The sequence below is a fragment of the Camelina sativa genome, chromosome 8, assembly GCF_030686135.1.
Source record: "Camelina sativa cultivar CO46 ecotype springtype chromosome 8, ASM3068613v1".
Classification (NCBI taxonomy): domain Eukaryota; kingdom Viridiplantae; phylum Streptophyta; class Magnoliopsida; order Brassicales; family Brassicaceae; genus Camelina; species Camelina sativa.
Window position 1 is genome coordinate 18496016 of NC_141887.1, and position 70849 is coordinate 18566864.

The following is a 70849-nucleotide window of genomic DNA, read 5'->3' on the forward strand; positions in this document are numbered from 1 at the left end:
AAAATAGTCGCTAAAAGTTGGTTTAAAACACGTTTTTAGCATTCTGGAGTAGGTGTACCAGCATTTAGTGACTACGTGATATAGTCAATTTTTAGTCGCTCAATATGCCTATATAAACTAAGCTCACCCATCGTTTTTCTCACTTGCAGAAACACAAAACAACACAAGAAAAAAAAACGTGATCATTGAGATTTATAATAATGTCAGGAAGTTACAATTATAGTAATTTTCGGGAGTGGATGTACAAGAGGATCTATGAGGTGACGGAAAATTTTACAGAAGAGTTCAGAGTCGGGATGGAGCAGTTCATGCAATTTGCAAATAGCCAGCCTTTTGCACAAGAAAACGGGGGTAGGTTTTTTTGCCCTTGTAGTAGATGCAAAAACGGGAAGCGTTTTCTAGGGACTAGAATTTGGAATCATCTTTTTAGTTATGGGTTTATGCCAGATTATTATGTTTGGTATAAGCATGGGGAAGAAATAAATATGGATATAGGAACGAGTACTGTTGATCCGACATTTATTAGTGGGAGTGAGGAAGTGGGTAATGTAGTAGAAGATAGATATGTGGATATGGTGAATGATGCATTTCCTTCTAATGTGGGTTTTGATGATAACTATCAATGGGATGGGGGTTATAAGAGTGTAGAAGAACCTGTACTTAACCATTCAAAAAAATTCTATGACTTGTTAGAAGGTGCAAAAAATCCAATATATGATGGTTGTCGTGAAGGTCACTCACAATTATCTTTAGCTGCTAGAGTTATGCAAAATAAGGCAGATTATAATATTAGTGAAAAGTTAGTGGACTCAGTATGTGAAATGTGGAGTGATTATTTACCAGAAGGAAACCAGGCTACGGGTTCTCATTACAAGACAGAGAAATTGATGCACAATTTAGGACTCCCATATCATACAATTGATGTTTGTATAAAATTGTATGTTATTCTGGAAAGATGACAAAAAGGAAGAAAAATGTTTGTTTTGTGATGCACCAAGATGGAAGCCTAAGAATGACCGACGCAGAACCAAAGTACCATATAGTCGTATGTGGTACTTACCTATTGGTTATAGACTGAAGAGAATGTATCAGCGTCCCAAGATTGCAGCAGCAATGCGATGGCATGTCGAGCATTAAGCAAAGGTGGGAGAAATGAGTCATCCATCTGATGCAGCAGAGTGGAAGTATTTTCAAGAACAAAATCCTCAATTTGCTGAAGAACCACGTAACGTTTATTTGGGATTATGTACTGATGGGTTCAATCCATTTGGGATGTCTCGTCACCATTCATTATGGCCAGTGATATTGACGCCATATAATCTACCCCCTGGTATGTGCATGGATATTGAGTATTTGTTTCTTACAATTCTAAATTCTAGTCCAAACCATCCGCGAGCTAATCTTGATGTCTTTCTCCAACCTCTTATTGATGAGTTAAAAGAGTTGTGGTCTATTGGATTTGATGCATACGATGTGTCCTTGGGACAAAATTTCAACCTAAACGCAGTGCTGATGTGGACGATAGGCGACTTTCCTGCGTATGGCATGTTATCTGGATGGACAACACATGGTAAATTGTCTTGTCCAGTTTGCATGGACGATATAAAGTCTTTTTATCTACTGAATGGAAGGAACACATGTTGGTTTGATTGTCTTCGGAGATTTCTTCCTCCTGATCATCCTCTGAGGAGGAATAAAAAAGACTTCCTGAAGGGAAAAGACGCTACAAGAGAGTATCCACCAGAGTCCTTAACCGGTGAGCAAGTTTATTCTGAGCGGTTGAATTCTATAAATCCACCAAGAACCAAGGACATCGGTGAAAATGGTCATGAAAGGAAGATGCATGGATATGGAAAGCACCATACCTGGCACAAGGAAAGTATTTTATGGTCGCTACCGTATTGGAAGGACCTTAATCTCCGACATAATATTGATGTGATGCATACAGAGAATAATTTTTTGGACAACATCATGTACACTCTTATGCGTGTGAAAGGTAAATCAAAAGATTCTGTCATGTCAAGGTTGTTGGAATGTGTGAAATACTCGGTTAAATTCCCATATGGCTATTCAGCAGACTTAGCTAGTTGTGTTAATATGGAAAATGGAAAGTTTTCATGCATGAAGAGCCATGACTACCATGTTTTCATGGAGCAGTTACTTCCATTTATCTTTGCAGAACTCCTTGACCAGAATGTCCACCTTGCGTTATCAGGAATATTAATTAATTATTTAAAGTTTTAGATATATATATATATATATATATATATATATGAAGTGAGTAAAGGTTTCTCCGTAATTAATGTGATGAAGTTTGAATCAATATAATATTGTAGGGGTTGGAGCATTTTTCCGGGACTTATGCTCGAGAACTTTGCAAACAAGTCGACTTCAAATTCTAAAACAGAACATTGTTTAATCCTTTACAATTTGGAAAAAATATTTCCACCTGCCTATACATCTTTCCTACGAAGCTGAACTGGGAGGCCCTGTCCAATATAGGTGGATGTATCCTTTTAAAAGGTTTTTCAAAAAAATTGAAAGGAAAAGCAAAGAACAAAAGATATGCGGCAGGATCAATTGTTGAATCATATATCAATGACGAGATTGCTTATTTCTCTGAGCACTACTTTGCTGCGAACATACAAACAAAATCAAGGTGAGCAATTAAGAATAAATATTTTTAAAGTGATATTTAATTTAATAGTCATAATAATTACTTTTTAATTTTATGGTCAGATTAACAAGATTTGATGAAGGTGAATCGTTTGAATATCATGTCCCTGGAGTACCCTCTATATTTACTCAAGTTGGCCGTCCCAGTGGAGAAATGAATGAAATATGGCTTTCAGGTGATGACTATCGTTGCGCACACACATATGTTTTACGGAATTGTGACTATTTTCAACCAATTGAGAGGTATATTATTAGTTATATGTCACAAATTAGTTACATTTTAAGATATCTAATTCCACCATATTTTCTCATATACATTTGTGGTGATCTGGTCTTTCTATATTTAGTATGTTCGAGGATTATATTTCGGCAAAATATCCAGGAATTAGCGAGAAAGAACACTCCGCGAAAAAAGCTGATGAATATCATTTATGGGTTAAACAATATGTATGTTAAATAATTTTTCGTGATATACATATTTTACTTATTGTTATTATTTAACATATCGGGACTTATATGCAGGTTTCTTATTGGAACACCTCCAATCCATTTCCTACTTGGGTTCAAGAAATTGTCCATGGACCTTTGAACAAGGCAAAAACATGGCTAATGTATTTACAAGAGGTTATTTGTTTCATACAGAGAATCACGGTGCTGGACGAAATACATGTAACTATGGGGTCTCTGTTAAAGGTGAAAATTATGCGAATGCATCTGATGCTGTAGATTTCTACGGGACATTAACTGATATCATAGAACTTGAGTATGAGGGGATGCTTGGGTTGAAGATCACACTATTTAAGTGCAAGTGGTATGACCCTGTTATTGTTAGAGGCACTCGCAGAAGTAATGGTGGCGTTGTAGACGTTCTTTCATCCCGAAAGTACAATAAATACGAACCATTTATTCTAGGTATTTATGTAATTGTCCACATTAATTATATATTGTCACTATCACCTTCATATATAATATGTGTAACCTTTACACGTTGATTGCAAAACAGCATCTCAAGCCCATCAAGTTTGTTATATTCCGTACCCATACGTAAAGAAACCGAAGAATTTGTTGCTCAATGTTCTAAAAGTAAATCCGAGGAAAAATATTTCTGGAGAACCTACTCTTTTGCAAACAGAAACTGATGATGTTGTATTGATGACTACAATTGAAGATGTCATAGTAGACAATTTAGAAAGGGGAGACCCAATAAATCTGGATTATGATGTTGCAGACGCGGAACTTGAAGATGAATTTATGTGTAATTTATCGTCTTCAGATGATGAAGAAGAAGACGACGAAGAACTCTGAAGTCACTTTCGGTGCTTTAAAATATGTAAACTAAATTATGTATTTTAATAAAATCTAATGGTTTTATTTACTTTTTAATAAACATTTGGAAGACCTTGTTAATTTCTTTAAGATTATTGTTTTATACAATAAATCTAACATTTTTTGTGTTTAAAAAAATAATATATATATAACATTGGGGTTACTCGAACCCAGGTATGATGATTATAATCAGAGTACATTAACCAACTGAACCAATTTCTCTTTTGTGAATATAACCAAAATGTATCGTTTATATTGTGTAACACTCCTCTTATATTTTGGGCAAAAGAAATTTGGGCCAAAAATCAATTCGGGCCCAACAATATTTCGATCTGATCCATCAAATTCGATCTGAGACAAACCTATTCCTAAACCTAAACCTAAATCATTCAATCTCTCCTTCATCCTCACTTCCTCATCTCCTTCTTCCATTAACCCTAAATCAATCCATCAATTTGATCCATCTACTTCTTCCTCAATCTAAACCTAAACTTCGAATCAATCTAAACCTTCTTCGATCCATCATCCTTCTTCCTTAATCTAACCCTAACCCTAAACCTTCTTCAATCCATCAATTCGATCCATCTCCTTCTTCCTCAATCTAACCCTAGCCCTAAACCTTCTTCGAATCTTCAATCTCGATCCATATCCTTCTTCCTCAATCTAACCCTAACCAGAAATCGATCCATCTTCTTTCTCATGTCGTCGAATCCTGCTGTTAAGAAAACCAATAAGAGAAAGGTTGGGCAACCTTTCTCAGAGAGCCGGACCCTCTAACCAACCTCCACCCATCGTTAGAAGACCCAACCCTCTTCCACCTTAGTACAATTTCACGCCGACGGCTCGAATTCCTCTACCATTCACGCCCCAAGAGAACCAACATTTCCGGAACTTCCCACCGCCACAGACGCTTTTCGAGAACTCCGCCAATCGATTTCCTGATCCGCCCATTTCGACACCTGAGGTTCCTGATCTTGCGGACATCCCGAAGGATCATCTGCTAACTCCAACGTAGCACTCTCATGGTCATAATCAGCAACAATCTTCTCAAGGTAACAACTACGAGCCTCAACTCCAGGATGAGACGATACAATCTCTAACTGCCCTGCTTACGATTGAAAGACCCCAACCCGGACGTCCCCGCGTCCGCGGTCACGGCTTCCATCCGGCCCCATTCCCAGCCGAATATCCATTGATTCGGTCACTTAGCTTTGGCTCGCGGCCTTACTTAGTAGACCCTTATACACGCAGCGGAATATAACTTTACCCTTGACTCATCCCTTTGTGCTTAGCCATACAACAAACCAACCCCATAGGCTTGCACACATTAGGGATGGGCACATATATTCCCTTCGGTTCACAGTGAACGGTTGCTCTATCGGCTTCCCGAACCACTCGTGTTCCCGAAGCTTGGCATCGGACATGCCATTAGTTGACCCATCGGTCATACCATTGAACACCGTCGACTTGTCAGTCTTGGTATCAGAGCCAGGTCCGATCGAACGAACTGACCCCATAATCGAATCGTCGATCGACCACCAACCAGGCTGATACTTCCGACGGACTTGTTGACCACCCGACCGATCAATCCAACCTACGGCTCGTATCGTCGATCCTTTGATCACCCGATCCGACTAGCTATTGAATCACCGGTCAACCCTCGATCGATCCATCCATGGACGCAGATCGTCGATGACCTTTTGATCGGTCCGACGCTATGATCAAAATGTCGATCATCCTTTGACTAGTTCGACTCCATGGTCAAACCGTCACTTATCGTACGATCGGTTCGGCCCGATTGCCGACCCGTAGCTCGTCTCATCGTACATTCGATAGAGTGGTAGCATGCGCATTAGTTCGGACGAGTAAACTCGCCGAGCAGCACCCCCTTTTCTTCTTAGGCTTAGATGGACGATGGATGGATGATGGTGTGTTGAAATGAAGGCCTTTCCCTCTATTTATAGTGTCCTGGCCGAAGTCTAGGCCCCAAAAGGCACCTGTCCCTCAAGACCCTTTGATCATGCACGTTCGGACGTGCCTGTCTGGCCGTGCCCGTTCGGTCATGCCTATTCAGTCATGTCGTCCCATGACCGTCCACGAGCTCCCTAGCTGGCCCGCACACTGTCCACCACCGTCCAGCTGGTCGAGCTTGGTCGAGCTGACACTAGCTGGCCGAGCTGTCCGCTGCTGGCCGAGAGCTGTCTGCAGTTGTCCGAAGCTGTCTGCAGCTAACTTGCTCATCGAGCTCGTTCAGTTCATATTCCAGCTAGTAGCTTAGCTACTTCAGCTCATTTTGCTATCTTTTCCTCAAAACAAATTTCCCCCCTTTAGGATCGCGGAACGCGGTGTTACAAGTCTACCCTCCTTAAAATGAATTCGTCCTCGAATTCGGCGGGTGTAGAAATTCCCGACCTTTGTCCACTTGAGACTTGATCTATTCTTGATCTTGGACAATCTCTGAATATATCAAGTCTATTCTTGTCCTAGTTCCATCCCGACTAGGACAATTTCTCGACCTTGGTCCTTCCTCGACGTGGTCGTCATTTCCGACCTTTGGTCGTATTTCCCTGACCTTGGTGGTATTTCCTCACCTTCTTGTCGCCATTTTCTGGACATTTGGTCCATCTTTCTCTCGACCTTTGGTCGAGACTTTCCCGACCATTTGTTGATATATCCTGACCTTCTGATCGATGTGCTATGTTTTCGACATTTTGGACAATCGCTCGATTCACTAGCGCATCTTGGCGAACACATTCCCGTTCCCAAGTATCTTTTCGATCTTATCAGAGATTTACATTTCATCCGAACACATAGCAATATTGCATATGTCCTCACAGGATCGCGCATGCTCTGATACCAACTTGAAAGACCCCGACCCGGACGTCCCCGCGTCCGCGGTCATGGCTTTCATCTGGCCCCATTCCCAGCCGAATATCCATTGATTCGGTCACTTATCTTTGGCTCGCGGCCTTGCTTCGTAGACCCTTATACACACAGCGGAATATAACTTTACCCTTGACTCATCCCTTTGTGCTTAGCCATACAACCAACCAACCACATAGGCTTGCACACATTAGAGATGGGGACATATAGTCCCTTCGGTTCACAGTGAACGGTTGCTCTATCGGCTTCTCGAACCACTTGTGTTCCCGAAGATTGGCATCGGACATGCCATTAGTTGACCCATCGATCATACCATTGAACTCTGTCGACTTTTCGGTCTTGGTACCAGAGCCATGTCCGATCGAACGATCCGACCCTATAATCGTATCGCCGATCGACCACCGACCAGGCTGATACTTCCGATGGACTTGTCGACCACCCGACCGATCAATCCAACCTACGGCTCGTATCGTCGATCCTTTGATCACCCGATCCGACTAGCTATTGAATCACCGGTCAACCCTCGATCGATCCGTCCATGGACGCAGATCGTCGATGACCTTTCGATCGGTCTGACGCTATGATCGAACCGTCGATCATCCTTTGACTGTTTTGACTCCATGTTCGAATCGTCACTTATCCTATTATCGGGTCGGCCCGATTGCTGACCCGTCGCTCATCTCATCGTACCTTCAATAGAGAGGTAGCATGTGCATTAGTTCGGACGAGTAAACTCACCGAGCCGCACCCCCTTTTCTTCTTAGGCTTAGATGGACGATGGATTGATGATGGTGTGTTGAAATGAAGGCCTTGCCTTCTATTTATAGTGTCCTGGCCAAATTATAGGCCCCAAGAGGCACCTGTCCGTCAAGACCCTTTAATCATGCACGTTCGGACATGCCTGTCCGGCCGTGCCCGTTCAGTCATGCATGTTCAGTCATGCCGTCCCATGACCGTCCACGAGCTCCCTAGCTAGCCTGCACACTGTCCACCACCGTCCAACTGGTCAAGCTTGGTTGAGCTGACGCTAGCTGGTCGAGCTGACGTTAGCTGGACGCTAGCTGGACGAGCTGACACTAGCTGGCCGAGCTGTCCGCAGCTGGCCGAGAGATGTGTGGAGCTGTCCGCAGCTGTCTGCAGCTGAGCTAACTTGCTCATCGAACTCGTTCAGCTCATATTCCAGCTAGTTGAGCTAGTAGCTTAGCTACTTAATCTAATTTAGCTATCTTTTCCTCAAAACAAATTGCCCCCCCCCCCCCTTGGATCGCGGGACGTGGGCATTACAATGATGCCCAGCCGTGAGAATTTTAGGACTGTTCTCTCTCCTATACCGTTGGAGAAGATGACTTGGTAATGTTTCTAGCTTTGGTTTGATGTAGAATTGGATTTAATTGCTTTGGTTTGGTGCAAGCAATTGGTTTGTCATACTTAGGATGTCTTTGGATCTCATAGTTTGGGGATTGAATTCTCATTGCAAGCAATTGGTTTATTTAACTTAGGGTGTCTTTGGTTCTCATAGTTTGCGGATTGTATTCTTGTTCCTATAAATTGGTTTGTTTGATTGAAAGTTTCAATCTCGTTGCTTTCAATTGGTTTGTCATTCTCGTTGCTTTCAATTCGTTATAGTAGTGTATGTGAAACAATTGATGCAATAGAATCTCTTTAGCATATACTGATTGATTATTTTTGTTTGTTTGCTTTATAACTGATCTGACTAACTAGCATTGTTTACATGTGTGGAGGTTTGATCGGGACAAAAAAGGTCAACTTGTTTGGAAGATTACCAAGATTTTTACAAACAAATTCGATGGTCCATATTATACTTGGACTTGTGTGCCTCCTGATCGAAAAGACAGATACTTCATGGAATTTGCGGCAACAATAGTACAATGTAACCTGTTTTTTACTTATGTTTATTGCTTGTTTTCACTGACTTTCACTGACATAATTCCTTCTCTCTTTTGTTATGTAGAAAACTCACACCTGGGATCCAGTGATAACAGGAACCGTTCAAGAACATTTCAACACCATCTGTAACCGCCGGATGAAGGGCATGGTTAACGATGCAAGGACGTCTCGAATTAAACCTTCATGGATTGAAGGTACTCTTTGGCAAGAGATGGTTGATAATTGGGATACTGAAGAACAACAGCAAAGGAGTTCAACCTATTCCAAATGTCGTTTGTCTGACCGTAATGGTCTCGGTCCTCACATCCACTTATCAGGACCCAAGTCATATAGAGAAATCCAAGATGATCTGGTTAAGTCATTTCTAATTTGTTAGTTACATTTATATCCTTTCTAACTTTAAACACTTTCATAACCATTCTTTATTTTGTAACAGCAGGAAGAGGAGCTGGGAAGAGAGGTCAGTATGGGTGAAGTTTTTTTCAAAACAAAGTCGGATGGTTCTTATGTGGATGGCAAGGCAGAGAAAATTCATCAAGCTTATCAGCAGAAGTTGCAGGAGAAGATGGCTGAGCTCGAGGCAGATTCAAGTCTTTCAGATGGTACTTCACACCGTCGGGAGCTCACCAGCGATGAATGTACAGCCATCTTCCTTAAGGTAAAGTACCATTTCTAGTCGATCATGAATTTTTTTTGCTCTTTATTTACAGTCTTTCTTTTTGGTAAAAACAGTGCACTGAGAAGGATTCACGAGGAACTCTGTATGGTCTTGGAAGCCTCAAAGATACTCTTGGCAAGGGCAAGCAACGATCACAAACCAAAGCCTTTCTTACATTGCAAGAGCAACTCAAGGAAGCCCAACGTCAAATTGAAATTCAGGCGACTCTCAATGCTGAAGCTGCTGCTCGAGAAAAAGAGACTACTCTCCTTGTGGCTGAGCAAAAGAACGAGATCAAATAGTTGTCGTTGATGGCAAAGTTTATGCGCAAAACTAATCCAGCCTACCTGGAGTTTATAGCCTCTCAATCAGCTGAGGAGGACAATCATCCTTCACCAACTCCATGATCAAATCCAATATGGTTCCTATATTCTCTTAACTCATGAACCAAGTTCTTTTGTTCAGTTTGTATGTGTTATAAACTCTTTCTCTCTTTGTTTTTGGTTTGATTTCTGTTTTGGACTTGTGTATTTTCTGGTTTCAATAAAATTATGGTTATGTATATAATGTGTTTTCATTATATTTTGGACTTGTATATTATGTTTGTTCTCCATTTCATTAATTTCAGGATTACAAAACAGTAATAACCAGTTAATTATATTATTTTCTAAATCAAAGTTGTCGTTATGTAGTCGTCATTTAGACGGAAAATTGTCGTTAGGTTGTCGTTAAATAGTCGCAAAATAAAACGACTAATTTAAGACTAAAGTATTGCAAATTTTATTCATGTAACAAAGTCGTAACTTTGTCGTAAATTAGTCGTCATATTTAACGACTATTACACGACAACTACTAATATAGTCGTGCACTTGTCGTCAAATTGTCGCTAAATTTTGTTACTAAATACCGACTATGTGACAACAATTTACCGACAACAATGTATGGTCGTTAATTAGTCATTAATTATTCGTTAAATAACGACTAATTAACGATCAAATGTATTAGCGACAAAATATTACCTACAACAGTATATATTCGCCAAATAGTCGCAAATTTTCAATCAACGACTATTTAGTGACTATTCCTACAGTGGTCGATCGCCTGTTTTCTTGTAGTGGCCGCTCAGGGTTTGGTCTTTGTCGATACTCGATTTACAGCTGCTTTACCGTACTACTTTGTCCACTCTCTAATATACCACCAGTCTAAACCTACTATAAAAACTCTAATCCCAGGTCTCTTCGTCTTCTCCACCATCTGCGTTGTCGAGAAACCAATCTGAGGTATGTTTTCGATCTGACCCTTACTCAGCTTTGTTTTGTTTCGATCTGAAATCTGACCCTTACACTTTTACTCTTATGCTCCATTAATCTTAGAAATGAGATAGTTAGATACTTAGATCTTCAACATTCTTCTGGTATGGTTTGTAGGCTTTAGGAGTTTAGGTTTATCATGTTGGTCTATAAGCCATTACTCTTGTTGTTTTGTTGGTCTGTAATTTGTTTCTTTGCTCTGTCTCTAAAGTCTAAGCTTTAGGTTTCAACATTTTGGTTATGGTCTGTAAGCTTTAGGTTATTTTGCTAACCGTTTGTTACTTTGTTATCTGCTAATCTGCTATCGTCTATAAGCTTCAGATTTTTGTTGTTTTGCCTTTAAAGCTTTTGATTTAGGTTGTAATTTGTTTCTTTGCTCTGGTTAATAATTATTAAGCTTTAGGTTGTTATGTTAGGTTGTAATTCCCTTTTTTCATAAGCTTTAGCTTATCGTATATAAGCTTTAGGTTATAAGTTGTAACTTGTTTCTTTTCTTTTGATTAAGGTTGTAATTTGTTTCTTTCTAAATGGTGCAGATGGCGTCTTCTGATCATCCTCCACAACCACCAAACAATCAGTCAATGAGTGATGAAGATGACAGTGGAAAAGACGATGAAGTTGTTGGACCTAACAACAAGAGGAGACATTGTGAAGAAGGTGTTGGAAAGAAATTAACAACATCGTGGGTTTGGCAACACTTCACTAAATAGAAGAACAATAATTGACTTATGCAATTGTCATTATTGTGGGAAACAGATGAAATGTCCAAGTAAGTCGGGTACCTCCAATTTATCTAAGCATCTGAAAACAGCATGCAAGGCATTCAAGGTATGGCAAGCTGCTAATCTAGAAAAGAGTCAGAATGTGTTTTATCCTGATGGTGTTGGTGGTGAGCTTAGGTTGAGTATAGTCTCTGAATCTGTGGTTAGGAAAGCTTCAAATGAGTTGTTGTTTTTGGCTGAACTGCCATTATCTTTTATGGAGTGCTTAGCTTGGAGACATTTCTGTGCTAAAGTCCAGTTGTATAAACCTCACTCTCGGAGAACAGCAACAAGAGATATTGTGGAGTTGTTTGTTAAGAGGAAAGCAGCAATGAAGAAGGTTTTTGGGGAGAATAAACAGAGGTTGTCATTGACAACCGATATTTGGGTTGCTCCGTATACTGGAAATAGTTATATGGTCATAACAGCTCACTATATCGATGCTTGGTGAAAGTTAAAGAAGCTGATCATTGGTTTCAAGAATGTTCCGGATCATAAAGGGTCAACAATTTCGAAGGTTCTTATTGATTGTATGGAAGAGTGGGACATCAAGAAAGTCTTTTGCATCACAGTTGACAATGCCACTGCTAACAGTTCAACAATAAGGAGATTCAAGGAAGCATTTACACAGCTTAATGGGAATGATGCATTTTTTATTAAAGGTGATTATTTGCATCTAAGGTGTGCCACTCATATATTGAACTTGATTGTTAAGGAAGGCCTGCAAGAGGTAGATGACAGTGTGGCTGCCATCAGGAATGGAATTAATTTTCTGAGAGGTTCAACGGACAAATTGAAAGTATTGGATCTTCGAGTGGAAACAGCAAAAGTTAAACGGGGAAGCATACCTTTAGATGTCAAGACCAGATGGAACTCCACTTACCTCATGTTAGAACAAGCTTTGAGGTTTAGAGTGGCATTTGAAAAGATGGAGGCTGAAGACAAAGTTTATAATGACTACTTTGAAGAAAAGGTGGATGGGACAAAAAGGGTTGGACCAGCAATCAAAAAGGATTTCGATGTTGTTGAGAGGTTGGTTCAGTTTCTTGTCATCTTTTACAAGTCTACACTAGTACTATCAGCTTCTACTTATGTGTTCTCTCATAAGATATACAATGAGATAGTTACCATCCTAAAAAACATTACTGCTCTAACTACAAGTACTGGTCCTGATGCAAATTTAAGATGGAAAGCATTGGTTATGTTAGAGAAATTAGAGAAGTATTGGGATCCTTTTGGAGAGAAGGTTGAAATGAATAAGTTGGTGATAGTAGCAAGTATATTCGACCCAAGAAAGAAGATGAACTTTGCTCATCTTTGTTTTGACACACTTTATGGTAAAAATAGTGTTGAGGCTAATCATCTTCATGATTCAGTCTTGCAAATCCTTAAGGATATGTTTGCAGAGTATAGTTTTTTAGTCAATAGAAGTGGCAGTGGTGAATCAGAGACATCTACTCAATCCCAAAGAGCAACTTCTCAGTCTCAAGAGCAAGTTGGAAGTGATTATTGTGAGAGAACCGTTGGTTTTGAAAGCATGGAGAGTCTCTACAAAGAGGTGGTTAAAGAACTAAGAATTCAAGATTCATCAAATGAGCTGGATTTGTATTTGAAAGAAACTGTGGAGAATCCGACCCTTCTAAATGGTGTTGAGTATGATGTGTTATCTTGGTGGAGGATCAATAGCCCAAAGTTCCTGGTTCTATCACTTATTGCTAGAGACATACTTGCAATGCAAGTGTCTTCAGTAGCATCGGAATCTGCATTTAGCACTAGTGGACAATTATAGCACACATTCCAATTTTTTTCCAAAAATAGCACAATTTAACACATTATAATATTTAAAATTAATTTTTATAATTTTTTTTTTTAGGTTTGGATTCTCAATTTCACATTTAGGGTATAGTTTTGAGGGGTAGAGTTTAGTATTTTTAATTTAAAAATTAATTTTGAATAATTAATTAATGCTATTTTGGAATTTTAGAGATGTTGTGCTAAGTTTGGAAAAAAAAACTTATTTTAGTGTTATTTATGATATTCTCCTAAAAATTAACAGGAATTATGGTGCAGTATAACCACACGTGTTCGCGAACATTTTGAAACTCGGTGTAGCCGGTTTGCTTACCAATGTCTAAATACAAGAAAAAGTGGAGAGAAAAAAAGAGAGAGAAATGAAAAGAGAAGCCTACTTGGATGAGTCAAACTGTTTGGAACATGCTTATCTTTTATTGGCTAGACAAGAATAATGATGGTCGAAGCAAGACTAACTCAAAACCGGACTAGTGACTGCAACCGTTACGCAATGGCGAAGCATACTTGTAGTTCTATGTCATTTGTCCACGCTAGTTCCAAAATTTGTCTGTACATTCAAACATCTAATAACTAACAACATTTTACATAGTATACTATGTTAGCAACCAATAGCACATTGAATTGGCGTAAGAAAAACACACACACATTGAACTGATATTCAAGAAAATGATAAATAAAGATCTTACACTCGTAGTTGAATTAAGTCAGAATATATAGTACATTACAAAAATTTTGAATTATAACACATGCATATGAGACGTATATGACCATTTTATCATTCAGACGACGTAGTCGGCTCATGTGGTTAATGTCCCTTGCCGTGAGAAGTCAGGAACATGACGAGACTTCGGAAACTAGAGACATCACATGGCAAGACAATCTTGTTACGGTAAGCTTCCGCGTAACCGTACTCCTCGGCAGCCTTTTCAAGAAGCTTCTGGAAAGATGGGCTCTTCAGAAACCTTGTGGGAATCACAAATCTCTCCAACTTTTTGTTTGTGCCAACGTAAACCACGAAATTCCCTCTCGGTGTTCTTGAGGATGATCTGCTCTCTCCAGTATGTTCTTCTTCTTCTACTTGGTGGAAGTGCATGTCAGTGACCTTGTTAGGCATAGTTATATGTAGCCTATTATATAGTGACTTATGTGTTGGGTGTGAGTGAGTCACAGGACATTAACGGATTTTGTGGGGATCTTTGTGTTTTCCACTTCGAATTGGAAGTTGGGTACGCTTATATATAGTTATACATACCTTACATTTATTATTTATTTGTCGGGCTTGGGAATGTGTGCCGTCTAGAATGCTTTCACGTAGTTGTAGTATATTTTCGGGAGAATAAACTCGAAATAAACTAAAAATGATAAGCTTATTCATATCCATTTCACTAATTTCGTTTTCAAATTTCTTATAGTTCGTTTTGCCGAAATATAGGATAATCTCATTGCTTCCAAAAGTGTTGACAATCATCAGATACTAAAAACACAATACAACAAGTATGAATATGGTTTATATAGACCAACCAATTTGGAGTAGTATGTGGGAATAGTTGAGGCGAATCTTAAAAATGTCATATGTTATATAATCTTAGTACGTACGTATTGGAATATGGTTAAAGAGCAATTAAACAATCTTTATATAATCCATAGAAGTTATAATTGTGTTTGAGTTTGATATAGTTTCTTGGATCATGATTTTACATGTCTAGCTGAATACACTATATATTGTTCTTGTAAGCTAAGGTTTTATATAAAGGCTTTAACCAAAAAAACATAAAAAGGCTAAGATTTTAAACACATATATAAGACGCAAGCATTAATCAGATCCTGCGTACGTTAAAAGGGTCGGATAAGGTAAAATATATAGAGCGTATGCATAGAGTTACAAGTACACATGGGGTTAGTTCTTTTGTTTGATAAATGGATAATGAACAAGATAACATATATATATATATGTATGAAAATGTCAATGTGGAGTGAGTACGTAGTTAGTTACATGATCGTTCTATCGTAGCTAGCTAGCTAGGTCCTAAAGATATTGTGGGGAATAAAGAACTTAGCCAGAGCCTATGAATTTAATATATATTTTTCAAACCATTACGTATGCATGAGATAGAGAGAGAGAGAATAATGTGTGGTTAATATAAAATGGGTAATGGATTGAGCTACGATTATGTGACTGAGGAAAAGCACATGGTTTCTGCTACTGCTGCTCATAGAGGATTGATCATTCTCTCCATACTTCCCCAATTCACTTAATTTTCACTATCCGACAAGGTTTTTACATTTTCCTCGTATATGCCAAAAATTGTGACGGTTTGAGGCTAAAAGTAATATAGTTCACCAGTCTACCAATTTTTTATTTTATTTTTATTTTTAATAATTACTGGTCTAATTACTAATTTTATTTATCAGGAAAAACTAAGATTTTTGTTTTTAATTTTGTGTTTTGCATAGGATGGATAACTCTACTTTTATTAGAAAAACAACCTAAAATTAAGTAAAACGAAAAGAAGAAGATACAAAATAATATGAATTCCTCATTGGTCTAGGCAAAATTTATTATGTGAGATATTATTATGCAATTCGAAAATCACATACTGTATGTATGTTTTGTAACTATGCTCATTATCTAGGTAATTAAATCGTGTAATCGTAACAAACAAACAAAAACATACACTTGATTAGGTTTCTTGACATGCTATCATAGCTTAACCTAAACTCTTAAGTCATAAGACAATAATATCTTTATATATATAGTGTAGTTTGATCATATATATTGTCTCTTAATTAGTTAATTATGCAAATCATATCAGTAATATAGTAAGTCATTGGCTTTTATAATATATCCATATATACTATTAAATGTATTTTTCTACTTTGTAAGTATTATGCTCAAACTGTTCTCTTATTCATTTGGCCATCAACTTGACTTTAGTTAAGAACACAGACAGAAACCTCATTCATCATAAACGAGTGGAAATATTTATAATAAAAAAAATCTTTGGTTTTAAATAAAATGAATCAACAAAAAAATTCTTTTCATAAACTTATCATTTATTCCCTTCCTTTTTTATTACTCTTCATTCTATAATTTTTTATACAAATTAAGAAAATAGATAAATGTTCTATTATACTCTTGTTTGACTATTAAAATTCTAAAAAAAATATTTTTTTTATTTATTTAATAAAAACAAATAAGAGAATTTTCTACTAAAAATAACATTGAAAAGCGATAAATAAACTGAAACAAAAAATTAGGTTTAGAATAACAACTATTTTAAAACGGAGCGAATATAACATAATATATGAACTTTTACCCAAACATTTTCATGTAAAATTTCATTATTATAAGAGCATTCCTATGCACATCTTGTAAGGATATCTTTTAATAAAATAAAAAAGAAAAAAAAAACTTAGGAGACACTCTCCTTACCTTCTCTCGCTTATATGTCACGATATGATTGGTTCAATTTAAAAAAAATAACTAATTAAATTAGATAATATTTTTATATTAAAATATTAATAAAATAAATTTGAGATCCCAGTTTTAAAGGATCACCGATGGTGATGCCCTAATAGCTTTGAATCTAAATGTTGTTAATGTTTTTTGATTTTATATCTCAAGAATTTACGAATCTCTTCAATTGTTTTAAAAAATTGAAAACCGATATATATACGAAATTTCATTGATCCAAAGTCTTTGTTTTCAAATTCTTTTTAAGAAAATAAATAATAAAACACTAAAGTAAACTATGTAGGAGATATAGATATTAGGCATGAAGAGGGTTATGGACGGTATAGATCTGAGATAAAGCGACCATACTGTTTTGTATTGCAGGAATTTATTGATTCTTACGTCCTTTACTCTCTTCGTTTTTGTACGGAGTCTGTTATACATACCGTTCAAGATTTGCTACCGTTCAAAATAAGAAAATGGACTTATTCTTGTTAATATTAAGAAAAACCACTTTACCATATTAAATATATATATATATATATTTATATATGTTTGCTATATTTTCTGAATATGGCATACAAATTATTTGACGACCCTGGTCCAAAGTATTTAAAGTTTTAACGATACCAAAAAGATAAAAGTTAATGACTAGACTGCATGAAGCAGTTAATCACGAGGGAAAAAAATTGTGTGTAAATGTGACTGAGAGTAAACTATATACTCTATCTGTATCAAAATACTGTAAAAGATGTTTTGCACACATATTAAAAGTCATTTTTCCTATAAATCAACATATAATTTATCATCTACCTAAATATTATGTAAATAATGATAAAACAAATATCATCATACAAATGGCCATAACAAATTAATTACCTTAAATTAAAATTGTAAAACATCACTTTAACTATTTTAAAAATAAAATTTTACTTAATATGATACGAAGGGAGGTATATGATTGTGTAAATATATAGATGGACTATATGTATCATATTTGTTACCGAACACAAGAGAAACTTAACAGACAATTTTTTCAATTCTTTTCAAAATCATAAAAACTCATGTTAAAATTACACAAAGCAAACAACTGAACCTCTAGAACATTCTTTTCTTCATAGTCTAGATTTCACGATCACACTTTGCCTTTACCTGCACCGCAAACACAAATTGAGATGCATAAGTATTTAATAAACACTCAGTAAAGCAATCCTCCCATCTACTGGGCTATACACACAAGTAATAGAGATAACTCTAACCATCAACAACAATCAATAACCAAACAACAAACCAAACATCTGCATCGACCGACACCAACTTAGATAAGCCATGGTCATGCACTTACTTTTGCCAAAGAAGAAATCTGACTTTAAAACGAAATATCTACGCCCTAGCAAGCTCCTACAACGTTCCTAGCTTCAAAACTCCCAAAACAGCCACCAAACTCCAGGAATCTCACCAAGAACGCTCAAGGACACTTTCTCTCTCTTTTTCTCTCAGAAACGGCTAAACTCGGCCACAAGACGATAAAGTCTCCTTTTAAACTTGTCCTCAGGGTTTTCCCTAATCCAAAATGCAGCGTTTAACTTAAACCTGTCCGCGGATTTTACATTTATAGAAAAGTAGATGTTATATTTATAAAATGTAAACAAACCAATAAACTAATTGACCTGTGGTTCAACCAGTCCGACCGGCTGACCTAGTGACCCAAAAGACTTTCGGTTCACCTTCTGGTCTGGTTTTAAAAACATTGTCTAATTTTCGGATTAAGCGTATGGTTGTTGGACCAACTGATTATATCCATCTTCTACGGTTTAGATCCGTCACATGTCCGGGCACATACCAGATATTTTGGAAAGGCCTTTGCTAAGACTAATGAAGTGAGTTAATCTCAATTCAAGTTCATTCCCAAAACGCCAAAGCAGACATCATGTGGAGTTATATTAGTACAGTGAATACCAATAGACATAAAAGACTAGTAGACTAAGACTACAAAGCTTCGATTCAGTTTATCTTGGTCAAAGCCAGTGGTTATAACTACTCCCTACGTTTTTTGATTTAATATTGAATCACTACTGAATAGGAAAAGATAAACCTTGGAACTTCATTTTGCAGGAGTATTTAACAGGAACAGTTGCGCTGACATGGCTACAAAGGCTCACAATAGCAGAGGCATGTACATAATGATTCCGCCCTTGGTCCAAAAGAACCACAGGGTCCTGAGGCCTACAGTGCCATACCATTTTCTTAGGTACAAAATCGTTCACACCAGCTTTTTCCCAGTAATGAGTGTCGCGCCAGCTCTCATATTTGAACACATCACATAGCCGAGCTTTATTACCGGTCGGTCCAACGTGAACCTCCTTGCACTGTTTGCAAACTCTCCAAGGATAAACCAACAAGAGTTTCTTCACACCTTCTCTCAGTTTCGCCCATGCCATTAGAACGTTTACCCCCAACAAGGGAGATTTGATGGATTGAGGGATCGCACAGCAGTTGCGGAAGGCTGCTGATATTCCCAACTCCAATCGTTGCTAGATATGATACACTAGTCCAAGAAGAGGAGGTTGTTGCTTGGATATTATACACCAAAAAACAAGAAAGTGTTATAGACAAAGAACAAAGAGATAGACTCATAAAATGAAAAGGATATTGATTGATGATTCTCAAATGAGATTACATGTGTTTATATAGGGATAAGAAACTTGGTAGTAAGGCCAAGTATTAATTGTTCTTAAAACTAAAAAAAAAATATATAGATAGTTGAATGGAGACACAACTCTTGGTGCATGTTTCTCTTTCCAAGGTGTCCTTCCAAGGTGAGTTGAACTCCATTTTCGTCATCCCTCTTTGACCACAAAATAAAGTGATTATTTTGGAATTTCTTGGGCTTGAATTAGGCTTAAAGGGGCTGAACTTGATAGTTATTCTTCCCAATAGATTTTTCCATGCTCTCTTTGGCCATAAGCTCTTGAATAAGTCCATTTAGTGCATTCCTTAGTTGCTTAGCTTTTGCTCTAGTCATAGGTCCTACAAGTACAAGCAATGGTTCCTCAGCTACAAGCTCCTCTGGTTCAAGCTCAGCTACATATTCCTCAGGTTCAAGCTCAGCTACAAGCTCATCCTACTTAGCTCCATCCATGATCACATCATTCCCCTCCTCTTGAAAAGGATTTGACCTCAAATTTGGATCATCGGCCACAAAAGGAACTAAATTAGAAACATTAGAGCTTGAACTCACATTGTACTTACCTTGAAGATCAAGTTGGTAGGCATTGTCATTGATCTTTCTTTTGATCTCCTATTTGAATCCAAAATCTTTTTTGATGACTTCTGTAAGTGGTGTAGCTATAGTGCTAAAGTCCTTCACAAAGCGCCTATAGAATCTAGCTAGTCCATGTAAGCTCCTTAGGGCATCTTTAGTGGCAGTTACTCTTAGGAGTTCTCTCAATTAAAAATCAAAAAGTAATAATAAAGAAACAGAAAAATTGAGAAACGGTCCTTCACTTAGCAACGATAGGATCTTCTCAGACATGTGTCAGCATGTGATAAGTTAACTTTTTTCCAATTTTATTATTTAAATATATAATAATATTAAAAAGAAATAAATAAAATATATTATCTTGAGCAACAGAGGAGCGTTGCTGGGATATAGATCGTCTTACTTCTCCAACGGGCTTAGGATTTGGCCAGACTCTTATAGCTTTAACTTTCTCCTCATCAACCTTAATGCCATCTGCACTAATAACAATACCTAAAAAGACAATGTTATCCGTACAAAAAGTGCATTTCTTAAGATTGGCAAACAATTTTTTCCTCTCTAGGAATTGTAAGAACCGCTTCTATATGCTGAACATGTTCTTCTAGATTCTTGCTATAGACTAAGATATCATCAAAGTAAACTAACAAAGATTCCAATGAATTTTCTCAAAACATGGTTCATTAACCTCATAAAAGTGTTGGGTGGATTTGTTAGCTCGAAAAGCATAACCAACCATTCATACAACCCATGCTTAGTTTTGAAAGCAGTTTTTTTATTCATCACCATCTTTCATGTGTATTTAGTGATATCCACTTTTGAGATCTATCTTAGAAAAGACACAAAACCATGCAGTTCGTCAAGCATATCATCAACCCTAGGAATAAGATGACGATACTTTATCGATATGTTGTTAATGGCTCTACAATCAACACACATGCGCCAACTTCCATCCTTTTTGGGCACCAGTAGAACTGGGACCACACATGGGCTCATGCTCTCTCTCATATGTCCCTTCTCCATGAGCTCATTAACTTGTCTTTGCAGCTCCAATGTCTCCACAGGATTAGTCCTATAAGCTGGTCAGTTTGGAAGTGATGCCCTAGGAACAAAGTCTATTTGGTGTTCAATACCACATATAGGTGGTAAGCCTTTCAGATTGTCCTCCGGGAATATTTCCTCAAAACCCTACAAAAGAAAGGTTATCTCACTCAGTAACACCGGTGCAAGGTCAGAAAATCCTATTAGTATTTCTTTATACACAAGCAAAAGCAATGGCTGTTGAGAGTACAAATATTTCCTTATTTGACTGTCTTTGACAAAGAAGTTGGAGTTCTTAGAAGATACCTCAAAATTTGCTGGTTTAATTTTTTTGTCTCGACTTTTCTTCAACTGGACCTGGTCTTGATGGACCTCCAACGAAGTTAAAGGAACCAGAGTGATCTTCTTTCCTTTATGATCAAAGGAATTTCGGTTGGTGTAGCCATCATGTATCGCCCTCATGTCAAACTGCCAAGGTCGTCCTAGAAGGATATGGCTTGCATCCATGGGAAGGACATTGCACATGATCTCGTCTTCATATCGGCCAATGGTAAGAGGAACCGTGACTTGCTCCCTGACATACTGTTTGCATATTTCATTCAACCATTCCAGTTTAAAAGGCCGCAGATGAGGTCTGGTCTCAAGTCCAAGCTTCCTAACAAGAGTATCACTAGCAATGTTAGTACAGCTTCCACCGTTAATGATTAAAGAACAAACTTTATTTTGAACTAAACATCTAGAGTGAAAGAGATTCTCCCTTTGTTCTCGGTCATTGGACTTAGGCTGAATGCTCAATGATCTCCTAGTGACCAGAAGTGTCCCTTGAGTTGGATATTCAAACTGTTCTTCCTCTTCTTCAAAGATTGGACGGAGATCTTCCTTTTTTTGTTTATCGTCCTCGGACTCCACTTCACTGTTGTCTAGGAGGATCATTACCTTTTGATTCGGACATTTGTTGGCATAATGTCCAAGTCCTTGACTTTTGAAACACCGAATATCCCTTGCCCGATTGTTGGTCTTGACTGCCTTTCCTTTATCAAGACGAGCTGAAGCATTAGTCTTAAAAACTGAATGTGATGGGGTTGAAGACTTACCTTTATCTTGATAACTTGGTTTTGGAGCAAAGGAAGGTTTAGAGAAACACTTTCTCTTGGTTTGTTGTTCGATTAGAATCGCCTTGTGTAACATTTCCTCTAAGCTTTCATATTCTTGAAACTCCATTCTGTCCTGAATGTCCCAGTTGAGGCCTGCAAGGAATCTGACCATGGTAGCTTCTAAGGTTTCATCTACATCCGCCTTGATCATTAAGCTTTCCATTTCCTGAAAATAGTCCTCCACAGATTTGGTTCCTTGAAGCAAGCGTCTGAGTTTTTGGTGGAGATCTCTGTGGTGAACCGGCACAAACCGTTTCCTCATAAATGTAGTGAGCTCATCCCATGAAGCTATTGGTCTTCCACCTGCCCTTCTCCTGTGAGTCATAACTTGATCATACCAGTTAATAGCATAGCCTATAAACTCAGTTGCTGCTAACCTAACCTTCTTGAGTTCAGAAAAAATTTGACAATCGAACACGATCCAGATGTCAAATTCGAGGATCACTCAGTCGGACAAGAAAGGATAGAAACTCGCTAAGGTGCAAGGTGCAACAAGGGAGTTTTGATGGATTGAGGGGTCGCACAGCAGTTGCGGAAGGCTGCTGATATTCCCAACTCCAATCGCTGCTAGATATGACACACTAGTCCAACAAAAGGAGGCTGATGCTTGGATATTACACACCAAGAAACAAGAAAGTGTTCTAGAAAAAGAACGAAGAGATAGACTCATAAAATAAAAAGGAAATTGATTGATGCTTCTCAAATGAGATTACATGTGTTTATATAGGGATAAGAAACTTGGTAACAAGGCCAAGTATTAATTGTTCTTAAAACTAAAAGAAAATAAATATAGATAGTTGAATGAAGACCCAACTCTTGGTGCATGTTTCTCTTCCCAAGGTGTCCTTCCCAAGGTGAGTTGAACTCCATTTTCGTCATCCCTATTTGACCACAAAATAAAATGATTATTTGGACTTTCTTGGGCTTGAATTAGGTTCAAAGTGGGCTGAACTTGATAGTTATTATCCCCAATATATTTTCCCATGCTCTCTTCGACAATAAGCTCTTGAACAAGCCCATTTAGTGCATTCCTTAGTTGCTTAGCTTTTTCTCTAGTCATAGGTCCTACAGGTACAAGCAATGGTTCCTCAGCTACAAGCTCCTCTAGTTCAAGCTCAGCTACATATTCCTCAGGTTCAAGCTCATCTACAAGCTCATCCTCCTTAGCTCCATCCATGATCACATCACCCACATTCCTTAATGGGTCTCACGTTCTCTCACTAGACCCGTGAGCCCATCACTATCTGACAGCCGGTTTGCTACGTCCGGGAGATTTTAAAGTCTTGTTACCGTCCCTACAAATCACCACATGATCTTTCTCTGTGTTTTTGTTCTCACTCGCACAGTTCCGACAGTCACTTCCCGGAATGCCACCCATCCTGAAACTACTCCAGCATAAGCACGCTTAACTGTGGAGTTCTCTCAGGACCTTTGACCGAAAAGATAAGTGCACTTTGGTGACATAGGTGGCCAAATCAATTCTTTTTAAACCTCTCCGCAAGCCTCTGAAACAGGGGTGTCACAATTCATCCCCACTAACAGATCGCAACGTCCTCGTTGCGCACCAAGACCGTCACCCCAACGGTGTGAGTCCACTCGACTCCATACTCGTCTGGGTTCGGCTCTGATACCACTTGTAACGTCCTGACCTCTATCTCTTAGGGCCTTACTGGTTCAAACACTGCGGTTGCAGGAGATTGCGGAAGCGGGCGATTGCGGTTTCAAGCGTTATTAAGCGTTTTGAACGACTGATTTAGCGGTTTAAAATTGGTGCGTTTGCGGAAGGTTTACGACTGGTTGACCAGCGGGTGCAATAGCGGTTGGAACATAATAAATGTGATATATAATATATAAATGTTTAAAAACACAAAAAATTTAATTAAACTTGATTTATAATTTAAATTTATTAATAAAATACTAAAATAATTATTCAAAAAAACAAATAAATTTCATATTGAAATACTTATTCCTTTATGCATTTGGCTTTTCACCAAAAATTTAATCAAGTAATTTGATAAATGATAAAACATATGCTTTAGATCGTAGATCTTTTCTCTTAGATCGTGGGTCAGTAGTTGCATCAGTAGGAATGGTTAAATGAGAGTTGAGAAGAGTCAATGGTGATTTATTTTAATATTTTTCACAAATAATCTTATTTTTTAAAAAAATTTGATGAAATATTATATTTATTTAGACTTTTTTGAAATTATGTGCGATGTGTCATTAAATTTACATCAAGTTTTCTGGGTTATTATTAATTGGAATATTATTTTCTTCTAATTGTTTATTTTATAATCTATGTAATCGTATTCGTACTTCATTTTCTCCCATCCTTAATGAGTAAAATGGTTAGATAGAAGATATAACACAAAAGAATTTCATTATCATTGATTTCTTTTAAGTTTTTTTATTAAAAAAATAAAAAAAATCCAACCGCAAACGCATGCGGGAAACAGCTTTTGGAATTCAGTGGTTTGAAGCGGTTGGAAGCGATTAGGAGCGATTGGGAGCGTTTTATGTGATTGGAAGCGATTAGGTAGTGGGAGAACCAGTCAACACCTTAGTGGGCCCCATGTCCAATCCCAGTCCATGGGTCCACCTTCCTTAATGGGCCTCACGTCCTCTCACTAGGCCTGTGAGCCCATCACTATCTGACAGCCGGTTTGCTACATCCGGGAGATTTTCAAGACTTGTTGTCGTCCCTACAAATCACCACATGATCTTTTCCTGTGTTTTTGTCCTCACTCGCACAGTTCCGACAGTCACTACCCGGAAGGTCACCCATCATGAGACTACTCCAGCATAAGTACACTTAATTGTGGAGTTCTCTAAGGACCTTTGACCGAAAAGATAAGTGCACTTTGGTGACATAGGTGGTCAAATCAATTCTTTTTACACCTCTCCGCAAACCTCTGAAACCGAGGTGTCACAATTCACCCCCACTAACAGATCGCAACGTCCTCGTTAGTGTCTATGTGGTGTTAGGATTTAATATTTAGGGTATAAACCCTAAACCCTAAACCCTAAACCCTAAACCCTAAACCCTAAACCCTAAACCCTAAACCCTAAACCTTAAACCCTAAAAGAAATCCTTCTAGCTGAAAAATAGTACAAAAACATTTAGCTAAAAAAAATCTATGTGGCTAATTTATCTTGGACAAATTTCTGCTCATGTAAAGAATGAGCAAGATATTATAAGATAAGTATCCATAACTACTAATCCACATGATTGATATTCAATGTTCTAAATAAATCAATGTTGTTAATTTTTATTTTGTTTATTAACCACTTATGAGTGTATATGTTTCTGACCAACACAAAATATGAAGCAAGGAGCTCATGGTGTCTATGGATTTAATTGTGTGGATGTTGTATGATGATTTTTTGGTCTGTCTACATTGGTATCCACAAAAAAATATCCACATGATCACATCCATAGCCACCATTCAACTGCTATTCTTCAGCTTAATGTCTAGATATGCTTTGTAAATCCATGGAGACCTATCCACAGTTTTTCTATCCACTAAACTTTGTTTTTTTTTTTTTTTAAAGTGAATAGTTTTGGTTTTAGGTTCAAGGGTTTATGTTCTAGGATTTAAAATTTAGAATTAAAGGGTTTTGTACTTATTTGGTCTATGTTGTGTTATGGATAATATGCTATGGATAAAGATCTAACCAAATTTATGTATGTATATTTTGTATGAATAAACACAAGTAACTATCTATTAACAATACTGCAATTGATTATCCACTTATAATTGAACAAATGTTCAACGACTGATGGATACTGTATAATCTAAAAATTCATAAAAAATATAGCAATATGTATCTTAAAATGTAGAAAATATATAATCATAACATATTTTATATAAATAAATAGAAAATTTGTTTTATGATAACAAATAAATATATTTTACTTTGTTAAAGTGTTAACAACAAAAAAGAAGTGAAAAAGAGAGAAAAGAAAGAGAGAAAGAGAGGTAAGTTGTTAGTAAGGGCAAAAATATAAAAGGAAAGTGGACAAATAACCAAAAAACTTGGGAAAGTATACCATGAGTGGAAAGTGGGTTTTTGTGACAGAACTCACAGGTTTTTATGACATTTTCACTTAAAGTAAAAGGTTAAACAATCACTGACCGTATCAATCCGAACCGAAGAAAGAAGAAACCTTAAAGTAAAAAAGCAATCTTCGTCTCCTCCTCCGTCTCACTGTGATTGTCTCCACGCTTCATACTTTTCTGCATTCGATTTCCATAAACGTAAGTTTTCTTATCTTCATTCTCGAATTCGAAATTAATTGATCGAACCCAGTTATGCAATCGCTCTCGATTTCACCTGAGATACACTTTCTTTCTTTTCTTTTTTTTTTAATTGAAATTTTTTTCCTGGGTAGTGTTCTGTTTTTTTTTTGGCATTCAAATTGATCTGTTCAGATTCAGAAAATTTTATTAGCTTCTGAAGCAAATTTGAATCACCTTTGTGTGTTGGGGAGATAGATAGATCTGGATGTGTGTGTGTGTTTCAATGTTATCTAATTTGAGCGATTAGTCATTTGTTGGGTAATTGTATTGTATGTTCTCTGCAAAGACTATAGCTTTAGATTTGGTTTAGTTGCCACAGGTATCTGAAAAGACAAAAAAAAAATCATTAGAAAGCTAAAACCTTTTTAATATCTTGATCTTTAATCTTCATGTGTAAGACTCTTTGGTTTAAAACGTGTATAGAACTTTAATGTATAACTTGAGAGTCTTTTCAGGATAGAGTACTAGTTCTTCTGTATCTTGTGAAAGAAAAGTTTGTAGCTTTTGAGGTTTTAGTTATCTTTAAGCTCAAAGTCAAGCTTTCATGGTATGAGAGGACAGATTTGTGATTCCATGGAATGGATTCACTGCAATTGACCAGTCTATGGGCAAGAATTTAGCATAATATCTAATCTGTGTGACATTGAAGAGCTAATATTTGTCGATTTTCGTGGTGTTTACAATTGAAGGTTTGTGTTAGTTCATCAAAACTCTTTGGATCCTGATTTTGAGTTGAGATGCATCAATTATAATGAAAAAATTACTTAGCATATATATATATATATATATTTGTTTTTGATGTTTTAGTAGTCTGAACCTTGCCAAGTTTGAAGCAATGTTCCTAACTTCTTATGTCCAAATCGCCTAAGAGTCATTATTTTCGCTTTTGGTAGGTCATGGTTCTCTGATGCAAACTGCTGAGGCTTTATCTGATTGATTTATTAAAGATTTTGCATAGATAAAATGTTTTTTCCTCTTATTTGGTTGGTAGAAAACACCATAATTTGCTAAACAACCTTACGAATTTCGAATTTGTGGATTTTTAACAGGCCTGATCAATATGGATGAGGAGGCATCTAGGACTGCAAGAGAGTCGCTAGAGCTTGTGTTTCGCATGTCAAACATCTTGGACACGGGACTGGACCGGCATACTTTGTCAGTCCTCATAGCTCTTTGTGATCTTGGTGTTAACCCTGAGGCTCTAGCTACTGTTGTGAAGGAGCTTCGGCGTGAGTCTATTCCCGATTCTGTCACAACGACACCATCATAATAATTCCTAAACCCTCTTCAGGTACTGAAAATTCTCTCGATATGCCCAAGTCTACCGAAGTCAGTCTCTTTCTATTGTTTTTGATATCTAGTAAATGTTTCATATGATTATGGAGTTGTCATATAATTCATGTTGCAGGTATGCCAATGTGATATACCAAAAGTAAAGGAAACTTGGGGATTCTTACTACTCTTGTGGTTGTTAGTATGTGAATGTTGTTACTACTTTTTGTGTGATTAGAAGAAAGTTGTATGGAGGAATTGTAATTTGTTTTATTTGTATAATTTAGCTTTGTGGATTAATTATAACTTCTTTTTATTTGCATGAACCGTTCAAAACCGCCATAACAAACAAAAAAAAAACACTTAAAACCGTTCAGAAACACAAGCATGTACCACCACAGACTAGCTTCCTAGTTTTGCATTCTCTACCTCTAAACAAGCAAACAGTCGAGCTCAAACCAAAACCTCATTTTTATCGCGATAAACATGTCCACCCATCCCTTTGGGGTGCCAAGTTTTTGTCTTCGGGTAGTTAACTTCTCCAAAGTTCTCATCGCTTCTTTCCGAAAAGCACTCATCTTGGGGTGTTGACGCCATTGATGAGATCCACAATCGAGAAGAAACACTCTCCTGTTTCTTCTTTTTTCCCTTATGTATCCGCTGATTAAGTACATTTCTGAACCAACTGAGACAACATTTGAGGAACTAGGATGTTAGCGAGGAAAGTTAGGAAATGAAGGGATTGGTATCAGTTTCTGTTTGGGAGCTAGGAATAGTTCGAATCTGGTAGGATTGTTATCTAGGTTTAAGCAAACATAAGAGACACTTCTCCATTTTTCATATGAAGGGCGGCCTCAATGGAGACCAGACATAGAGTTGGACAATGGGTTCTTGAGATACGAGCCAGAGAGTATAGAACGACGTCATTGTGTTTTGGATTCAGAAGAGAGGCTTGTCCTATGCTCCTAGCCAATACAGATACTCGAGTGTTTAATTGGTTATATTACTTGTGTTTCTTCAGTTTTCGACACTTACATACACTTGACCTTTGTGTCAAATCAGTCTGTGGTACATAAGTAGAAAAAAAAAGAAAAAATCACATGTTTAAACTTGTGAAAGAGAAGCGGAAGTATATATAGACAACGAACCAAAGTGATATGCTAAGTTATATATACCCACACTCAATGGTTGTTAGTTTATTGACTCACCAAAAAACACGCTTTACTCTTTCAAACTCACTCATCTCACATTCATCAATCTCCACAATTGTACAGCTGAAGAATATACCACTCACTCTGAACACTCTATCAACTCTATTTGTTTACCAAAATCAGCATGGTCACGAATTAGAGCCGAGGAACATCCTCATTCCTCGAGGAGTTAACTGCTTCTTCAAAGCAGTGAGCCCCGACACTGTAGCTTTTGGTTAGTACGGTGTTACCTTTTTTACCTGTTTAGCAACCTGGCAGAGAGCTCGCAGACGAAAAGTGAGCAAAACACCTGCGTGAGTCGTTTACGAGAGTTGAATGCTCGCGCCGGCTCGTTAATGATCCAACAACCCAGCTCCTTGATGCATTTCCCGGGCTAAGTATGTGTGTATATCTTGAGTGGGGAGAACGAGGCAAAGAACCCTGGCGGGGTGTGTTGTAAGATCTTCTGAGATCTGCTGAACTTCGGCTGACTGGTATATGCGGGGAACGCCAGTACGACCCATTTTGGAAGCTTGTGTGGGAGCGAGAGTGAGAGAGATACATAGGCACTGTGTGCGACTGCATTGAAGTTGATGGTGAAGAAGGGTCTACTCTGATAGATATTGGCAGCTCATAAGCTGACTGTAACGGGGTTGTGGAGGTTGATGATAAGAGAAACGATGAGGTCGGGGTCACGCTAGGAGAAAGCAAAGGTGTGTGCTCTGACGCAGGCATATCGATGCTGTTGCTTCTTGCATCACGTTTACAAACCGGACAAAAGGATCTCCTTTGGCCAAGCCACAAGTCTACACATCCAACATGAAACTCTGACCAAGACAAACAACAACAACAACCACCATTTTAAGAAAAGATAACGTATGAATTCTTTATACTTTCAAACTGAGTCTCAAAACACTTACTGTGAGTGCAAGGCAGGACCCTTAACTTGTCACCAATACGATAATCCTCTATACATATAGCGCAAGAAACAGAAGTAGACGCTTCATCGCAAACACCGTTAAATATTGTAACAGGCATGCGTCTTAGCAAGTTTTTAGCCATACGAGGGAAGTCACTGCCACTAAGAGACATTATACGCCGGCGCCTAACTCTATGTCTACGGACAAAGAAGCAAGTGGCGAGCACAGCAGACATAGCGAGGAGAGATATGAATGAGATAGCCATGATTGACCACGCTGAAGTCTCGAAGCTTGGCATAAGCCACACTTCAAAATCAGTACGACCAGCATACTTTTTAAGTACTTCCCCAGTTGCTTTAGAGACAAAGGTACCATATATAAGTACACCAGCGGGGTTTCCTGCCACTACAATTAGGTTCACAAGATCATTAGCCAAATCAAAAAACAAGAAAACAATACAAAAGCGTGAGTGAGAGAGAAGATGTGAATATTACTTGAAACTAAGAATCCATAATCTTCATAATCATAAACAATAGCAGCTTTATAACCAGCCTTTTGAGCATTCCTAATCTTATCTTCGAAACTACAACCACCGCGAATAATCAACACATACGGAGGACGAGGAGAAACACTTGATCCATTTACAACAACAGTCACCGTATTAACCAAATCAGAACAAGCATCAAGCGGCTCTGCTACGTACAACACACCACCTTGATCCGATCTCTTTATCATCGGAGCTGAAAAAAAAAAAACAAATTGGAAAAATTCAAAATAAAACCATAACTTGAAAAAGACAACAAAGTTTCACACTTTCAATACATACGATCAAAACCCTAATCAGCTAATTCCATAAATTTCATTTCATTACATAATCTAAGACTTTTGATGTTTTTTTTATTACAGTGATTGAAGAAACAGGACAGAAGTGGGGGGATTTGAATGGAACAGTAACAAGAACTCACTGAAATTGGATTCGATGTCGTCAAAGGAGAGAGATTTGTTCTTCCCGATCAACAAAATTTTCGCAGAAGCCAAGTGTGAAATTAGTAACAGAGATAAGATTGTTGCAATCGAAGCGTGACCCATGTTTCTCTCCTTAAGCTTTAGACGAAATCGAGAAAGAAGGAATCGGAAGAAGAAACTGAAGGAAAGTAATTCGGGTTTTAATGGATGATGATGATAAACACTTGAGCTTCTTCCATAGAAGAGAGCGAGAGAAGGTAAGACCAAAGACTTCTGAGAATAATATCTAGAATTGTTCCGAGTATAACATTTTTTTAATTTTGTTTTATTTTTTTGGTTTTATAAGAGTGTAACTGTTAATTTTGGAATTATTCGGATAGGTACTTAAAGTTTTCGTTTTTACAAAAAGTCCTAATTACAAAAATTAAAAAATATCCAAGGTTATAGATGTTACAAGTATTTTGCTAATTTTGTAATAAATATCCAAATGAGGATGTGGCGAGGATATACATATAATAAAAACAAGATCTAGAATTAAGCTATCTAGAATGGTCTCTATTGACTACAACATCTAAAATCTTTATATGAGTTTTGAGTTTTTCTATATCACTTGGGGTGGGGGCACATCTTTTGGATTCTTCTCCGATATGCTAAAATAGTACAATTCAATGAAACCATTTTTTTGAGAACTATCCTATAATAGTTAGTACTTTTAAGTTAGCTCTTCAAAGGAAGCTCTTGTAAACTTTTTTAATCTAATATAATGAAGCTCTTCAAAGGAAGCTCTTGGAAATCGGATTTCGGTTTTAAACCGATCCGAACAGAAATCCGAGCGGTTATCTGCTAAACTGAATACATATTAAATTTCTATACATTTGGGTTTATGAATTGAAATTATTTTCGGGCCCATTAACCATTAAGGAGAACAAGGAATCAAACCTCTCACCTTGAAGATAAAAGGACACGTTCTAGCCAACTAAGCTGTCTCGACTTTTTGACTTTACTCTCCAAATGATATATATAATGCATTCGGTTTAAGTTCGGATTTAAAAAAAAATTGAAAACCGATCCGAATCCGAACGAATCCGATCCGAAAAACAGTCGGATTCTAAATGGATTCTATATATCCCAATCCGAAAAATCTGATCCGATCCGAACCGAAAATCCGAACACACTGAGCTAAATGGGACTGTAAAGAAAATCAGAAAGATTTACAAAATAGTACTCTAACAAAATAATCCTACAAATTGCAATAATTAAATAAATTTTTGGCCCCTTTTGTTTTTGGGCCTATATAATCACATTAGCTTTTACTCTTCTAAAATTGGGCTTTTTGTTCCAATGCAAAATTTATTTTGTTTGTCTCCTGTTACAAATTTCTAGAAATGCCAACATGCTGCAAATTGAGTAATCTAGCGAGTCTTGTTTTGTCGCGGTTCTGATTGTTTGTTAATTCAAAAGTTCAAATTTGGTATTGTATGTTGCAAGCACATTAAAATGTATATGCATTATACAGATTCAAGTTTGGATAATAAAGTGATACTAGTAAAACTTCATAGACTAATTGTCAAGGTCACGTTTGTGATATAAATCTTCATTTATAATATTTTGCGAGCATATGGTGAATGTGATATAACTGAATACAAGATAAATTTTATTTGAATGATACCATAGGCAACAAATACATCGTGCTAGCGTTTTCTAATAATCGTCTCCTTTGAAGAAATTAAATAATTCCACGTTTGAGTTAAATATTTCCTTTTAAATAAATATATACATGATGTTTATCTTAGCTTCAATTTTACCAGCTTTAGTTTGAAATGTTTAGATAGTTATGTTACGAGTGTAAATTATATTATATGGGACTTGTATGCATATAGATAATAAAAAAATTGTGTTTTTTTTTTTTTTTCCTTTTGGCCTTTATTGGAAATAAATAAGTGTTTGATAATTACTTGAAGTCTATTTTATAAAGAAACCAAAATTATAAGAGTGGTGTTCACGACGATGAAGTTTGCAACTTGCGGTCGTGCAGTGCAAAGCTGCCAAAGCCGTGTGAACTCAACCCAACATAATATGATGAAAACTGGTTATTGTGCCATTCCCTGGCACGTTTGCATGCATGTCGGTGAATTGTTTATATAGATTTCGATTTACGACCCTTCTCTAACTTTATCTCTGACGTTTTTTTTTTCTTATTCTTGGTAATATATCTCTGACATTTTTTAAATAGAATAACGAGAGAAAATTCATGTTCTTCAGTTAAAGACAATATATATTTGGTTTTATTTAATGTTAAACCCAGAAAAAAAAAATAGTTCAACAATGTAAAAAATACGGATATTTTTTTAAACAGATTATTGGTGTCTGGTACATTGCATGTTCTGATTAGTGAAGTAGTCAACACGTTATTCCTAGTATTCATAAATCTTTGTCTTTATCTTTCTCTTTAGATTTTTTGTTTGATAAGTTAAATTCTTCGAGAACTACTTTAATGTATCGACACAATAATGTTTTTGATTGGTACTATATCTAGGGATGTCAAAATGGGTCAAGTTTCATGGATCACCACAACTCAACTCAACTCATGGATTCTAATGAGTTAAAATTTTTTATCCTAATGAGTTCATGAATAAATTGAATTAGTGGGTCAAATGGTTTAATGGATCAATTGACTTATGTTATAATGGGTAATGGTTTAACCATTTAATCCATCAAATGCTTAAACCAGTCAAAATTAGCAAAACCACTAAACCGGTCAAAATGTGTAAACCATCAATATTTTGATTTTTCCCCAAAACAACACCTTCATCGTGATTTTGATTCTAAAAAAATCAAATTCGATTCAGAAGCATATGAGTAAAATCTCAGACTTTTCAATCCTCCAGCTTAAGGTCGCTTCAACTCATGTTATAATTGAGCTTCTTTCTTCTCCAATCCTCTCAGGTTCGCTTCTTTTTCAACCCATGTTATAATTGGCCCTTAAGCTTTTCATGTCCGTATTTTGCTGGGTTTAAGTTGATTTTTTTCTCGGTTTTCTTTTTAAGTATCTGGGTTCATAATTGTTTTTATTATTGTTCATGATTGTTCATGATTGTTTTTATTATTGTTTTTATTATTGTTCATGATTGTTCATGATTGTTCTCGTTATCTCGATTGTGTATGTGTTCATTATTTCGATGGTTTTGTGTTGTTTTCTTAGTTTATGGGTTGTCGTGTATCAATTGTTTTTGTTTGATTTTGTTTAGGGAGGTGGAAGCGTTGGTCTAGTGGGTTTTGTTTAGAAAATTGGATTTTTTTTGTTCATAGTTCTGCAATCATCTCTTGTATCATCAAAATTGGGTTTTTTTATGTATCACCTCTTGCCACATTCATCTCTTGCCATATGGGTAGACTCTATACACGTGAAGAATCAGGTTTAGAATTTACAAACAGGTTTCAGAACTTCTATACATGTGCAGAGACTTTACAACTAAACAAACTAACCATTTACTAATTTTTACAAATTTTATTCCATGTTTACAAATTTTCATCTTATAAGATTTCTTCATCCGTTATATCAAATTTTCATCTTATAAGATTTCTTCATCCGTATGAAATGCCTAGTTGCTCTATGACTTGTCTGTGATCTTTGTGGACATTCCCCTCTTTACTTGACTGATTATAGTTAGATTATAAAAGTGTCTTGAAGAGTATGTGATCTTTGTGGACATTCCCCTCTTTACTTGACTGATTATAGTTTTATTTGTTTTGTCTATTTTTCTAGATCAATGGACAGTGAAGATGCATATTCTCTTGGTGGGGGTGATGGGCAAACTTCAGCAGATACATCACAATCTAAAAGTCTGGTAAGTCTTTCTCGTAAAAGAAGTAGGACATCAGATGTTTGGAATTACTTTAGACTAGAAGAAGAAGAGAATGGTGATAAGAGAGCATATTGTCAGAATTGCCCAAAGAATTACTTGATGTTGCCCACTACTGGAACATCAAATATGATTCGTCATCATAATAAATGTTCAATGGGGGTTGAAAGAAAAATAGCAAAGATTGATCACACAATTGCTAGGGAAAAGTTTAGTCGAGTGATTATTAGACATGATCTTCCTTTTCTTTGTGTTGAATATGAAGAGTTGAGGGATTATCTTCAGTATTTAAATCCAGACTATAAGTGTTATACAAGGAACACTGCTGCAACTGATGTGGTTAGAACTTGGGAAAAGGAAAAACAGATTCTGAAGTCTGAGCTAGCAAAGATTCCTAGTAGGATATGTTTAACTTCTGATTGTTGGAGTTCACTTGGTGGAGATGGATATATTGCTTTGACAGCACATTACATTGATGCAAAGTGGGTATTGAATAGCAAGATTTTGTCGTTCTGTGACATTCTTCCTCCTCATACTGGTGATGCTTTAGCTAGTAGGATCCATGAATGTTTAAAAGAGTGGGGTATAGAAAAGAAAGTTTTTACACTTACTTTGGATAATGCTACAGCTAACGATTGTTTGCAAGATATATTGAAAGATCGTCTTAATCTGGATGATAATTTGCTGTGTAGAGGAGATTTTTTTCATGTGCGGTGCTGCGCACATATCTTAAACCGTATTGTGCAAAATGGTTTGCTTGTGCTTGATGATGCTTTGTCTAAGATTAGAGAGACTGTGAAGTATATTAAAGGTTCAACATCTAGGAGAATAGCACTTGCAGAATGTGTAGAAGGTGAAGGGGAAGTGCTTCTATAGCGGTGTATATCGCTTATAAAATTATCCATCATCAAAATGTTATTATTAAAAACAACAATATAAAAATGAAATTTCCAAATTTTATACTGTTGTACCGCTAATATTTTATCGTATTTAACTATTTAATTTTAGAGTAATATTAGTAAATAGCACAAATATGAAGTAAAATTAACAAAATACTATAAAAACATTTTTTATAGGAAAATATCAATAGATCCATGTTTTTTGTGAAGTAAAATGATATAATTAGCCTTTTTGTTTTAGTGTTAGATAGAAAGAATGAAAGATTCAGTTATATTTTTTAAAATAACATGTAATATTTATAGTTTACATGTTATATTAAACTAAATAGCGTTTAACATATAAAAATAGTATGTTACACTAAAAAGTAACATGTTAAAAAGAGAATTTTTCTAAATATTATTTGTAGTTCAAAAAAATAACATGTTCCAAAAAAAATAATAGAAGTTTCAACATGAGTGCGCATAAGAGAAGAGAGAGAATGGGAAAGAAAGAAAGAAAGAAAGAGAAAAAAAAATGATAGAAATTTCTATATGATTGGCATGTTAAAACAAATAAAAAAGAAGCGAGAGAGAATGTTATTTATGTGAATAGAAGAAAGGACATAATATTTAAATAAATAACATGTAATATATGTAATAAATATAAAAATAATTGTATATGAAGAGAGATAAAACATTGTTGGTGCATATTCTCTTAATTTTATATACTTTTATCATTTTCTCTAGTTTCTATTGTCTAAATTGTAAATTGTAAATTTTTTACCGAATTCATGGATTAATCTAACCAAATGTTCTTGGCCTGTTTTCTTAAATCCGGCCATTTCCAAATTTTCTCTCCATTCTTTATTTGTTTATCACTCTTGCAAATGAGCTGATGACGTCTCCGATGGTATGACGAGGTTTTGTTTTAACTTCAAATTTTCTTCTTATAATTGTTTTTATATGTCAAATAAACTATCAGACGACATGTTTTCCACTCGCCACATTGCTTAATTAGTGTTTTCATCGAAAAAAAAATATACTTTTGTTTTAAGAACGTTTTGAGGAAATCAAATAAGAAAATTATTTGCAGGAGTAAGTCTCGTGAAATTTTTCATGACCGATTAAGAACTCTAGACCAATAGTGTTAAAAGGTATGGTTCTGATTCAATTTCAATGGCTGGTTTAGTTGTTGGTTTAGAAGAAATCAGTATCCGATTTGGTGGAGAAGTCAGAACCGGGAATTGGTGAAGCATGGCAAATACTCTTTTCGCGAAAGAGGGTTTGTTACAGAAACGCTACATATTTGGTATTAATCGCAGCTCAATCTTATCTTCTCTTATTATCTCGTTTCATCTTTTTCTCTCTTGTAACAGACAAGTTGAGAGAGAGAGACTCCATTGTTGTTGAGCTCTGCTCTGATTCTGTAATTTGTACTTCTTTGATATAGTAGATTGCCGAATTGATTCGGCCCCAGACGTAGGTCAGATCACACCGATCTGATTGAACTGGGTAAACAATCTTGTGTGTGTTCGTTGTTCTTTCTTTTTGCGTTTTGTTTCTTCAAATCGATTCAAACCGTTTGCGATACACCGTGAGAGAGTTTGTGAGGTTGTGAGATCATTGATACGTGATACAAGTGAGAGTTTTCTTAACAAAGTGGTATCAGAGCTTCGGCTCTAACGTCTTCTCTCAATCCGATCGATGACGACGACAACTAGAGAAGAGATCAAGGTGTTTAATGGAGATAGCGATTTCTCGCTATGGAAGATAAGGATCTTGGCGCAATTAGGTGTTCTTGGTTTAAAGAGAATCCTCACTTATTTTGATCTCACAAAGACTGTTCCGCTATCCAAGAGTGAAGAAAAAATGGCTTCCGCTGATGAATCCTCTGATGGATCATCGCTGCAATCGAAACAAGTTCCTGATCCGATCAAGATTGTTCAGTCGCAGCAAGCTCTCACCATCATCATCAACCACGTCGGTGATAAGGTACTTAGGAAGGTAAATCATTGTGAGTCTGCGCCTGAGATGTGGGCTTTGTTAAACAAGTTGTACATGGAGACTTCGTTGCCAAACAAGATCTATGTGCAGTTAAACTTTTACTCGTTCAAGATGGTTGATACGCAGACTATAGATCAGAATGTGTATGATTTCTTGAAGATTGTTGCAGAACTTGGTAGCTTGGAGATTCAAGTAACAGAAGAGGTTCAAGCAACCTTGCTGTTGAATTCTTTACCATCGAGTTACAGCCAGCTAAAGCACACGCTTAAGTATGGAAACAAGAGCCTTTCAGGTCAAGATGTATTCTCATCAGCTAAGTCAATGGAACGAGAGCTGGCTGAGTTGAAAGAAAAAAACACTGGTTCGTCTGCAACCCTGTTTACGAATGAGCGAGGAAGACCACAAACCAGGGGACAACAAAATGGGTCAAAAGGCAGAAGCAGGAGTAGGTCTAACACTAAATCAAAGGTTGTGTGTTGGTTTTGTAAAAAGGAGGGACATGTTAAGAAAGTTTGCTATGCCAGGAAGCAGAAATTTGAAGGTGAGGGTCAAGGAGAGGCTGGTGTTCTCGTTGAGAAGCTTGTGTACTCAGAAGCCTTGAGTATAAATGATCAAGATGCCAAGGATAAATGGGTGATTGATTCCGGTTGTACCTATCACATGACATCTAGGAAGGATTGGTTCACTGAATTCAAAGAGAATGTTTCCACTACGATACTTCTCTGGGATCATCACATTGTTGAGTCGAAAGGGAGTGGAACCATCAAGATCAACACACATGGTGGTTCTATCAGATTGCTGAGAAATGTTCGGTATGTGCCAAACTTGAGGAGAAATCTCATCTCCACAGGTACTTTGGATCAGCTTGGTTATAAGCATGAAGGTGGAGATGGCAGGTTTCGTTTCTACAAGGATACTAAAACAGCTCTGCGAGGTAATTTGGTGCATGGTTTGTATATTCTTGATGGACATACTGTGCTAGGCGAGAGCTGTAATGCAGAGGGGAAAGCAAGTGAAGATACAAAGCTGTGGCACAGTCGGTTGGGACACATGAGTGTGAACAATATGAAGATTCTTACTGGTAAAGGGTTGTTGGACAAAAAGGATATTGTCGAGTTGGAATTCTGTGAACACTGTGTGATGGGTAAGTCAAAGAAGCTGAGTTTCAATGTTGGGAGACACAACACGGAGGATGCTTTGGGGTATATTCATGCTGATTTGTGGGGTTCTTCGAATGTTACTTCTTCTCTCTCGGGTAAACAATATTTTTTGTCTATCATTGATGACAAGACTAGGAAAGTCTGGTTGATGTTTCTTCGAATGAAGGATGAAACCTTTGATAGATTTTGTGAGTGGAAGGAATTGGTTGAGAATCAAGTCAGTAAGAAGGTTAAGGTTTTGAGGAAAGACAATGGTTTGGAATTCTGCAATCAGAAGTTTGATGACTATTGTAAGAAGAATGGAATAGAAAGACATCGGACCTGTACTTATACGCCGCAACAAAATGGTGTAGCCGAGAGGATGAACCGGACCATTATGGAAAAGGTTAGGTGCCTTCTTGATGAGTTAGGTCTAGGTGAACCATTCTGGGCTGAAGCAGCTGCAACGGCAGCATACTTGGTAAACAAATCACCTGCATCAGTTGTTGATTACAATGTTCCTGAGGAGCTTTGGTTAAACCGAAAACCAGGATACAAGCATCTAAGGAGGTTTGGATCTGTTGCCTATGTTCATCAAGATCAAGGGAAGTTGAAACCCAGAGCACTTAAAGGAGTTTTTATAGGTTATACTCAGGGTACTAAAGGTTACAAAATCTGGCTATTGGAGGAAGAAAAGTGTGTGATTAGCAGGAATTTGGTGTTTAATGAATGCTTGGTTTACAAGGATCTCAAGACTGAAGAAGAACGAGTATCTCAAGATAAAGTCAAGGATGTCGCAGAAGCAGTTGAAAATGAGGTGATAACGGTTAAAAAACCTGGATCAAGTTCAGCTGAAGGTGGAGCTATTGTTGTGAATGATAAAGAGAAAACAGAATCTGATGAGGATACAGTAGAACCACTGATACATGCGATAGACTTGAGGAACTATCAGTTGGTTAGAGATCGTAAGAAAAGAACTACAAGAGCACCAGAGAAACTAGCAGACTACACTCAGTTTTCATTTGCCTTGATTGCTGCAGAAGAAATCGAGGTTGAAGAACCATAGTGATATCACGAAGCTAAAGAAGATAAAGACTGGAAGAAATGGGATGCTGGTATGGATGATGAGATGGTTTCTCTATCAAAAACGGAAACCTTTCACATAGTTGATAGGCCTAAAGATCAATCCGTAATAAGTTGCAGATGGATCTACAATTATAAACCGAGAATTCCAGGTGTTGAAGCAAGTAGGTATAAAGCTAGATTGGTGGCTCGAGGGTTCAGTCAGAAGAAAGGTATTGACTATGATGATGTTTTTGCACCAGTGGTTAAGCATGTGTCAATCAGGATCTTAATGTCAAAGGTGGTAGATGAGGACATGGAACTGGAGCAAATGGATGTAAAAACAGCATTTCTACATGGTGAACTTGATGAGGAGATCTACAAGGAGCAACCAGAAGGGTATGTGGTGGATCCAAATAAAGATCATGTCTGTTTGTTGAAAAAATCACTTTATGGCTTGAAACAAGCTCTGAGGCAGTGGAACAGAAAATTCAATGGTTTTATGATTAAAAATGGTTTCAAGAGGAGTGAGCATGATTCATGCGTTTATGTCAAGGAGGTAAAACAGGGTGAGTATGTTTACTTACTCTTGTACGTGGATGACATGTTATTAGCAGCCAAGAGCAAGACAGAAATCCAGAAGCTTAAGGATGTTATGAGCTCAACGTTTGAGATGAAAGACATGGGAGCTGCTAGCAGGATTCTCGGCATTGACATCACGAGAAATAGAGAAGAAGGTACTCTTACTTTGTCACAGTCTGGGTATCTGGAAAAGGTTTTGCAAAGGTTCAGGATGGCAGATTGTAGGAGTGTAGATACGCCTATTGGAGCTCATTTCAATCTATCAGTAGTTAAAGATGAAAGTCAGTGTATTGACACTGAGACTACTCCTTATTCGAGTGCAGTATGGAGTATGATGTATGATATGATTGGAACAAGGCCTGATATGGCCTATGCAATTGATTTAGTCAGTAGGTTCATGAGTAAACCTGGAGGAGATCATTGGGAAGCAGTAAAATGGTTACTGCGGTACTTAAGAGGATCTACTGAGTTGAGTTTGGTATACACGAAAGGAGAAAACTTTAATGTTCATGGTTTTTGCGATTCAGAACATGCTAGGGATCTTGTAGAGAGAAGGTCTACAAGCGGATATGTGTTTACAATTGGTGGCAATACTGTAAGTTGGAGGTCGAGTCTGCAGAAGATAGTAGTTTTATCAAGCACTGAAGTAGAGTACATTGCTCTTACTGGAGCAGTTAAAGAAGCAATGTGGATCCGAGGTCTGCTGGAAGACATGGGTTTGAAGCCGACAACTGCTACTGTGTGGTGCGATTCACAGTCTGCAATATGTTTGTCTAAGAACAATGCTTTTCACGAGAGGACAAAGCATATAGACGTGAAGTATCATTTTATCAGGGATGTGATCGAAGCTGGAGAAATAGGTGTCTTGAAGATTGATACAACTTCGAATCCTGCAGATATGCTTACTAAAGGCATACCAGTTAAGAAGTTTAAGGAGGCTTTAGAGTTTCTAAAGCTGATTGAGTAATCACTTTGAGGTTATAGAGCCGAAGGTTAAATTCAAGCTGTGCAGTTCACTAGAGGGTGTATGAAAGTTGAATCAAGGTGGAGTGTTAAAAGGTATGGTTCTGATTCAATTCAATGGCTGGTTTAGTTGTTGGTTTAGAAGAAATCAGTATCCAATTTGGTGGAGAAGTCAGAACCGGGAATTGGTGAAGCATGGCAAATACTCTTTTCGCGAGAGAGGGTTTGTTACAGAAACACTGCTTATTTGGTATTAATCGCAGCTCAATCTTATCTTCTCTTATTATCTCGTTTCATCTTTTTCTCTCTTGTAACAGAAAAGTTGAGAGAGAGAGAGACTCAATTGTTGTTGAGTTCTGCTCTGATTATGTAATTTGTACTTCCTTGATATAGTAAATTGCCGAATTGATTCGGCCCCAGACGTAGGTCAGATCACACCGATCTGATTGAATTGGGTAAACAATCTTGTGTGTGTTCGTTGTTCTTTCTTTTTGCGTTTTGTTTTTTCAAATTGATTCAAACCGTTTGTGATACACCGTGAGAGAGTTTGTGAGGTTGTGAAGTGAGAGTTTTCTTAACAAGTAGATGGTGAGTTATACTTAGTATAGATTTTAAATTAGTTTACCTGCAGTTCTAGTTAACCCCGTAAACTAATATATTGATTATAGACGTGAATGGAAGAGAAGTACTTAAATTGAAGAATAATTTTGGCTGGCATACATGTACGATCGATCCTTACTTTAAACGCTTTTTAATTGTTTTGTGATTTATTCCACGCGTTTTTGTGTTTAGTTATTTTGAAACGTTATATCTCCTAGGCTCCTATAAGATGAGATATTGATATTTTGTTTGTAATTTTGTGAAAATGGCGTTTAATACAGAAGAGGAAATGATATAGAATTGTGAATAAAAAGACTCGCAAAATACTACTATTCGAGCGAGACTATACTTCATGTAATTTTGTGGGTCGCTAAGTCTAAGACAATCCACTTTTGTGAGTCTTCGGTTTGGTATTTTATGATTTTTATCCACAAGACACATCCAATGTATATTATTGTTTATCTAGTTTATTTTGTTAAACTAATATTCAATTAATACATCCAAATATTAGAGTCATTTTAGATCTCCAAATTTAGCCAATCCAACTAAAGTTTATACAGTTTTTGCAATTTTCTGCATTACATATATATGTAAAAATCAAATCAACTAGGATTTGCAATGAAATTATATTAGAACTTGTCTCATAATTTGGATCCAATTTGGTAGTGTAGTGAATAAATTATTAGATAAATAGTATTATAAAAAACTGAAAATTTTAAAAATTGTAGCTCACAAATTATATCACAACAAAATTAGTAAAATCCATAAATGGCGTGTCCCTTTCAAGTTTCAATTTCTTTTTTTTTCTCATCCGATTCAATAATTGAAATCTTTTCAATAGATTTTTCTTTTTTTCAATTCAATTTATTGTGATAGTATAGTTGGTAAAAACAAAATTAAAAGAATATAAATGTAGATGGTCACGGGATAATAAAAGAGCAACAATAATAAAATAATAATTGCATAAGACGAGTCAAACAACATAAAACAATGGAAGAAGACGAAGAAGAAAGGGTTCGTAAACTTCGTATGCATCTTCCTCCTCCTTTGATTAAAAACCCACAAAAAGCCAGAGACTTTCGAAACCAAGAAGATGGAGAAACCAAACCCTCGAAGACCCTCGAACAGTGTTCTCCCATACGAGACACCAAGATTAAGAGATCACTACCTCCTCGGCAAAAAGCTAGGCCAAGGCCAATTTGGTACAACCTATCTATGCACAGAGAAATCATCGTCAGCTAACTACGCTTGCAAATCAATCCCGAAACGTAAGCTTGTGTGCCGTGAGGACTACGAAGACGTGTGGCGTGAGATTCAGATCATGCATCATCTCTCTGAGCATCCTAATGTGGTACGGATCAAGGGTACTTATGAAGACTCTGTTTTTGTACACATTGTTATGGAGGTTTGTGAAGGTGGTGAGCTTTTTGATAGGATTGTTTCTAAAGGGCATTTTAGTGAGCGTGAGGCTGCTAAGTTGATTAAGACTATTCTTGGTGTTGTTGAGGCTTGTCATTCTCTTGGTGTTATGCATAGAGATCTCAAGCCTGAGAATTTCTTGTTTGATAGTCCTAATGATGATGCTAAGCTCAAGGCTACTGATTTTGGTTTGTCTGTCTTCTACAAGCCAGGTACTTACTTTGATTCATCCCTTCTTTATTGGAATCAAATGGTTTTGTCATTGTTGGTTGATTGATTGATTGCTTCTTTAAGAAATGTCTTGTTTGGTTTCTTGGATTCTTGTTCCAAGAAATGGTTTGAGTTTGTCTTTTCAGATTTGCTGCTTGAGCATTGTTAGGAAAAGGTTTAATTTTTTTAAATCAGGTTTTTTGACATTTAGTTGAGATATATGTATGTATTTATCAAGAAGTGATGCATTTGGTTCTTTGATTCATGGTTCTTTGATTCATCCTTTAGACTACTATATAACCTATGAAATCAAATGGTTGTGTCTTCATTTGTTCCTTGATTGCTTTTCTGATACACTATAAAGAAGTCTCTTGTTTGATGCTGAAAAACAGATTTCTTGATATGCTATCTGCAGGATCTTTGTTGAATGTTCAATTGAATATTGCTGCTTGACCATTGTTAGGGAACATTGATATCCTTTCGACTTATTTTTCTGAATCTGGATTTGACATTTAGTTGTGAACTTGTGATATATGAATGTGTTAATCGCAAGGTTTTGTTATATGTAAGATAAGCATATGCAGCAATGCTATCAGAGCTAGAATGTGACTAACAAAGCTGTCGTTATGTTATTTTGGCTCTTCAGGGCAGTATCTGTATGATGTAGTTGGAAGTCCGTATTATGTTGCACCTGAGGTTCTGAAAAAATGTTATGGACCAGAGATAGACGTGTGGAGCGCCGGTGTTATCCTTTACATCTTACTAAGTGGTGTTCCTCCTTTCTGGGCAGGTAAGTTTATAAAAATCAGTACCTTTGTTACTACTGTATCAAGCACATTGCTTACCATGTTTAATTTGCTTGCAGAAACTGAGTCAGGAATCTTTAGACAGATTCTGCAAGGGAAGATAGATTTTAAATCTGATCCGTGGCCTAGTATCTCAGAAGGTGCTAAAGATTTGATTTACAAAATGCTTGATAGGAGTCCTAAGAAACGCATTTCTGCACATGAAGCATTGTGTAAGTTATTCGAAATGATTGTTATCCTCTCCGCTGCATGTATTTTGTTGTTAATTCCTATATATGTGAAACTGAGTTTTCATCTGGTGATATGATCAGGTCACCAGTGGATTATTGATGAACATGCTGCACCAGATAAGCCACTCGATCCAGCAGTCTTGTCGCGTCTGAAGCAGTTCTCACAAATGAATAAAATTAAGAAAATGGCCTTACGGGTAAGCAAGAAGTTGTAGCTCTTTATTCTCCACTCTCATTGCTTAATCTACTGGTTAGGAAGATTGATTAAGAACATGCATTTCAAGAACTATCTTTAAGATATGAATAAGATTTAAGAAAATGGCCTTTGTAGTAAGAAAGTTATAGCCCTTTAATCTCCAAGCTCATTACTTATTATCAAGAACTGATTCCTTTGTTAGGTAATCGCTGAGAGACTCTCAGAGGAAGAAATTGGTGGTCTGAAGGAATTGTTCAAAATGATAGATACAGACAACAGTGGAACAATCACCTTCGAGGAGCTTAAAGCGGGTCTGAAGAGAGTGGGATCTGAACTGATGGAATCAGAAATAAAGTCTCTTATGGATGCGGTATTATACCAAAACAAAAACCATCTTTTAGAATTATCTATTTCTCCATACTAAAGATGTTCTGCTGTAATCACAATGCTTAAACTTGTGTTTGGCAGGCGGATATAGACAACAGTGGGACAATAGACTACGGCGAGTTCCTAGCAGCGACATTACATATCAACAAGATGGAGAGAGAGGAGAATTTGGTGGTTGCGTTTTCGTACTTTGATAAAGATGGTAGCGGTTATATCACCATTGACGAGCTTCAACAAGCCTGCACAGAGTTTGGACTCTGTGACAGTCCTCTTGACGACATGATCAAGGAGATTGATCTTGATAATGTAAGAAGCCTTCATGATCTCTTTCCTTTTTTGTCTTGTTTCTTAGTGAGTTTGAGTTTAAACTGATGGTGCAAATGCTTGGTTTGGTTAGGATGGAAGAATTGATTTCTCAGAGTTCACTGCAATGATGAAGAAAGGAGATGGAGTTGGGAGGAGCAGAACGATGAGGAACAACTTGAACTTCAATATAGCTGACGCTTTTGGGGTTGAGGACACCAGCAGCACTACACAGTCTGATGACTCACCAAACTAATTATGATACCTTTATACATTTTGGAACTGAAAAAATGAGAACCCACAAGAGAAAGACTGAATCTTTTATCTCTCTTTTTGTTTTCAATTTTATTTTTGTAGATGAGCAAACTCTCAGATTTTGTAATAGTATGGATATTTGCTCCATAATTTTCCGTTATTAAGTTTCCTAAAGACAGTCTTAATGTAAGAAAATAAGAGATACAAATTCCACAATGCAGCCGAATGCAATGATTTGGATTACAGGCATCAAAAGGATTTGGTCAAAGCAATGTCTTCAAGCATTTACATAATCATGTATTCATGTTACTACATAAGCCAATAGGCTGCAGAGTCGGACCTCTGAATCAACATTCAATATACAAAACCAATCTACAAAGGGAATAAGGAACTACAAAGAACGGCTTCCGAACAGACGACTAAGTAATAAACCAATCAAAGCCAAAGTTAGTGGTTTTGGAAGCAATCTTCTTCTTTAGCTTGAGCTCATATACACCATAAAAATCCTGCCATGTGACTGTATGGTGCTGCTCTTCAGTATCTATATAAATATATCTGTTGTCTTTTTAGTCTTCATTCGTACACTCTCTTTCTCTTTAGGAGGGCAGGGAATATGGAGATGGATCCAATGAGGAACAACACTGACAAAGTCTTGAAATCATACAGATCCTTCACTGATCTGAGATCTCCAAGAGCCAGACCAGCCTGTATACATGAAATAAATGTTCCGCCATTCATTTTTAATGTCAAAGAACCGCAATAAGAGATCTAACTATCAGACTCACTCTGACGGTGATGTACGAAGCAGGCATAAGACCGACTAAAGTTGCCAAAAAGAAGACATGGAAGGGTATGTCTACGATTGGAGAAGACAAATTGATGAAGAGGTTTGGAAGTGTTGGTGTTATTCTTAAGAACAGCATGTAGTTTAGCAGCCTATCTCTTCTCTTTGCGATCTGATCCAAAGCATTAATGATTTCAAGGCATTAACCCTTAAGAACAAGCGATGTAACGTATGCTAATATAACACAAAATGAACTTACCTCGGCTTGGAAGAACCTCAACTTTTCGGGCCACAACCAGTTAACTAGAGGCCTACCGACCAGTTTCGATAAGAAGAAACAAGAACATGCTCCAGCTGTTGCATTGAGGACAACAAGGAAAAAACCTCTAACCACACCAAAGAGAGCTCCAGCAAGCAATGACATAAATATTGTTCCAGGTATCATAAAAGTCTGCATAAAGATGTACGTCGAGCAATAACCTAAAATGAACCGTGCTTGGTACTCACTTGCATAAGATCCAAGATTCTCTCTGCATATATAAAATGTATCATCATCGTATAGTCAGACCAAGCCAATCACATTTACATTTCAAAGCTAATTTTGCTGCTCTCTAAATCCATTTTTCAGAATCTTCGAAAGATCCAACCTTTCAATTTGGTTTTTCGAAATTAGACTCCCAATTCAAGAGATCCACTACTAAAAGCTAGACACATTCAGTTTCTCCATTAGCTTAAAAATTCAATTCTCAATCAATCGAACAAGAGAACGAATACAAGCAAGTGAGAATGCTGCTTTCCAAAATCATGTCTTTAAGCTAATTTGCTGCTATCTAAACCAATTTCCCAAAAGATCCAAACTTTCAAATTGGGTTTTTGAATTAGAATTCAGATTCAAGAGAACACAACTCAAAGCTAAACACTTTCAATTCACAAAAGGAAGAAGCTTTTATAATCTCACTTGAGCAATCGAAGATCAGAGATAGTTCTCGGGACTTTGAGCTTCCCGTATTCAGCGGCGGGCATGGTGAGGTAAATACACAAAAGACCGGTGGTGAAGACGAGGAAGACGGTGAAAAACACGGCGAATTCCCACCGTGACAGAGGAAACCGCTCCGATTTGGTGCGTTTGCTCGTCGGCGTATCATCGTTTACGAGTCCTCCTTTAGCTGCCGATGACGCCGCGGCGCTCTCTTCGTCTTTCACGAGCTGTTGTTGTCTTCCTCCGCCGTCACCTGTTATATTCCGAGGTGCCGCCATTACTGTAATGCTCTCTCGAGAAAACCCAGTTTTGAAGGAATTGAAGAATTTCACCAACAAAATCTAATAAAGGTTTCAATTTTTTTTTTTTTTTTTTCTGCGTTTCGGTTTTCTTTTTGGGTTATTGTTTCTTACATTTTAGTATATACTAGAATTTACCCCAAGTATCTATACGTTTTCATAAATCATTTAAATAGATTAGTATATTAATATAATCAGGTTTTTTTAGTTAATTAATATAAATATTAGAATATTATATATAATATGTTGTATTTGTAAAATTTACCTTATAGTAAATTTCTTTGTTTTGTAATATTAATACACTTATATATATTTTATTTTGGTGTTTTTACGATAATTAACAGTACTTGTTAATAAAATTATATGGATTGACTTTGAAAAAACAATAAATATGTGTACTTTTAAAAATAAAATGAATTATGATTAAAATCAAATTTGTTTTAAGACCATGGTTTTGAGCATGTTCTTAAACCATGGTCAAAAATAAAATCAAATTTATGGTGACTAATAGTGTTAAAGACCATGATTTTTTTGAAAATCATTTCAAAAAATATTATTGCACAAAAATATACTCCAAAAATGTTAAGATAGATTTTTAAAATATATATCCGTTTATAAAAATTCAAATCACATCATATGATGAAAAAATCTAATATTTTTTTAACTTTATGTATTAAATAGTAATTCAAATAATTAAAGATAAGATTAAATAAAAGTGAAAGGAGAATTATATTTTAATCTAACATATTGCTTTAAATTAGGTAGATAGATTTTAGGAAATTTGAAATTAATATTATCAAATAAGGAAATGATTGTGTTTGGTTGTAATGATTGTAGAGAATTTAATTGAAACTTGTTTGGATACAAAGATAAAAAAAAGATGCCACAAAAATGTACTCCAAAAATGTTAAGATAGATATTTGTTATTTGTTGGAAATATCCAATTTCAGATGCAAAGACTAAGAATAAAATATTTGTGATTCACTGCAACCATAGAGTATATACCTTCTTCTTCAATGTTTGTTTTTCTCGCCCTGGGCGTTCGGAAAGAACGGTTTAAACGGGTCGGGTTGTTCGGGTGGTGCAAAATTCGGGTTTTAGGAATCTTTGCCGAATAGAACCGAAATTAAATTCGGTTTGGTTTAAACGATACACGGGTTATTCGGGTCGGTTATCAAGTTTTAAAAAGCTTCCGAGAAAAATTGTGGTCCTACATAATTCGGTTTATTTATACCAAATTCACCTGTTTTGACCTGATACTACAGAAACAGAGTACAAAAACAACAAAATAGAAGACAAATCACTTGCCTTACATTATAGAGGATAAGCTAGTTTTTGATCGAGTTTTACATCTAGCAACCATTACAGACCCAGAAGCTAATAAGCTAGCATATTATCATGTTTTAGCTAGCATATCATCAATGTTTAAGCTAGCTATTACATGAAGAAGCGGCTACAGAACCATCCAAAAGTTAGCAACTCTTACCAGAGTTGTTTGGTTTGCTGTTACAAAAGCATGCTAATCCGCATCAAAAAGTAGACAAAAGAGCAACTTCAAAGTCAGTATTATCCCCTGTTATCTCCAATAGTTAACGCTGCAAGGTGCATCAAAAAGGACAAAAGTGAAACTTCCTACCTACTTGTCCCATGCATACCAAACAATGTCAATAAGTAAATCAAAACAAATACTACTTTAACTTGTAAAGCTTAATAGGCAGAAACTTAACTAATAAGTAGACATACCTGCCATATTATGAGTAATCATGGAGGAGGAGCTAGAGCATTCCTTGAATCTACAAAAGAAAGAAAACAGTTAGACATTTACATTTAAACAAACTAAAGAACACAGTACAAAGAAGACACAATAAAAGTGACTTACCAAGAGATTCAAAGAACTCTACTTCTTCCAACATTTGAACCAAGGTAGCCACATCTGCTTCTGTTTTGAATGAACACCTTAACCACTGTTGGGTGCATACCAAAACCTCCACCATGTAAGGAGTTAAAGAACTCCTATACGGATCCAACACTCGGCCACTTGTACTAAAAGCTGACTTAGAAGCAACAGATGAGGCTTGCGATGCTAGAACATCTCTAGCAAATTCAGACAGGATTGGGAAATTGGAGCTGTTACACCTCCACCAACTTAGAACATCATAAGGCATCCTTAGCCTATTCTCAACTCTGAGCTCAGGTTTCTCTGCCAGATAGCGTTGCAACTCATTGCCACTCTCGTCATTCACCCTAAACTGAACCATCTTCCTCTAAAGAGACTCGACCCTCTCACAATCATCTTCTTCATCAGAAAACTCATCCACGCCAATTTGTTGCTCCGCCTCTACATTAGCTTGAATGTCAACTGGATTGCTCAGCCTTGATGAATACTCTTCATACAACCTCTTCATTGCACTTGAAACAATAGCAGAAAGATGCCTACTCTCTATTGTATCTTTGCCATATAGTTGATCAAAGCAGAGGGTCGCAAACTGCATCTTGTTGCGAGGATCAAAGACACTAGCTATGATGACAAGTGGATTCATGTTGTTCAATCCATCCCAATACTTCTCAAAATTGTCCCTCATGACATGAGCTTGCTTTCTGGTTTCCTCATCCGAACTGGCACACTTGGCGATCAGAGCCCTCTCAATGTTCACAATTTCATTGTAACATACCGACGACGACACAGACTTTGAAGCAGAGAATACCAAAGTTTCCTTGTAGAATTTCTTGAGGAATTTAACTAACCTTGACACTTCTTCCCATTCCACATCAGTTGGTGGACCAACTCTCTTGACCTTTGTCTTCTCATCCTCTTCGAGGAAGTCATCATAGTACAATTTTCCTCCGCCAGCATCTTCTTAAAGGCAACCCGCAGCTTCAAAGCAGAACTCAACATAAGGTAAGTAGAATTCCATCATGTAACAACATCCAGTGGCAAGCTGCCTCGGCATAGCTTCCCATTCTCACACCTCATCGCAAAAGACCTTAGCCGAGTGAAAGAAGATCGGACATACTTGACCGCATTCCTAATAGCCACAATAGTTGCTTTTACCTTCTTCAATCCATCACCAACAAAAAGATTCAGGATGTGGGCACAGCAACGCATATGCAAGAACTCACCATATCTAACCAAAGAGTCGTCCCCTCTCAGCCTTAACTCATCTTTAAAAACACTCAATGCCTTGTCATTGTTCCTTGCATTATCCACTGTCACTGTAAAAACATTCGAGATTCCCCAATCTTCTATGCAGTCCAGCAACTGCCTTGCAATGGTGTCTCCTTTGTGATCTGTGATGATCTTAAAGCTAAGGATTCTCTTCTACATTTCCCAGTTAGCATTGATCCAATGTCCAGTGATCACCATGTAGTTGTAGGAGGTTGTCGGAGATGTCCATATGTCTGTTGTTAAAGAGACCCTTTGTTTCTCAACAGCGAACAGGTTCTTCAAGGCAACTTTCTGTTGCAGGTAGATCCCAACAATGTCTTTAGTGCATGTCCTCCTAGAGAATGTCTTGTACATAGGGAAGACATTGAAACAAAACCTTTTCCAACCATCAGATTCTACAAATGAGAATGGTATCTCATTGACTACTACCATCTCATTTACTGACCTCCTAAACAGATGTGGATCATACTGAATCACCTTCAAGTTCCCTTTGTTATCACCACTAAGAACCTGCTGCTTTTCCTTTTCTATCCAATCCTTGTACTGCTTACATATACGTATGTGACCTATCATAGGACTAGTGCCTACTGTCTTCGAATCACAAGATATGTCTGCACCATAATACTTACAGTAGCTCTTAGTGAGATCTTCATCTCTCTGCAGAAAGTGTTCCCAGCAAGGTGCTCTTTTAGCATACTTCTTCCGTGCTTTCGGTGGCTTATCAGCTCCAGAAGCAGGTGCCTTACGCTTATTTTCAGCTTGAGTTTGTTTTGCTTCAGTCACTTGCGGTTCAGGTGGAGGTTCCATATCGATGTGCTCTTCAGACATCTACAATATACACAAAGAAGAAAAGAGATTACTATTTGTTAATCTCAAAACATTCAAACAAAACACCTAAATCTCAGAGACATCGAAGTTTTAAAATAAACATTAAACCATATATGACCCAAATTAATACAAATACACACGTTATGACCATAAACAAACAGTAAGACCCAAATTGACCATAAACAAACCGCAATACAACAATTAAACAAGACCACAATCGTTTATGAAGAAATCCCCAAATTGATTTTAAAACCCTAACCCTCAATGACCCAAATCAATACCATAACACAAGTTATGACCATAAACAAACTGCTACACAACAATTAAACAAGACCATAATCGTTTATGATGAAAGCCCCAAATTGATTTTAAAACCCTAAACCTAAATACCCAAATCGATACCATAAACATAACGAAAACCTAGAATAACATACAGAGAATGACCATTATTCAAAGGAAGAAGCGATTAGGAGAAAGAAAAAGAAGAAAAGCTTACGTTGTGGATTAGGGTTTGAATCCCAGACAAAGGCAAGAGGTGAGATGATGAAGATGATGTCGAAGATGATGAAGCTTAATCGGAGATGGAGAAGAGAAGATTTGATTGAGTGAAAGATCGGAGAAGATGAACGGAGATGTTCTCTGTTCTGCGGTATCGCGAAAGAGAGGAGATGGAGAACTCGAAGAAAAAAAAGAGAGAAATGAGCTTAGGGTTTAGATAAAATTATATATATGGCTGCCAATTTTCGGTTTAGGTAAAACCGATCGGTTCCGTTTACCTAACCGACCCGAAACCGAATCCGAATTCTGATTTGAATTATCACGAACGGTTTGCTCCTCACAAACCCCCAATTGCCGATAACAAAAATGTCGGGTTCCTCGGTTCGGTTTGTCCGGTTTTCGCCGATCTCCCAGGGCGATGTTTTTCCCTTGTCAATCAAGTCCGTTGTTCGCTAATAGAGAAACTTCTATTCTACACAGAAGGTTCACTAGTTAGTTGATGTCAGAATTGTTTTTTTTTGTTCTCTTCTTTTTAATTTATTATTAATATTTACATTACTAGCACTAGGAGTATTAGAAGAAGAAGGAGGAGTATTAAGGAAAAGAACTGAGTATCAGATAAAATGCTACAATGATGATTGAATTATATACTATACTAGTATACATGATGAGAAAGATTATTCATAAATTAAGAGATAAATGATTAGATTTGTGTAGGTGAATCTATATTTCATAAATTAGTTTAGATAAGCACTATTAGTAGCTTGCATATATTATCTTCTCTCAACCAAAAAAATGTGTTCCACTTTTTATATATTTACTTTGATGGGTAAAAGAAACATCATGTACCATCAACACGACAATATAAATTAATTATCTCTCTTAAATTGCTCCACGATCCTTTTAATTACACCACATTCTCCTCTTAATTGTTTCCCTTAAATGGTTGATACGGGTCAAAATGGTAAAGCTACAATGTATAACTATGGATCAACAATCCTCTTAATTACACCACGCCCTGCTTTAAATTGTTTCCCTTAAATAGTTGATTTGCTCCACGATCTCCTAAAATGTTATGAAATCGTAACTCATTTATTTCCATATTAAATGAAAGTAACACAAAATCATATATTCAAAAAACCAAAATCGGCTCAATATATGGTCCATAATGAAATCGTAACTCATTTATTTCCATTTAGACGAAATTAACACAAAATCCTATATTCAAAAAAACCAAAATCAGCTCAATATATGGTCCATAAATGGTTGATATGGGTCAAAATGGTAGAGCTACAATGTATAATTATGGGTCAAAATGTAAAGAATAAAATTAATTGCTCCACAATCCTCTTAATTACATCACGCCCTACTCTTAATTATTTCCCTTAAATAGTTGATTTGCTCTACGATCTCCTTAAACGTTATGAAACTGTAACTCATTAATTTCCATATAAACCAAATTAACACTATAAATTATAAAATCCTATATTCCTATAATCCAAAATCGGCTCCTTCTATATATGATTCATATTTCCATATTCCATTCTAACCACCTTTAAACTCTAATAGCCTCTATTACCAATTATGAGTATAATTCCATTAAAGGATCTTCAGCCAGGACGTGTACCTAAAATTGTGTGTGGGCCGCCTTCTACGTAAATGACATGCAAAAGCTTTGCATTAAATTGGCAAAATTATCAGCCTAGATTTCCTCCTACTTGATGAACATGTATAAAACTTCCATATATTTATATACTTCATCTTCCTATTTTTATTAGTAACAGAAAACTGTATAATGCAGTCTACCTTAATTCAAGTTCAATACCCCAATACCGAGTTGACCGCTTCAAGGATGACCTTCACGAGGGGAGCATCTACAATATATCTGAATTTCAAGTAAATACTAGCTATCCACAATACAAACTAACAGATCATCCCTACATTATTAAGTTTTTGGATGGCACCATCCTTACATCCATAGTAGGAAACTCAGTCGTGATTCCACATGAGATGTTTAGGTTTCGACAACAAAACAAATTGTGGACTCTTGCTGGAACTAATCAACATTTACCTGGTAGTGTTTCCTCAATATTTATGTCTATCATCATGTTTATCTGCTCATCCGCTTAACATGTAAGTATTCACCTTCCAAATGTTGTTGGGGAACTAACAAAGATTCAAGGGACCAGTTTAGATGTCACATCCTCCGAAGACAAAATTACTTTATATTTGCGACTAGCTGAGTAAGTTTTTCATTCATTCCAATTAACTTGTACAAGTTTTCCCCCACCTACTAGAACTCAATTTATCCATAAATATATATGCAGTGGTAACAATGTCCGTATCATGGTATGGGATGGATGTGCAGTCGAATTCTGGAAGTTATATCTTCTATTGTCGGCAAATCAACAATACTAATAATCACAGCTGTCAATCCAAAGTCATATGGAAGTAGAAAATCTAAATTTCACCAAATAATGAAAATATCTTTATTTCACCTACGCCGTTTAAATATACTCCACCCTAATTCATCTAAACACCACCACATTGTATTTACCCAAACAAAAAATTGGTGATACTAATTTTACACATTTACTTTTCAATATTTTTGAAAAAATCAAAACACATATAACCAAATAAAAACACTTACACGTAGACAAGAACAAGTTAAATGAGAGACGGTTTTAACTTGGTGGTGTGTTATTATCTTAACAAAAAAAACACACAATGAATCCAATGGCAAATATCACATTTTCAAACCACTTTCACTCAATAGAAAGTACCATCAATCATCTTCGCCTGAAAATCAACAGACCACTACAAAACCAGTTCAATATCAACTACTCATTTCCTTTTTTCACGCGTGAAATCAAAGACTAGTCCAATTCACGCCTCAAAGACTTGCTTAAGTTTTTCCTCACATTTCACGACATAAACGAAGAGGCCGCAAATAGAATCACCAACCAAACACTCAATTTTGTCGATGCAGTAATCCTATCAGAGGAGACAACATCACCACCCTTTGAAGTGAGACAACATCACCACCCTTTGAAGTCACCCTGCAGATCGAAGATTCCAATACAAATGCCTTCACAAGAATAGATGTCGAAGTAGTGGTGGATGACTTAGAAAAGACACAAACATAAGCATCCCCTGATGAGACCGTCGACTGCACAATATGCCTAGAAAACCTAAGAGGCGAAAGGAATATAAGTATTTTGTCTTGCAATCATAAGTTTCATTTCCATTGCATAACTCTATGGTTAAACTATAATATATGTTGTACTATTTGTAGGAACGAAAACATACTTATTTAATATATTAAAAACAGCAGATGATTAATCGAAATAAACATTTCTCCAAATTTTAAAATTCCATCAGTGTGAGTGTAATTATTACTTTAAAAAATCTTTAGATTGAAGTTCATAAAATAATATAAAAAACTAAATTAGTATGTCATATCAAAAGTAATATTTTGAATTTGAAATATTACATGTAAGTGTTGAGTTAATGATAACAGGATTTTCACCCAGGGTATCAATTCCCTATCCAGTTGTAGTACAAAGGGTTATCAATCCAAATGGTTGTCATGCTAGCAGATAAGATACAATCAGAACTATGCAAGTCAAGCCAAACAATAGTTGGGTTTGATCTAACAATCCTAAAATAAACAAAAGAAAGCAAATAAACAAGAACCACACGACCTAAGCACTCGATGCAAGCATTCGAGTACAGGATCAGGTGGGGTGATCGAGTAAACAAGATAAGCAAGAACAGCTCGAAGGTATACTCAAAGCAGGTGATCGTGTACCTGTTCGGGTAAGGGATCGAGTTATGAATAAAATGTAAACAATCTAACTACAAAAGCTCCTAAGGATGGGGTAATTGACTCCTAAGTGTTCCTGACCAATATGGATGTCCTACATGTCTCAAGCAAATATTCCCTAGACAATGAATCTCTAAAATCTTGTTAAAACACTCTCGTGATAGAAACAATCAACCTTAATCACTTCTTTACCCAACTCTCGTTGGAGAAACATGACCAAGCAGGCAATACAAACCGATTCATTATTGTCAATAAACCGCTTACTCATATAATCCCTTAGGCTAAGTGAGTAAATCTCTAGCATTGATTGATTCAAGCATTTCATCTACACCTCTCGATGGTAAAACACCTTAGATCTAATCTCAACCTCTCGGGCTGTTGATAGCATTAAGAACACCAATCTAGAAGGGAATTTATAAAACACAAATATCAAAGCTAAGACATCCTAACCGATCAAGAACACAAAATCATCTATCCCATCCCTAGAAACTTTGTTTCACTACTCAGATCTCATTGCAGAAAACACAAGAGCATAAATAAAAGAAAATTGCATTATATTGAAAATAGAGTAGAGTGGAAGAGTATAGAATCGAAAATGCAAAAAGAAATGAAATTAAATCCTAACAAAGTGTAGAAAGAGTTTTGAGTCGCTCAGTTTCTCTCCCAGAAGCTCTCGCTCTATGTTCTGAGGGTCTGCGGCGTGCTAGGGCGAGAGGAAGAAGAGGGGGTTTATATATGGAAACCTATTAACCCTAGCTTCCCAGTCCTGCCCGTGGGTCTGCTCGATAGGGTGCACGAGGATGAGCTCGGGTTACTCTTCGGGTAGGCTCTCGGATTGTTCTTTCTGTTCTTATATCCTCCTCGATCGGGTTGGTGTTTGGACTGTTCTTCCTGCTCCGTAGCTCCTTCGGGTACATGCTCGGATTTGACCTTGTGCCTCCCCATTTTTGGCTCTTAAGCACCTGTTTTCATCCAAAATATGCAAATGCAAGAATGCAACACCCTAAATGTGGATTCCTACAGTAAATGACCTAAAAATGCTAAGGTTAGGGTAAAAACAATGCAAAATATGGACAAAAAGGGATGCGTAAAACATGTAAATTAGAGAGTTATCAGACCCTTAAACTTAAATCTTGCAATGAAGTAGGAGGGTGCCATTCTAAAATAGGACTCAAAACCTTTGGAGCTAAGCGAAGGATTCAAGCTATAGTCCTTAAAGATAGTTTAATGGTGCTAAGACCAATAAACATACTTACAGATATTTTTCTATGCTTATGACCATGCATCGATTTAGTTCAACCTCCAACTAACAGCAAGGACTTGCAATTCCAAAGAACATCTCTTTCACATTCATTAAAGTGTTTGGCGAATTCTTGCAAATGAGAAGTGAATCAAGCTCAATCGGTTTCAAGGGTAAGACTTTTTGGTAAGGTGGCTTCAAACAAATTCTTTGGGTGGTTTTCTCTCAAAAAAAGAAATGCTAGACAGTTGTGAAAACTATCTAAGATAGAGAACAATTTGGGCATACAAAGCTTAACTCTTGATAATCTACCCATTTCTCATTCATCTTTTTTTTTTTAATCAAACCCCCTACAACAAAACTACTCATAACCTTGATTTTAACTCCCTTTTTTTTTGTAATCCCTAAGGTCTAAACTTTAAACATCTAGCTCTTTTTTTTTTTTTTTTTTTTCTTTCTAGGAGACTATAGCAAGATCTTTTTCTCTTTTTTTTTTACTTAGAGCTAATTGAACTGAATCTTAGGGACTTCTTTTCATTTTTTTTTCTCAACCCCACCCCAAATAAACGTGCTAACCATCTATCTTTCAAAACCGATTCTATTAGCTAATCCAAATGATTCTAACTTAGCTAAATCAAGAGCCAGTTCTTTGTCGTTCTCATTACTCTCAAGGTTTCACAACCTATAGCACAATGAAAAAGCCTCACTCAACAATTCACAACAAGGTTTGAAAGAAAGGTTTGGGTTCAAGGGTAGGGAAAAACAAATCGGGTTAAACATATCGAGTGCTAACCCGAGTTTAGAGTTACCATGAGCAAGTATTCAAATTCCATAAGCAAGACAATTTAAGTTCAGGTTAAGTCCAATAATATAGAGATGATTCAATGTTCAAGCAAGTGGAGGAAGCATTCAAAAGACATAAGGTTCTAAGCAAAGATTTTTCATTTTTTTCCAAAGATTGATCTAGCAACAATGAACTGTGATTAAGGGCTATAGCTTCAATCCTAAGGTTTAACATTAAACAAGGTGGTTTTAATCATTGTCCCCTAAAATGCATATGCAACAATCCTATATGAAGAAATATAGACTCAATCCTAATATGAAAATACAACTACACGAACCCTCTTATTTATTTATTATTATTATTTTTTTTTCAAACTTTTTTTTAGGTTTTTCAATGCACATAGATGCAGACTCAAATGAATAAAACTAGCATGCAAAAATTTGAAATAAGAAAATAAGAAAATAAAACACAATGTTATATACATTCTAGGACCCTCCCCCAAACTTAAATTACACAGTCCCTGTGTAAATAAAAGTCTGAAAAAGGTTCCAAGAATCACACAAAATGGAATAAAACTAAATGCAATGTTATTTACAAAATTTGGATGAATGTGGTACCTCATGGGTTGGTGAAGAAGGAGGTTGTAGCAGCGTCCATACTCGCCAACGTGTAACCAAGGTCGCCACCGGCTTCAGCAGGTGCTGGGATTCGCTCATCATAAAGCTCGATTATGCGCATGGACGACCTGCTCGGACCAGCATCCGAGGGGTTGATCGGGTAAGTGCTCGCGTAGGTCATCGGGTATGGCATCGGGTAGTACGACGGGTATGGTGGAAGAGGTCCGGAATGATCACCCATATAGCCGCTTGCAGGGTGCATCGAGTAGGGCATCTGATATAGCATCTGGTAAGGCAGAGGGAAAGTACCTGAGTGGTCACCCGGATGTGTGCTCGGAGGTGGCATCGGATAGGGCATCGTGTACCCCATCGGGTTATGCATCGGATAGGCATCTGAGTGGCTTCTCCGCGATCTATCTGGTCTGGTGACATCCTCCTCTGCTTGTGGCTCGTAGGAGGATGCCTTGTGAGGCTCTGGAGGTGCTAATCCTTGGATTCCTCCCAATGGTCCGCTTCTTCCCATCCATGCGGGTGCATAAGCCGAAGTGGGAGCTAAGGCACAACTTGCCTTGTCTTGCAGCTCCTTGATCTGTCCTCCCATTACCTTCATTGAGACAGTGAGGTATTTTACCTTCTTGGCTAGGAACTTGTTCATCCTTTTCAGCGAGCCGATACTCTTGTGAGCTTCCTTCACCCCAACAGGTTGCTTTTGGGAGTAAACATACTCCTCAAAATCATAATCATCCGAGTTGTCTCCTTGTTCTTGCCCAGCTTGCTCTCCCTCAGCTTCGGATGCCTCCTCCGGATTGTACAGCTCCTCCAAAGGTGGTGTGAAGTCTATGTTGTCCCCTAGCCGGACTTTGGTGCACACGATGTTGGGTAGGATCATTTGGGTGGCTTTGGCAGTTGGATGGACAAACTTGAAGAGCAGCATGTCGTTTGGCTTTTCATAAGCCATGAACCTCGCTAATGTGAGGTAGTCGATCTCTAGCCATCTCAGCTCATGAACCACTCCCTTTAGGGGCACACCACAAGCTACCAAAATTGGTGTGACCAATCATCCAATGGAGATCTCTCCAGCTCCATCCCTTCTCTCAGTTTTCATTGCCCAAGACTTCAGGTAGAGGAACTGATCGAGCAGCACAAAGACCATGCTAGTATCTGCAGCATCTCCTACTAGTGGTGTACCATCCCTAGCATTGTCTAATACTCCACACAAGACAATGTCTAGTAGCTGGAGCTCATGGTCATTCACATTCCCAGTCTCCTTTCTAGCAAAAAGAGTGCAAGCGAGGGACTTGTGAAAATACTTCAAAACATGGCTCCTTATTTGAGCAGACTTGGAGCTTGTAGACTTGTAAGGAAGCTTGTCGCCTATTGTCAGCCATATGGACTTCATCTCCTCCTTGCTCACTTCCTTGTTCTCTCCAGTCCTAGCCTTGAAACCGTACAGCTCCTCCAACTCCTTGAATGTAAGCCGGTACTCCTTGTTGCACACAGAGAAGGTGATGAACCCGATCCCCCCATCGGGTAGTAGGGTCGGGTGTTCCTCAAAGAAGTGTAACCGTAGCGTGGATAGAAAGTGTACCGTCTCCTCCTCATAAGCCTCGAGGTTGGCTTGCATCATCTTGCCCAGGTGGCACATGTTGAACAGGAACTCAACGTCTCTAGCGATGCCCAATTTCTTCATCGTTTCTCGGTGGGGATAGCAGGTACCAACGAAGCTCATCTTGTGGAGGACCTTGAAGAGCTTTGCCGGAGTTTCCACCTCCTTCTTCTTCAGCCTCCGCGAAGCCTGGCGTGAGCGTTCTCTCTGCTCCTCCTCTCAGTCACGGCTCTCCTCCTCTGAATCTCGAACGTCTTCTTCTGCTGATCTCTTAGCTACCTTCTCAGCCTTTTTCAAAGGCTGGTCTCTTCCCTCTTGCAACCGCAGCTCTGCTCCTTAACCGCGAGGTTTGGATCTCCTCTGGTTCTCCTCCACCGATATCAGAATCGACCTCCATAGGGTCAGTAACGGTTCTCTCGGACGTAGACAGGTCCTTACGTCGAGGAGATCGGCGGACTGCGACAACTACAGGATCGGGACAGAGAACACGGGTCTCTACACGATCGGTTACTCGAGCATCCTCTCAGGTTGAGCATCGAGTTGGGGATGTGAAACGTCCAGCCAACGGTTGAGAATGTGGAACGTCTCCCCTTCCTTGCGAATCGCGAGTTTCGGCGGTCTCACCTCCGGTTCTAGCAGCGGCGGAGGTTGAACTGCTCCCCTTCTTTTGGTAGGTCTTCATCTTTGGTGCCATTGGTGGAATTCTTAAAGAGAAAGAAAAGCTAAACTCGAGATCAATAGGGTTAGTTCCCAAAAATCTCATAACACTCGAGTTTTAGAGAGAGAAGAAGTAAGATGAAAGAAGTTTAAAAGTTTTTAGGACTTATCAGTTTTGTCTTGAGGAAGAGAAAGTCCTCTTTAAATAGAAGTGGTTGCCTCTAGGTTTTCAAATTGGGCTTCGCCGAGAGTGGGCTTGGGGCTGTAGAATTCAGACTCCACTCGCCACTCGATGGAGAACACGACCAGGCGCGTCGGGTACGTATTCGGGTATCTTCTTCTTTTTTTTAAAAAAAATAAATATGTAAAAATCCAAAATAATGCAAAGTAAACAAATAAATAAATTAAAAGAAAGAAAACAATTATATAAAAAAAAAAAAAAAAAAAAAAAAAAAAAAAAAAAAAAGATACCTTTGGGACTTCCTCCCAAGTGAGCTTGTTTTAAGTCACTAAGCTTGACTCTTCATGCTCTTTAAGCTTGGGATTTAGGAAGAAGAGGTTCTGGAATCCTCTCTACTGTAGCATGCAGATTCAATGGATTCTCCAAATCTTGTCCGGGTTCCACAACAAATGTAGTGTTGACTTCTTCAAGATGCGTGACTTTTCTTTGCTTTATCTTAGTGGAAAAAACTTGACCATCAATGGTTGGCCTTTTAATCCCTTTCTTGACATCAAATTCCATCTTGAAATGCTCTCCATGCTCAATTCTGATCTTGTCTTGTTTCACCTCAATCACTGCACCTACTGTTGCCAAGAATGGTCTCCCTAGGATCAGTGGATCATCTGGTTCCTTATCCATGTCAAGGATCATAAAATCAGTAGGGACTTCCACTCTTCCTATCCTGAGAGGCAAATTTTTCAGGATCCCAATCTGATGTCTGATTGTTCTATCAGCTAGAACCAAATACAGACTACTCGGTTTAAAACTGCTGAAACCCATCTTGTTGGCAACTGACAGTGGCATGATGCTGAATGAAGCTCCCAGATCGCACAAGCAATTTTTCAAAATCTGAAGTCCTATCGAGCATGGCAAAGTAAAAGAGACAGGATCCTCCAATTTCTCCGCCATTCGCAGCTCATAGTCTAAGCACACTCCACTCATGATAATTTCATACCCAATCTCCTTGACAGCTTCCTTAACCTCAATCTCCAGCTGAGCTGCCTCCTTGATGATTTCCTCGCGAAGTTCGTGTGGTGGCAAGAGCTTAGGAGGTGGAGCCTTTCGCTTGGCCATACGCTCTGCAAGCGCCTCTAATTGGATTTCAAGAGCAGCATTGAAATTTTCCTCTAGTTCCCCTTCTGCTGCTTCAAGCAATTGAGGTTGCTCTGCCATCTGAACATCTACTCGATGTATCATCTGATCACCACCATCGGGTGTGTCATCGGGTTCAACCTCGAGTAGTTCTTCAGATTGTGATTCTCGACCCAGTGCTCGATCATCGACTCGATCAGTCTTCTCGGGTAAAGGCTCGGGTTCATACTCGGATATGTAGTACTTGGCCTCATTTATCCCATAGTGATCCATAGCCTCTCCATCTTGAACATCACTGTCCTCAGTGAGGTAGTCTTCATAATCATCATCCAGGAAAATGGCTTGAGCAGTGGCATCATCTTTTGGGTTCAGAACAGCTTTGCCTGGAAGCTGGTTGATCTTTGGAGTTGGTTGGTTGTTATGGTGGCCCTCGAGGTATCTCAGCTTGGTGTTGAGAGAGTCATACTTAGTAGTCAAGTCGTTGTATCCAGAATCGATCTTGTTGCTCATCTCGGCAAAACATTTGGCATTGTCCATTGCAGCCGATGCTTGACTCTGTATCATTTGTTGAACCAGTCCGCGTAGATCAGCTTCTTGGGATTGGTTCTGCGGGCCTTGCTGTGGTTGGAATCCAGGTGGTGCAATTGGTTGGTAGTTTCTAGAGTACTGCTGCTTAGGAGCATAGCGTTGATTGTATTGAATAAAAGGCATTTGCTGACCTTGGTTCCCTTGGACTCCTGATGGGTAGACTTGGTCTTGGGGATTAGCAATGTTGGGGTTACGGTAGGACAGGTTCAGGTTTGGTTTGTAGTTGTTGTACCCTTTGTTGTAACCTCCTTGATTGTTGATGTAGTTTACATCCTCTAGCTGAGCATTCTCCCCATCTTGTTGCAGAAACTCCTCTTCCTCTGAGATGGCATGGACATGCTGCTGCTGGCTTAGGAGCTTATCCAACTTGTCATTGAGTGCTTTCATGTCCCTCTTGTACTTGGCATCTTCCTCTCCAGTAGATCGCACAGTGCGATCGTAATCCTCATTGTAATGCCCATCAGATTGAGCTAAGTTCTCAACGAGATCCCAGCCTTCATCGACATCCTTGTTGAGGAAGTTACCATTGCTTGCGGTGTCCAGCAACATCCGTATTTTTGGGACCACTCCTCGATATAGTGTACTTAGCATTGAAGCATTGTTGAATCCATGATGAGGGCATCTGGTGGTGTATCCCTTGATGGTCCAAATGGTCCAATGGATCCTCCATTAGCAATCCATGAAACTTGTTGCTCTGTATCATCTGGATGAGACTACTCTTGATCTCAAAGTTGTTGTTTTGAACAGCAGGTGGTACAATGCCATGTCTTTGAGTGTGAGTAGATGGAGCATCTCCTGCTCCTATGTTGGTCCTTGCTTGAGGAGCTGGTGGACCATTCTGATTATTCATCTCCTCCTCAATCGTTGGTGTTTGCGGTTGCTGGACTTGTTGTGGACGTAGTAGCCTAGGTCTGTCGATGTTGTCGATGAAAGGACTCAAGTGTTGGCTACCTTTGGATCGTGTTTGCATGCACAAACAGTTGACCGAGTGAGTACACGAGGGTCAACTCGATCTAGATGATCGAGTGACGGGTCGGGTGGGTATTCGGGTTTGTACCTGAAATGCAAAACAAGCAAACACGAATGTAAACAAGTCAGTACCGAACCAAAATGGAAGATAGAACTTGATCTAGTAAGTGTTGAAATCCTAAACGTAGCAAATTAAATTCAACCAAATGGCAACGGCGCCAAATTGATAACAGGATTTTCACCCAAAGTATCAATTCCCTATGCAGTTGTAGTACAAAGGGTTATCAATCCAAATGGTTGTTATGCTAGAAGATAAGATACAATCAGAACTATGCAAGTCAAGCCAAGCAACAGTTGGGTTTGATCTAACAATCCTAAAATAAACAAAAGAAAGCAAATAAACAAGAACCACACGACCTAAGCACTCGATGCAAGCATTCGAGTACAGGATCGGGTGGGGTGATCGAGTAAACAAGATAAGCACGAACAAGTCGAAGGTATACTCGAAGCAGGTGATCGTGTACCTGTTTGGGTAAGGGATCGAGTTATGAATAAAATGTAAACAATCTAAATACGAAAGCTCCTAAGGATGGGGTAATCGACTCCTAAGTGTTCCTGACCAATATGGATGTCCTACATGTCTCAAGCAAATATTCCCTAGACAATGAATCTCTAAAATCTTGTTAAAACACTCTCGTGATATAAACAATCAACATTAATCACTCCCCTACCCAACTCTCGTTGGAGAAACATGACCAAGCAGGCAATACAAACCGATTTATTATTGTCAATAAACCCCTTACTCATCTAATCTCTTAGGCTAAGTGAGTAAATCTCTAGCATTGATTGATTCAAGCATTTCATCTACACCTCTCGATGGTAAAACAACTTAGATCTAATCTCGACCTCTCGGTCTGTTGATAGCATTAAGAACACCAATCTAGAAGGGAATTTATAAAACACAAATATCAAATCTAAGACATCCTAACCGATCAAGAGCACAAAATCATCTATCCCATCCCTAGAAACTTTGTTTCACTACTCAGATCTCATTGCAGAAAACACAAGAGCATAAATAAAAGAAAATTGCATTATATTAAAAATAGAGTAGAGTGGAAGAGTATAGAATCGAAAATGCAAAAAAAAATGAAATTAAATCCTAACAAAGTGTAGAAAGAGTTTTGAGTCGCTCAGTTTCTCTCCCAGAAACTCTCGCTCTCTGTTCTGAGGGTCTGCGGCGTGCTAGGGCGAGAGGAAGAAGAGGGGGTTTATATATGGAAACCTATTAACCCTAGCTTCCCAGTCCTGCCCGAGGGTCTGCTCGATAGGGTGCACGAGGATGAGCTCGGGTTACTCTTCGAGTAGGCTCTCGGATTGTTCTTTCTGTTCTTAGATCCTCCTCGATCGGGTTGGTGTTTGGACTGTTCTTCCTGCTCCATAGCTCCTTCGGGTACATGCTTGGATTCGACCTTGTTCCTCCCCATTTTTGGCGCTTAAGCACCTGTTTTCATCCAAAATATGCAAATGCAAGAATGCAACACCCTAAATGTGGATTCCTACAGTAAATGACTTAAAAATGCTAAGGTTAGGGTAAAAACAATGCAAAATATGGACAAAAAGGATGCTTAAAACATGTAAATTAGAGAGTTATCAGTTAATAACAAAAAAAACATGTGTACGTTCAAATTTGGAAGGAAACACTTGATATTCCTTTTTAAAAAGTCAAGACAAATATAAAAAATTATTAATAATTAACCCACTTTAAAGACATAAAAGGCCATTTAACTCTAATATAACTCATATCCAATAATTCCACATTCATTCCTCCCACAATTTATTTATTTTAAATAAAAAATGTTTAAGGTTATATTTAAATATTATAAAATATTTTAGTTAGCTAAAATTATAGTCACATATATATAATATATAATTATATATACATAAGAATTTATATTACTTAAAATTTTATATCCATACTTCCCTCCATCATTTCCTAAACTCAAAATTGCTTTGAAAGCCAACTGAAGTAAAAAACCATCAAATATAACCATATATCGACTGAAACATTAAACATAAACGATCTTATTGATATTCGACCAAAACATGGGCATAGAAACATAATAATTTACATGAAATGATACCATGAAGATAATTATTTTTAAAAATTAACTTATTATTGTACACACAGTAGGACAAATTCAAACACATACGTATCAAGGGTTTACATACAATAAATGTATTGGGAACAATATTAGTCAATGGTATGAACCGTATGATTGGATTCTCAATAGCAAAAAACAACATCCTCATCATTCATATAAAAAATCCGCCATAATTGGACACATCTAAACGAAATGGTATAAAGATATAATTGACTTGGTAGCCCGTATATGCCTACTTAAAACAAAATAATACAAAAGAGAGAATGGGGAAGACGAGGAAAGAAAAAAAAAGTGTGAACTACACCACAACCCATGCATTGCGTGGGCCAAGACCTAGTGGCATTAATAATAAAGTTAGTTATTGTTGCATAAGTCATAACTTTTTGTAAAGAATATACTTGTGAGAAATTTGTATATTGACTACTTTATCTTTGGTATACTACTTTACAATAGAATAGTTGTAACTTGTAAGATATAAATTCAAATTAACACATCAGGACACTAGAACAAGAAAACGAGGGTTACATACGCACTCACTATGGGACAATGACAACAACAAACAACCTACCGCCAGACACATTAGGACACTAGAACAAGAAAACAAGGATTACAGACACACTCACTAAGGGACAATGACAACAAGGAACATCTTACCAGAGTCATAAAAATCACATGTTGTTTCCCATGAACAACATACCAGAGTCATGAAAATCACAAGTAGAATTCCATGACGCAAAGCAAAAATCCAGCAAGAAGACATGCGAACAAGAGTAGAACAATCATGAACAAATCTCATGAGAAGACATGTGGTAACAAGAGCGGAAACTAGGGAGGCTACATCCAGATACTCCTACCACCATTGAGTTCCCTTAGCACGTAAAGACAAAAGATAAAACACTGCCAGAGAGCAGCGCAAAGACCTAAACAAGTGTCTTTAAAGTAGTCAGCTAGCGTCTTTGAGTCCTGAGGAAGAAAAGGAATTTGGGCGGTTGTGTTGACTTTGAGACAAAGCAGAATAAAAACCAACGTTGTTGCTGTCACTTTAGCAAAGATGAAATGCAAATCTCGTAATGTCATTCTAATAATTTACTTAAAATTAATTAAACAAAGAGTGAAGTATCGTATATTGCATGTGCAATATGCAGTGCAACCTCTCCTCTAATCACATATACTTCGATTTCACATATCATGGCGATCAAATACATTGTGATTTTTTTTCCAAATCATATTTTGCTTTGCCGGATCTATAAATTAGATCAGATAAAGATATATCTAAACATTTTCTGTTTACGAGGTAAAAGCTTTGTAACATAAATTAACATGTTACTATTATTTTGGTTTTTTTTGTGAACATAAATTTTTTTTACTTATGTTTTGTTTATATTTTACATAGATTTTGCTTATTTTTTGTTAATATATTTTTTTATATTAAAATATATGTAAGAATGTAAACTTGGGCCATGAGATCATGTATTTGTTAAACCATCTTAAATTTGTTACGGTTTTATAATAAATCTAATATATTGCATTGATAATGATATCATGCATTTTAAATATTTGACTTTTTGGGTTCTTATTATTTTGTAAAATATAAGTAGAACAATATATGGATTTAAATTACAATGTTTTACAATATATAAATTTTAAATTATATTAGTTTGATCTTTAGTTATTAAAAGAAATGATAAAAAGGAAAAATAAAATAAAATGCTGGAATAATATCACTCATATACATTTTTAATATAAATCTTTAAAATATGAGTAATAGTGTATCTGATTTTGATTTTTTTGACAATAATTGAAATTAAGGAAAACAAATAATTATAAAATTAAAATTTTAAAAGTGATAAATGTCAAAAGGAGAACTGTCTATGTGTCAATTTCTTCGAGAATGAGTTTTTAACGAAAATCTTACTTTATTATATGAGATATTTTTGGTAGATTAAAGAGACACATTATGTCATTTTAAGGTGACAACTATCAATCAATAGGTCCTTTTAGATTAGAAGTAATGAAAATTGGAATCTTATTTTTCAAGAAGCAAATGGCGTTCATATTTTGATAGACATAGGTCCTTTTATCCTTTTGAGCCAAAAACTTATCGATATGCCCTTTTAGATTAGAACTAATGAAATTGGAATCTTATTTTTCAAGAAGCAAATTTCGTTCCCATTTTTATAAACATAGTTAGGATTTCGAAATATTAGGGCAAAACCGTATATCCATTTTAACCCGACAATAGCTTATGTTAGCTTAGAACAATTTTGGATATAGAGTTATGTTAATTTTAATTTACTAACTAATTATTTACTTGATAAATAAATTAAAAACCCAAAGAATCTATATATAATCATAAGAATAAATGAAACACATATAGAAGTGTCTTTAGTCAAGTGGTTAAAGCACCACTTCTGCAACTTATCCCACTGGACTTCGACTCTACTAAGTCGTGTTATCCCGCATAGTAAGGATTGGCCATAAATCGGGTCTTATCGATTCAATGTTGACAAAAAAAATGAAACACCTAAAAAGAAGAAACAAGTACTTCTTCTTTTTTAACGGTCTTCATGTTTCAAAAGAATCGAATGATTACAGATTAACAATATTATTTGTCCCACATGTGTTGGACGAAAGTTTGCTTAATTAGAACTATATATATTAGCATTTAGAATCTCGCGATGTCAAAAATATTTCAAAAAAATAAAAATAAAATTATATATTATAAAATTAATTGAAAGTAATAGAAATAGAACTGTTTGAAAGTATGTGTTACGAATAAAGTAATTTAAAAGAGAGAAAATAATAAGTAGATTTAGTAACATAAATATTAAACATAAACTGTTACTAAAACACAACCATCAAAATTTAAATTTTAATAAAAAAAATATTATGGTAAAAAGACGTAACTTTGCAAAAAACATTGTTTAAACAATTATAAATATAAAATATTTTATGAATATTTATATTACTAGTAAAAACCATCATAACATCATAACAATTATTAGTATTTATATTATTAGTAAAAACCTATTATGATTAAGAGATCCTAACTAAGAGGCTGTTATTAGAGATGTGATTTCTAAATCCATATAGAATTGTAAATAATGGAAATCAAAATATATGTATTTTGAAATAAGGGGCATTATCAAAAATACCTTTTTTTGCATGCCACTTTTTTAAAATACGCCTCCATGTTGACCATTTTCAAAACTACCCCTCTTTATGTAAAAAATGACCAAATTACCCTTCCTTTTGAGTGACAATAAGAATGTACAGTCACCAAAATCGGGAAAAAAATTCCGCCAAAAAGTGAAAAAATTTCTCGCCAAAATCAAAAAAAAATTCAGCCAAAAACGAATAATTTCCCGCCAAAATTACAAAATTAGATTTTCCCGCCAAATTTTTTTGAAATTTATACATTTAAAAAACCTTGTAAACGCTTTTAAAAACTTAATAAATCTTGTAAACGCTTTTAAAAACTTTTTAAAAACCTTGTAAACACCTTGTAAAAGTTTACAAGGTTTGTAAAAGGTGTTTAAAATTTTTTTTTTAAATTTTATAAAGTTTATATAAGGCATTTGCAAATTTTTTACAAGGTATTATAAGGCTTTTATAAGGTTTTTAAATCGTTTAAAACCTTATAAAAACCTTACTTTGTAAATTTATATCATTTAAAACCTTATAAAATCTCTTATTGTAATTAAACTCAAATCCCTTTGTGTTCCTAATTGATACCTTTTAATACAACATTTTTTGCTAGCTAATAATAAACACACAAATAGTTTAACGTACTAAGAATGAATGAAATTGTAGACTAAATAAATACAAAATTATATAATAAAAATCATAAAAAAAAAAAAATACTATCCATAAAACTTATTTTCAATCCAGTAAATTTTGGCAAGAAAACCATATACTGTATTAGCTATGGTAAAAAAATAAAAATCATCAAGATAGATAGAATCTTTGACTTGGAGATACCTACATAGAAAAATTAAATAATTAGATATAATAAATAAGTAAATGATATGTTGTGTGACGCTTTAAAAGTTGTGTAGATGTTTTGCCTTGAGATTCACACGTAAGTATGTAACATATTCTCGGATGGACCTGAAGAATATCATAATTTTATTAGATTTAGTACTACACTACTACGTAATGTTAAGAATAACACACATTCTAATTGTATGTCGCTATATTGTATTAGTTAGTTATATATCTTTGTGTAAGTTTATATTATTATTTTATAATATTAATAAGACCATAATACTTGTATGCGATATTGGTAAATTTGAGATCGAAAACAAAGATGATAAGAATGATGAAGAATTGGCTGCAGATGATGTTGGTAATCTTGAGCTTAAAAATTATCATGTCGATGATGATGATAAAAAATTTTAGAAAATAAGTGTGAACATGCTAAGGATTTTATAAGTTTGCTAATTTAAAATGACATGCTTGCTACATCTTCATAAACTCGCCCAAGCCTTTATCTTAGTCAAATATTATTTGACATCTATATATATATTTTTGAAGTATATTTTAGGTTCTATCCTTTTATTTATACTTATTTACAAAGTTAATTTCTAACAAATTTCTAAAAATATGATTACTTTAGATTTTGTTTCCTAAATATTTTGCATTCAATTCCAACAAAAACAAATTACAGCAATCAATATGGAAATATAAACTATGATATATTTAAACACACCTTCTATTTTGTTTTGAAAATATTCTATTTTCGAA

General features: G+C 36.7%; 7 protein-coding genes, 1 long non-coding RNA gene and 1 pseudogene across 8 annotated transcripts; 4 read left to right on the forward strand and 5 right to left on the reverse strand.

The window, feature by feature from the left end:
- Positions 1-1152: 1152 nt before the first annotated feature.
- LOC147940137 (uncharacterized) lies at positions 1153-3981 on the forward strand. The gene is made up of 4 exons (XM_087461160.1): positions 1153-2207; positions 2740-2852; positions 3199-3588; positions 3680-3981. Exons 1-4 carry the CDS (start codon positions 1153-1155, stop codon positions 3979-3981), a joined length of 1860 nt encoding a protein of 619 aa, XP_087317286.1.
- A 5256-nt stretch (positions 3982-9237) lies between these two features.
- LOC104709566 (uncharacterized) lies at positions 9238-9973 on the forward strand. Its single transcript, XM_010426154.2, has 2 exons — positions 9238-9451; positions 9526-9973. Exons 1-2 carry the CDS (start codon positions 9260-9262, stop codon positions 9751-9753), a joined length of 420 nt encoding a protein of 139 aa, XP_010424456.2. The 5' UTR covers positions 9238-9259; the 3' UTR covers positions 9754-9973.
- Positions 9974-14139: 4166 nt separating this feature from the next.
- LOC104709568 (auxin-responsive protein SAUR15-like) lies at positions 14140-14448 on the reverse strand. The gene has a single exon (XM_010426156.3). The coding sequence runs from the start codon at positions 14446-14448 to the stop codon at positions 14140-14142; it is 309 nt and encodes a 102-aa protein (XP_010424458.1).
- A 4412-nt stretch (positions 14449-18860) lies between these two features.
- On the reverse strand, positions 18861-19229 carry LOC104709569 (APO protein 4, mitochondrial pseudogene; annotated as a pseudogene).
- A 461-nt stretch (positions 19230-19690) lies between these two features.
- On the reverse strand, positions 19691-22567 carry LOC147940138 (uncharacterized). The gene is made up of 6 exons (XM_087461161.1): positions 21395-22567; positions 21181-21235; positions 20896-21126; positions 20454-20542; positions 20041-20089; positions 19691-19818 (listed from the first exon to the last, which is right to left on the reverse strand). The coding sequence occupies exons 1-6, from the start codon at positions 22565-22567 to the stop codon at positions 19691-19693; spliced, it is 1725 nt and encodes a 574-aa protein (XP_087317287.1).
- Positions 22568-26367: 3800 nt separating this feature from the next.
- LOC104707242 (mitotic-spindle organizing protein 1A) lies at positions 26368-28137 on the forward strand. The gene is made up of 3 exons (XR_754591.3): positions 26368-26501; positions 27593-27834; positions 27952-28137. It is a non-coding gene; the product is annotated as a mitotic-spindle organizing protein 1A (long non-coding RNA).
- Positions 28138-28902: 765 nt separating this feature from the next.
- Positions 28903-31203, reverse strand: LOC104707243 (receptor homology region, transmembrane domain- and RING domain-containing protein 4). Its single transcript, XM_010423550.3, has 4 exons — positions 30891-31203; positions 30420-30665; positions 29926-30330; positions 28903-29832 (listed from the first exon to the last, which is right to left on the reverse strand). The coding sequence occupies exons 1-4, from the start codon at positions 31012-31014 to the stop codon at positions 29270-29272; spliced, it is 1338 nt and encodes a 445-aa protein (XP_010421852.1). The 5' UTR covers positions 31015-31203; the 3' UTR covers positions 28903-29269.
- An 11708-nt stretch (positions 31204-42911) lies between these two features.
- LOC104707244 (calcium-dependent protein kinase 4) lies at positions 42912-46004 on the forward strand. Its single transcript, XM_010423551.3, has 7 exons — positions 42912-43613; positions 44258-44401; positions 44477-44629; positions 44729-44844; positions 45046-45213; positions 45312-45536; positions 45628-46004. The coding sequence occupies exons 1-7, from the start codon at positions 43076-43078 to the stop codon at positions 45787-45789; spliced, it is 1506 nt and encodes a 501-aa protein (XP_010421853.1). The 5' UTR covers positions 42912-43075; the 3' UTR covers positions 45790-46004.
- A 42-nt stretch (positions 46005-46046) lies between these two features.
- LOC104707245 (putative membrane protein At4g09580) lies at positions 46047-47941 on the reverse strand. Its single transcript, XM_010423552.3, has 4 exons — positions 47531-47941; positions 46832-47102; positions 46574-46744; positions 46047-46493 (listed from the first exon to the last, which is right to left on the reverse strand). The coding sequence occupies exons 1-4, from the start codon at positions 47827-47829 to the stop codon at positions 46362-46364; spliced, it is 873 nt and encodes a 290-aa protein (XP_010421854.1). The 5' UTR covers positions 47830-47941; the 3' UTR covers positions 46047-46361.
- Positions 47942-70849: the final 22908 nt, after the last annotated feature.

What these genes read in the sequence shown, in the direction of transcription:
- LOC147940137 (XM_087461160.1), top strand. Translation starts at nt 1,153, where the DNA reads ATGAGTCATCCATCTGATGCAGCAGAGTGGAAGTATTTTCAAGAACAA. An exon ending in GACCAGAATGTCCACCTTGC is followed by an intron (nt 2,208 to 2,739) that starts GTTATCAGGAAT and finishes TTTTATGGTCAG; the next exon opens with ATTAACAAGATTTGATGAAG. An exon ending in GAATGAAATATGGCTTTCAG is followed by an intron (nt 2,853 to 3,198) that starts GTGATGACTATC and finishes ACTTATATGCAG; the next exon opens with GTTTCTTATTGGAACACCTC.
- LOC104709566 (XM_010426154.2), top strand. Translation starts at nt 9,260, where the DNA reads ATGGGTGAAGTTTTTTTCAAAACAAAGTCGGATGGTTCTTATGTGGAT. An exon ending in GTACAGCCATCTTCCTTAAG is followed by an intron (nt 9,452 to 9,525) that starts GTAAAGTACCAT and finishes TGGTAAAAACAG; the next exon opens with TGCACTGAGAAGGATTCACG.
- LOC104709568 (XM_010426156.3), bottom strand. Translation starts at nt 14,448, where the DNA reads ATGCCTAACAAGGTCACTGACATGCACTTCCACCAAGTAGAAGAAGAA.
- LOC147940138 (XM_087461161.1), bottom strand. Translation starts at nt 22,567, where the DNA reads ATGACTCACAGGAGAAGGGCAGGTGGAAGACCAATAGCTTCATGGGAT. An exon ending in TTAAACCAGCAAATTTTGAG is followed by an intron (nt 21,236 to 21,394) that starts GTATCTTCTAAG and finishes TTTCTTTTGTAG; the next exon opens with GGTTTTGAGGAAATATTCCC. An exon ending in ATCCTAAGCCCGTTGGAGAA is followed by an intron (nt 20,090 to 20,453) that starts GTAAGACGATCT and finishes GGATTCAAATAG; the next exon opens with GAGATCAAAAGAAAGATCAA.
- LOC104707243 (XM_010423550.3), bottom strand. Translation starts at nt 31,014, where the DNA reads ATGGGTCACGCTTCGATTGCAACAATCTTATCTCTGTTACTAATTTCA. An exon ending in CGACATCGAATCCAATTTCA is followed by an intron (nt 30,666 to 30,890) that starts GTGAGTTCTTGT and finishes TTTTTTTTTCAG; the next exon opens with CTCCGATGATAAAGAGATCG. An exon ending in TTATGGATTCTTAGTTTCAA is followed by an intron (nt 30,331 to 30,419) that starts GTAATATTCACA and finishes ACCTAATTGTAG; the next exon opens with TGGCAGGAAACCCCGCTGGT.
- LOC104707244 (XM_010423551.3), top strand. Translation starts at nt 43,076, where the DNA reads ATGGAGAAACCAAACCCTCGAAGACCCTCGAACAGTGTTCTCCCATAC. An exon ending in TTAAGAAAATGGCCTTACGG is followed by an intron (nt 44,845 to 45,045) that starts GTAAGCAAGAAG and finishes TTCCTTTGTTAG; the next exon opens with GTAATCGCTGAGAGACTCTC. An exon ending in TAAAGTCTCTTATGGATGCG is followed by an intron (nt 45,214 to 45,311) that starts GTATTATACCAA and finishes TGTGTTTGGCAG; the next exon opens with GCGGATATAGACAACAGTGG.
- LOC104707245 (XM_010423552.3), bottom strand. Translation starts at nt 47,829, where the DNA reads ATGGCGGCACCTCGGAATATAACAGGTGACGGCGGAGGAAGACAACAA. An exon ending in TGAGGTTCTTCCAAGCCGAG is followed by an intron (nt 46,745 to 46,831) that starts GTAAGTTCATTT and finishes GCTTTGGATCAG; the next exon opens with ATCGCAAAGAGAAGAGATAG. An exon ending in CTTCGTACATCACCGTCAGA is followed by an intron (nt 46,494 to 46,573) that starts GTGAGTCTGATA and finishes TCATGTATACAG; the next exon opens with GCTGGTCTGGCTCTTGGAGA.